At 38.0% G+C, this 72089-nt stretch overlaps 1 long non-coding RNA gene across 9 annotated transcripts; it reads left to right on the top strand.

The window, feature by feature from the left end:
- The first annotated feature begins 24437 nt into the window (after nucleotides 1-24437).
- Nucleotides 24438-57228, top strand: LOC137496109 (uncharacterized). 9 transcript variants are annotated; one of them, XR_012382945.1, is made up of 7 exons: nucleotides 24438-24558; nucleotides 25988-26023; nucleotides 28699-28783; nucleotides 44792-44966; nucleotides 53989-54202; nucleotides 55222-55313; nucleotides 55399-57228. It is a non-coding gene; the product is annotated as an uncharacterized lncRNA (long non-coding RNA). The 9 variants fall into 9 exon arrangements; XR_012382942.1 differs by lacking the exon at nucleotides 44792-44966; XR_012382939.1 differs by lacking the exon at nucleotides 44792-44966 and having other exon boundaries at nucleotides 53989-54267.
- Nucleotides 57229-72089: the final 14861 nt, after the last annotated feature.

The following is a 72089-nucleotide window of genomic DNA, read 5'->3' as shown; positions in this document are numbered from 1 at the left end:
ATTCTGTCTAAATTATTTTATTACTGCTTACCTTCTTAATGTTATATCAACCTCTATCACTTGATCAATAAAAAGGCAGACACACAAGTGCACTGTTAAATCTATTAAAACTGATAAAAGTGTATAAAAGTTTAGAAAAAAAGTATAAACGTCACACATTACATTACTTATTTTATTATACTTAAAATGTTTAAATACTTAAAATTAAAAATTACGCATTAACTTGGGCAGCTGTTTTCCCACGCTGTCTCTTCTTCACTGATGGTTGCTTCATTTTAAATATATACGCTCATATTTGCTATAACTTTGCATGAGCACATCAAGTTCAGCCGGAGAAAGAAATGCAGAAATGCTCTCTTTTTTTTAAGATGTTGCCATAGTAACTCGTAATATCTGCGCTCTATTGATAATGCCTTTTTATAGTCTCGGTGCGCGCGCTTAACTCTGAGTTGGTCTACTCGAAGTTGATTGACCCAACTCAGATCAGCTGTTCTGAAACCGAAAACTCAGAGTTTTTAATCTCTCGGTAAATCAACTCAGAGTTCAAGTTTAAACTCCGAGTTGTTTGAACCTCCTTACTGAAACAGGCCCCAGGATAACGCGTTGTAATGTCACCTTACAGATAAACAAGACTCGGCAAACTGAAGGAGTGAATGTGTGGCTTAAATAGTGTGTGTTAATCAGTCTCTGAAAGTCCTCAGGTGTGAATGTAAATCAAGCTAAATGAGAAAGCAGGTGTGTGGGCGAAGAGCATGTATGACGTTGTAGTCCAGGAAAGGTGTAGTTCTAAGTGTGTGTGTGTTTACCAGCGGCATCTGGTGGTTGTTCGCTGGTAAACATGACAATATTAAATCAGATGAAGGGAAAACTAACTGTTTATGCTTTTTGAGGTGATTTATTTTGAATGTAGAAACAGTTTTATGCTGTGTTTGCTAACACGGTAGACAACTGTAAATTTCCTCAACAGTAAGAGTATATTTTACAGCTACTTACTGGCAACCGTGCTGCCAGTTCTTTACCGGTTTTAGAACAGTAAAATTTTTAACAGTTTAACCTGTGAAGTGCAGCTAAAATTACAGTTACTGGCTCATACTTGCGGGTGCCAGAGAGTAGTCTAGCAGCCACATTTTTGTACCAGTTGGAGACGAGAAAAAGAAGACCGTTACAGTACAGTAAGTTTAAGGGTGCTTTCACACCTGTGAATCGATTCAGTTGTTCTAAAACAGAGATTATAATTGTTGCAGTGTTGCTCTTTGCTCTTGGAGCGGTTCGCTTTCACACTGCAAAGTTTCTAATCGGACCAAAAGAGCTAAAACAAGTCACGTGTGAGTAAACTCTCCTCACATTGGTCAGAGTGTCAGGGTTTATTTTGCAGCGTCCCGCTCAGCTGTCAGGAGAGGTGGTGGTTATTGGTGATTGACAGGGTGCACGTGCGACGTGTCTGAGGAGAGATGCGGTGGGGAGGGGTGAGAAGGGTGCGCGACGATGCCTATTTGAGGACCGAAAGGGAGACGCGAGATTACCGGGAGATCATCACTCGTTTGCGGGCATCCGGAGACTCGCGAAACTTCCCGTCCTACTCATAATTCTCTCTTCATATAGCCGTAAGCCTATTACATATCCATAAACACTGTGATATAACCGCGCTCGGATCGCTTTCTCACTGCAATCGATCCGCTCCAGGGTTCGTTTTAATCGAGCCGAGACCACCTCATTCCAGCCATCTCGGAGCGATTACTTTGGCGCGGAACAAAGCGCGATTACCCTGTTCACATATGCCAAACGAACCGCGCTAACTGGGCAAACGAGACACGTTCCCAAACAAAAGTGCAGGTGTGAAAGCAGCCCAAGTTTCTTAAAGGTGCAGTAGGTGATTGTCTTCAGAAATACTTTTTGTTGTGCTGGTTAAAAGTCTCTTCACATTCCAATAGTACTGATTCAAGTAAATGATTTTAATGTGTTTATATGTATTTTTATATTCTGGATAAGGCATAAAACTAAAAAATGTTCATCCAATTAAATATTGTCAGACTGTCATGTAACTCAATTACGACAGGTATCTCAAACTGTCTGTCAACAAATTTAAATTAGAATTTCTGCGCAGCCTCTTTAAGCAGGAAGATACGTCACTCACTCGCGCGCACACGTGAAGCACGCATCTACAGCTGACAGAGAGACTTCGTCTTGCAAACTCTGCATCAACCTGAATTTCTTTCTGAAAGACCAACGTGGCCATGTATGCATGAAAAGAAAGATTGCATCTGAAAGGGCTTCTGCCAAAAATGCAGAATCAAAACTTTTCTAAACCCCGAATCAATATCGGAATTACTTTTGCACACTGGAGAGCAATGATGTTATGCAGTTCAAAACAACGATCTGAAGGGTGACACCACAGCTGAAGTATTTCTTTTAGACAGGTATGTTTTAAAACTATTTTAGCCACACAAAGATTATGTACTGTAGACTGTGTTCTTCTTGGTTATAAATGGGTTTATATGTACAGAGGTGTTGTTCAGCCACTGAAAACGTCCAGCAAAAGTTTGGCTATTTTCAAGTTCATGGGGAACCTTTTACAGCATCGATAATATAGTCCGTTAAATAGACCTGAGCATTCGTTTGAAAACAAGCTGAAAACAATTGACGTACGTGGATCAGCGAGCACAACTGAAAATAAAGTCACTCGTTGTCTTGGTAACATAAACAAAAGTGTATTGTAAAAAGATGACAGGATATTTCTGTTTTTACCACATCTAACCTTTATTCTGATCTCACTTTTATTTTGTTTAATAACAAAACAGAAGTAAATGTGCCCTTCTGCCAAACCAGCTTTACTGAGGTGATTTATATTCACACATTTGTTCAACAGTGACAGCCTGTGACACAGTTTTGTAGATATACAATTCCCTCAACCTCTGGCCTGTCAACAACTACGCTTGACAAAGTGTGTCTCCATAGAGTTTTATAACTGGTGAATGACATGATCTAGTGTTATATATAACCAGTGCGAGTTCATGACTTAAGGAGACATGACTGCGGACGGCAGGGAAGGGTCGTGAAATTTCTAAGCTATTATGCTAATGCTAGCATTCTGGCAGATCACCTACTGCACCTTTAAGTAAAGTAAGAGAGTTACAGTAATCCAGGCATGTTGTTATGAAGGCATGAATCACCGTTTGAAAATTTATCTGGGATAAAAACGGCCTGACTTTAGACAGTTGTCTGAGGTGGTAAAAGCAGGATTTTACCACAGTACTGACCTGTTTGTCAAATTTTAAGTTTTCATCAAACATAACAGCGAGATTTCTTGCACAATAGGTAATATGTGGGGCTAAAGATCCCACATTGACATTTAACAGAGGATTTTGTTTGTGCCCAAATAAAATAACTCCAGCCCTGCTGAAAAATCCAGCTTAAACCAGCCTGGTTTAAGCTGGACATAGCTGGTTTTGGCTGGGCTCTCAGCCTGCTAGGCTGGTCAAGCTGGTTTTAGCTGGAAACCAGCCTGGAAGTGGCCAAAACCCCTCAAAAACCAGCCTGGTTGACCAGCTAAAACCAGCCAACCAGCCTAGGCTGGTTTAAGCTGGATTTTTTTAGCAGGGGTTTTATTTTATTTTACATTTAAAAAATAGCTTTTGCTCGTTCAGATCACAGGTAAACAAGACAGACACAAACATGTTATTTAAACGCTGAAGCCTTTTGTCCTCTCCCGATCATTACTGCACAGACTTCCTCTGGTCATTCAGTCGCAAAATATAGAGCTTTTCTATAAAGATTTGTACATTTAGTACTGAAACAATCAAATACTTTATTAAAAATATGTGCACAGTACACAGATTAGATCAAGTTTAACAGGGAGGGTGGATAGTACATTTCCATGCACACAAACACAAGCTTTTTGTCAGGAATGCCCGTCCGGTCACTCATCCATCAATGTAGAAAAGTGATGTGAAATGATAAGTTTCTTAATTTAAAAATAAAATGTGCATTCTGACCTCCGGGAAAACTCCCGATCATAGATATATGTGTATTTCTCTGGATGGCCACAGTCCTCCACTGCAGCTTGGTCCCGCATTCATTACAAAGGAGCGCTACCCTGTACTAAAATGGCGGCCTTAAAAAATAGACATCAACAGGGTATGCAACATCTAATATATATATCTATGACCGGGGATCAGAAGGAAAAAAGACAGTGTGAACACAAACAGAAGGTGGGACAATCGAACTTGAGTACAGTACAGGCAATTTCACCAAGTGTGAAAGCACTCTTACATTTAAATTGATGAGGATCCTGTGCCAGTGGATGGCCAGCATCTGGAGCATCATTATTGTTCAGTTCCATAACCCACGGCAGATCATTAATGCACCAGATCAGGCTGACAGTCTCACTGGAGAGGTGGAGACACTGAAAGTGATGGTGGTGATGTTATACAGCTTTACAGGTACGATTAAAAAATGATGTACTAGAATTTAACCCAGATGAAAGAAGTAACAAGCTGTAATCTCATGTTACAATAAATAATATTACATTTTTAACCATACTAAAGTAGGGATGCACCGATATGGATTTTTGGCTGATACCGATAATTCTTCAGACTTTGAGGCTGATATGTTTAGGACGATAATTATAAATCTTTCTAATTGCATTATTTTTATACAGTAAACTTCATAAAAGATTGAACTGCTCTGATGAACTGAATAGTCTATACTCAAAGCAAAACAGCTATAACTAAACTGCAAGGTGATTATTCAGACGTATATTCACGATTTCACATGAATCAGCATGCACAAAATACATTTCTTCATAGCAAATTAACATGCAAGTTGATTGTTGCATAAAAATAAAAGTTTAAATAACAAAATGGTATTTAATCAACAAGCAAGTTAAATATATTTTAAATAAGATGAAAATGAAAGCTAAGGACTGAAACCAGCTCAAATGGTCATGAATAAAACGTGTTTCAGTGATGTACACATGTACAAATATGTCATGTCCGATAAAGCCTTTTTAGAGGGGTTTTGACTGTTCAGAGCCACCGTACAAGCAAACAGCTAAATATAGATAATATGTTTTAGCAGGGGCGCCTGCAGGATTTTATTCCAAGGTACGCACAAATCCAGCACCCCCCGCCCCCTCCCGCCAGTCATGTCAAGAAACACTGATGCTTGCTGTCAAAGGCCGCATTATTCAAGGGCGTTCGTTATGACATAACTTGTTTCCTTTTTAATTGTAATATTTTGCTGAAATCTAAATGTTATAAAAGCACATAAACACCAAGGAAAAATCAGACGCTCAAGACGTGATCTTTAAAATTATTACATATTAAAAAAATTGCAAATATATGACTGAAAATTGTGATAAAATATAATTAGTAAAGCATTAATTAAATCCTTACTTTCCACTCGGGCTGGGCGATTTTATTTTATTAATTCGAATTTACGTTTTGACGACAATTTAATTTTATATTAAATCGAGAAATCATGATTTTATAAAAAATATATTTGATTATAAGGTCACCAATGCGCTTTAGTTCACTCTCTGTATGAAGCAGGTCATACACCAGAAGTTACCCAGCGCTATGGATTTTAGAATTCAGAACAGGATTCTGTACACACAGCGGCGCCGCCCAGTCACGATTCAAGACGCAGATCATATTTCAGCCGCGCCACAGAGCGCCATCTGATTAGTTTCATGTTAAATATCATGTTAATGTGCGCGTCTGGTGTGTGATAGTTTAAACTGTCATGTGCGCGCCGTGTCGCAGCGCTTCTGGTGTGCGACCTGCTTGACTGCCTGTTAAAGCGTGAAGTCATGTAGGATTTTGCTTTTTGCATTAGTCTGAGTCACGTCTGTGTGGATTATCAATACATATTCCCTCATCAAGCCGATAAACTCGATCTCAACATGTATGAAGGACGTAAAAACATGCCAAGGTAAAAACAATGCCGATTTTAGTTCGAACCGCGCTGATCTTTTGGTTTGAACACGAGTAGAGATGAAGGACTGTAGCAGTGAAAATGAAAGTAGCCGCCCCCATGACATCATTTAGCGGACCTAGTTCAAAACCAGACAGATCAGGCAGCATAATACAGAGAGCGCTGTAAAGTGCATCATATGATCGATATTCAAAAGGGGAAAAAGAAAAATAGATTAAATATTTTATATTAGACACACATCTGGTGCTTGTATTTGCTCCTGCTATACGTCCACAGCTTCACACATTGGTTTAAATTGGGCTTTACAGTTTCCATGTTCAGTGCTTTTCTTCCACTGTATATTTTTAAGAAAAGGCAGCAGCATTACAACCTGACATTCAATCAGAAGACCAAGTCAAAGCCGAGCTGACAGACAATCTGTCCTAGACTCAGCAAAACTTGCAAAAATCCCTCTGTATTCCTGCAACTGCAATATTTACACAAATATTTCTTATTCAAATCTTCCGCACCGATATTTAACTCGTGAATTTGTTTTACATTTATTTACACCTTGCTGACTAATTTATGCATGACATGGCCATTAAAATACAATGTTCCTTTACCAGATGGTTTTTCGAGTTACTTATAAAGAGAATGTTACTTCAGTCATGTTGTTGTAATGTTTTAAGTTGACTAGATTCACAAAAAAAAAATCGAAATCGTGAATCGCTCAAACTTTATAAAAAAAAAAAAAACTATAAATATATATATATATATATTTTTTTTGCCAAATCGCCCAGCCCTACTTTCCACTGACCGAAAATCATCCACCTGCACAGTTGAGTAGTGGACGGGCTCAAACAAAAATAAAATTTGTAGCCTATATTTTTCTTTAAAAAAAATGTCTTTTTAAAACCAATTTCGTATATTGTTTGTCTCTTTGTTCAAATATTTTTCTTGGTCAGTTATCTTCTAGACAAAATAGAAGAACCAATAACATTTGAAGTGCTTCAAAACCTGCAATATGCTTCAACAATGCCGAACCACAAACTGAACTATAATAAAATAATAATCTAGGCTCAATTAAAGTGAAACGTTCAGTTTCAGAGGGCCTAAATGAAACTGTTTTCCCATGTTGCGCCGGTCAATTACAATTTAATTCATTTAATCAAATAATGTGAAAGAGCAGGACAGGCGTTTACATATTGGCATATTCGCAGCAGCACTGAACATTTACCTCGGTGGAACAAAATCGGTTGGAAGTGTAAGACACTTCAGAAACTCGTGATAATGGAGATGTCTGCTTATTTATGCCAGTCTGTCAGATAAAATAGTTAAAACACCTTGAACGGTAGCTGTTCCATGTGAGGAGGCCGCGCAGCAGCTGGATCTGATCTGTCTGATGAACGGGACAGGTTCCCCGGCTCAGGTGCTGCAAAGAGACTGCGGTATTTGTCTCATTAGTTTTAGGCCGTTTGGCAAATGTCTCAATTAAGTTCAGCTGTTTTAAAGAGCGTTTTACTCATTTTAACCTTGTTTTAAAACAATACCTATCTGAATAGTGATTTTTAGGTGTGGAAAATCCACCAGTAAAACTAAAGCCAATAGATTTCTTTACCCATCTCCCACCATGCAAGTACATACACACTTCAAAACACACAACTTTATTTGTCATTCTTTCTTGCTTTATCAATATATCGTAGCGTATACCGTTTAATAATCAATTTTAATTATGTAATAAAAATAAAAAAGCGGCATTAATTCGTGGCCTCTCATGGTAGGTACGCACAGTGCGTACAGCTGTATGCCTGCAGGCGCCACTGCGTTTTAGTACGTTTAGAAAATGCGGCACAGATTCCTCCTATTTGGCGTTTTGACATGTCACATCTAGGTGCTGATTGTCAATCAGACAACGCCTCTGCGCTCGTTCTTGCCGACTAATTTGTTGTACCACATGGAATGTAATAAATATTTTAGACCAAGTTACATGTGTCCTCTTTCATTCACCAGCTGCAACGAAAGGAGTTCAACCCAAAACTAACATTATTCGGCCCTGGAGTAATAAGTGAATCTCCCCTGATATCTCTAACACAACAAAGACAGAGCAGGAAAGGCTTTCATATGTAATATTTTTCCTGAGGTGATTTGAAGCAAAATACACAATGACACTCAATCAAACACATCTACAATGATGAAGAAAATGGTTACTTACTGAGGTATTAACGCACAGCAGTGCTACGTGAAGAAATGACAGACTTTGAAGGAATAATCAGTGTGAGGAGAGATCATTATAGTGCACTGGGCAAGTCTGAACATGTTCCGCCCACGCGAGCACGGCAGGCAGATCTGTACAATTACTGAATTATCGGCTTAAAGATATCGGCCTAATTTAGACATCGGATCGATAACGATAATCTTAAAAATAGCATTTATCTGCCGATAAAGATATGGCCGCCGATATATCGTGCATCCCTATACTAAAGTAAATTGTATTTTACAGTATATATTGTAGTATTTACTACTTTCTGTAAAGGAATGCAACAACATCCTGCAGTATAAACTATCATGAACTTGCACACACACACACACACACACTAAACATTATGTCATGTAAAAGGCAAATAAACTAAAACAAATGTGTTTAGCACAAGTATTTACATGCAAAAGCTAATACATTTCTTTCTGATTTACACATCTACATGCATTAAATCTGATTTAGATTCACAACTTGCATCCTGTAACATCCAGACACTGTGTCCAGAGTAAAAGCAACTGTGCGGGAGTCACCGGTCCATCGCACGGCTGAGGGTCCACACGGAGCATCTCAACCGCAGTGTGAAGCAACACAAGCTGGACAGTCATCATCTCTTTCTATTACAGCGAGCATCAACCAGACTTACACAATGGCTTACCTACTGCACATTAGTAAAAGCTTGAGCTAAAGATTAGAAGAGATGATGATGAGCCTAGATTTATTGATGTTCAAAGCGTTATAAACACACACTGTGCATAATCCATATGTTGTTGCCTGCACTGCAGGAATATAAAGTTGTCAATATAATAAACATTAATTTTCAGCATAATCATTTACACATATGTTACAGAACAATTAGAGTGAGCAGTTGCTCTGCACTAATGTAAATATGAATAACTTTAGATACTTACTCTGCAGGTGTAAATAGAGTGGAGGAACTATGACGTTACTTTGTAGGCTAATCGGCTGCTAGCATGAAACTGGTTCCCTCGTGAAAATCCCGACAGGATTTTCCCATAGGCTTTTCGAAGATTACAAACAATAAGCTCTGTGTTCAAACACTGTTCATTACACTTACACGTTCAGTCCAGCCGGATAATCCTCACACCAAAATACATCTTAGAGCACTTTTGGATCTTAAATGCAAACGCAACAATTGAAAAGCTAACATTAGGCTACAAACGCCCTACACTGCCCTCGGGGTGCTCGCCTGTGACGTCAGCCCCACCCTGCAACAGACAAGTTCTCTAGCTTATTTATAGAAATAATGACCATGACAAAGAGTTAATCTCTCTGTTTATTATATTGTAATCCACGCTCTACGTTATAAACAAATAAATAAGCAAAAACACATAGACCTACATAGACCTTGGATCATTTTTACATGGGAAATTCATCTGCTTTGCTTTACGGTTGTTCTAAAAGTTTTAAAACTGTGTATAAATCTGCCTACACAGTATTATCATAAGACAATTAAATAAGTATATCGCTCGCGTGCACACAGCCTGCTTACCTTAACAGACGACAAATGAGGCGTGAGGAGGAAAGTCTATCAAATGCCTGCAAGTTCCTTCATGGATAGAGAGAAATATTCAATTTTCCTTTTTTGCCATCATGTACAGCGAAAAGCAGCTCATACAGTCACATCTGCTATAGATTTCATGGAGTGTAAATATTGCAGTTATGACAGAGTTAAATGTGTTCAGATGAAGAAAAAAAGACGAAAAATCACTTGATCATGTGAAAATGACAGTTAACATGCATATTTTTACACATTTATTCACACGTTTGCATTACTGAGGGCAGGACAGAGACAGACAGCATTTGTAAGCAGTATCTTCAAAATATTGTTTATTAAAATAAATGATCAACAAATGAATCTGTCTCGACAGTCTTTACAAGTGAAGGAATTATAAACACACAAGCTGAATTCCCAATTAGAAAAATACTACAAGCTATAAAATACTCTTCATGAAAATACCTAAATCACAGACAAACTCAAATGCCCAACACAAGTGAGCTGCGCTCCAGACCAGATCAGCTCGATGACGTATAATGTCCCCTAACCCTAACCTGTAGTCCCATTTAGCAACTTGATAGCAACCGTCTTTTAAAAGAAGCATAACCGATTTTAAAATTCAATAATGTGATGTAGCTGATGTGTTTTATGTCGTAGAACAAAACGTGAAAGTATCTTGAGTTTGTGTTAGCCACGGACCTTATTTAAGCGATTTTACTGAAACCCCATACAAAAAACCCATTGACTTTGGGACGAGGGAACCGGAACTGCTAAAATGCTAACTCGCTACCGGGTTTTTGCATACAAATTGACGTCACAGTTCCTCCACTCTATAAGCAGGTTTTATTGTGCGTAGAGAAATATGCAATGATTTCCTCCGTCAAATGTACCACCTCTGTCTTTTGGCAAAATTCAGGCAGGTAACTACCGTCACACCCCAAATGATGCTCCAGCTCTGGTTTTATTTAATGACATTTAATGTTAGAGCGCACTTAGCCTTTTAAAATAAAGATGTTTTTTATATAAGATTACAAGAATAATGCAACAGGGGAAACCCTGAACTATGTAAATAAAAGTAACCTTTTTGCTTGGTTTTTATTGCAATATAACAATTACAATAAGGCAAAATTCGAATAACAACTATCATCTGCATTTATAGAACAGAGCACAATAATAAAGTCAATAAAATAGTAATACAAAAAGATAGACTTAAATCACAGTACAGACACACGAACACAGCTGAACATTTACATCTGCTCTTCTGTTCATTCAATTGTTTTCAGTAAACTAAACAGTCTTCTTCCACATGATCGTATCAACTTTACACATTTACAATATTGCCAAAACTATTTTTATTATACAATTTTAACTAATAAAAACACTTACAGGTCGAGCTCACAGCTTCTGCTTTGAGGAGATTTTAGCTGAATCCAGCACTGAACAGAGATTCTGGAGCTGTTTTGTCAGATCATGCTTGCTGTGTATTTTATAATTCTCTGGAACATGATTAATATTGAACTGTAAGCACTTCTGTCTTTGTGTCGTGTCCTTTGGAAACTTAAATACAGAAACAGACGAAGCTCTGTGGAAACAGCCATGTTTAAACTTTTAGCTTCACTTCTGCTGTAACGTTACAGCGCCTCTGGCCACGGCCCTTAGCTGCGCAGTGTGTGTGTGTGCGTGGTAAATGAACGTTTGTGGTCTCAGACGGGGCGGAAGTATTTTTTGTAGTCCCCAAAATTCGACTTTTTACAATTGTTGAGATCAAAATGAAATCTATGTCTAAGAGACTCTGAAGATGGGTAAATATTAATAAAAATGTAGGAATGTTTAGATATTGGAGGTTTTGGGAAGGACAGAAACCCTGTTCTTAATTCGATAATACAGCTTATTGAAAACAGAAAAGAAACATTATTTCTGTTAGCTTGTATTGGAAATTTATCTTGGGTTAATATTGATCTTATTATTTTATTAAGTATTTCACTCTGAATAAAATCTCGTCCATTTATCAACAAATTAGGGAGATGAAGTGTGTAATTTATATTAGTTACCAGATTAAGCTGCGGTCACATTAGAGTTTGAGCATGTGATATTCTGTCGTACAGCACTGTGAAAGGGGCGGGATTAAACAAGTTTATTAGACAATAATAAAGCAAGCGATTGCTCCACATTTTACATTTCTGTCCAGAGAGGTCATGTTTTGACCCTCGATTGGTCTCACTCAGTCAAGTGATGCGATTTCTCAGTTCAGAGTTCACCAAGCTTAAACTTTGCACCGCAGCAACCTGCAAAACTTAACGCATGACCCTTCGTTTCCGGTCTGACGCATTCGCATGTGTATGAATGGAAGTCTATGTGAGGAAAAGCCCAGTTTGACCGCAGCTTCACTAACCATCGTTAGAAATGCCTTCAGGATAGAGTTCAACACCCTTGTGTATTGCTTATGATCACACTCATGATATTTTTCACAAAACTTTCTATGACTGAGAACCTCACCTTCTTTTTCTAATAGATGGACAAACGACCTCTCTCCCAACAATCTTTATATATATATATATATATATATATATATATATGTATATATATATATATATATATATATATATATATATATATATATATATATATATATATATATATACAAGATCTGTTTGTAAATAAAATGTACCTATTGTACCAAATTGGTGAATTATATGGGGGAAATTATGTTTGTAAATGAATTGCCAGTATAAAAGAACCTGTTTATTAAATTCTGATCATTTAAGAGGGAGTTTTTGTATTGAAAAATCACAACGTAATAAGAGATCTGTTCCACCTACCCTCTTGAAAATATTCTTTGGGACATAAAACCATGAACTATTATCACTTAGCAAAAGGTTATTAGCCAATTACTCTTAAACATGAGATTCATACAATCAGAATCTATGGCCTGCAGACCCCCATCCTTATAATCCTTCACTATTGTCCCTTTTTAACATAATAAACTTTCCTCTTCCAAACAAAGTTAACATTCAACTCATTAATTAATTAATTAATTTTTTTGTAAGAAATGGGAAGTGAACCTGCAGGGTAAATACATCTAGAAAGAGATTCCCCTTTTCTTAATAAAACTCTACCAAAAATAGAGTTGTCCCTTTGCATCTATCATCTATCGAATCTATTTTTACATTCGGAAATCCATTTAGAAATATAAAGAGTATCACTAAGTTCTTTATCTTTATAAGATATTACAATGAGTACAATGCCAAGATATTTAATACTAGATTTAACTGGGATCTTGCAAATTTGAGTGAAATCGGAATCTTTTAATGTCATTATTTCACATTTACTTATATTTAGGTTTAAACCAGAGGCCTTGGAAAAACTACTGATTATTTGGAGAACATTTGGTACCCGATCAGAATTCTTTAAAAACAAAGCTGTATCATCAGCCACCTGACTGATTATTATAGAATCATCAGCAATGTTAAGCTGTTCAACATCCGAAATTTTAATTGCAAGAGCAAGCATTTCAGCAGCTAAAATAAAAAGTAAAGGCGAAATTGGACAGCCTTATTAATGCCTCGGCTTATATTAAATCGTGGGGTGGTCCCTTCAGGTAATGATACAGAGCAATTTGTGTGCTGATACAAGCTACTTTTTTTTTTTTTTTAATTTACCCCAAACCATAAACTTCGGTTTTGGGTGCTCGAGCGTATCGAACACCTTATAAAAATGTAGGAAAAGCATGATTCCAGGATCATTACATTCATAGCTATAATCAGGGATTTACATTAACACCCCCCTAATGCGGGTAGATTTCAGCTTTGCCGGGTTAGACAGTCACTCCCACTAGCCACTTTGGCTGGTTGAAAATAATTTTCAATTTTCGTTTTCTTAAAGCAGGGTTCGACAATAAGAATGACCCAATATGCGTACAGATGTGATCTCAGAATGGAGTGTTGGAATATCAAGCCAATTCCATGCGTGTTCAATAAGAAAAGGTCTGGAGAGTTTTTTCTTCAATGCCAAAAATATTAGTAATTTATTAGATACAAATGAACAATTTGATGACAGAGCTCTGGGTTACATTACCCCAATGCAATACAAGAATTACATTCAAGAGTTTCGCAACTATCATACATTTCCTGACTCCAGCATATATACACAACTTATATTAACAGGTGGAGTTTTGGTGTAACGTCATTTGTCAGTCATTGTTCAGTCCTCCATTGGCCACACCTTTGACATACTTCCTCTTTTTCTACGAATTCTGTGCACAACAAAAGCATACATCTTTCTGTGTTCTGTGTTCAGTTGTAACACCTCTCTTCAGACAGGAAGTTTCTGCAGAGCTGAATTTAATTTTGGACCTGCATCTATCTACTTCTGCAAAAATGCTAATTAGTATGCACAGCACTCACCCACAACATTAGAAGTTCAGTTAATATATGACCCTTACATGACCAATACAAATAATTGTTTGATTAAAAGAAAAAGACAAAAATAATAAAAATGATTCCTATTTTACAACAGGAGAAACAGCACGACTAACAAAAAAATTGCAATCACATGAGCAGAAGAAAGCAGATGAATAGCGAATGAGAGGATAATCACTTGCGCTAACAGCTGATGTGATGCGCGCGACTGTTTAAAGCGTGCGCGCTTGTGTCTCCTTCCTTGAAGCACGCGTGCCTGGAACGCAACTGTGATCGCATCTCTTTCAAATAGTCAAGCAAAAAAGTAATGCTAATGCACCCACAGTCTTGCTGCTTTCAAGAGCTCCAAATGTGTCTTTGTAAGCAGCACCGGTTGCTTTCGCTCTGAACAGATCATTAATTGGCCTTAACCGTGTGATCATCCTTACATTATCACACAGTTTGTTTTTCACCTGCTTTCTTTTGCTTACGGCTATTTTTGCTTATATGGTTTAATAATTTTTTTTTTACAACATTTGCTTCAATATGAGATGAACTCCATTTATGTGTAGTCTTCTGGTGATCTGAGAGACCTTTAGCGAGGACAGATTACTGTGCATATGTTTGATACATGACAATATTTATTTTTCAAAGTCAATTGTTTTTCTTTGGTTTTTTAAAAGAAATGTTTTGTTAAATAAAAAGTATAGTATACGGCTATATTTAGCTTGTTTAACACATTTAAAATTAGTGGCAAAGAAATAATAATTGTTTGGAGTGGTCAAAGATTAGGTAAATCCTTAATTTTGAGTTCTGAAAAGTGATGTGAAATAAAAACTGATTGCACACTATGAAACCATGACCCATTCGCTCATACACGACACAAAAAATGTAAAAATGCATGTGGACAGAACACAAAATCTAAATCAAGTCATTTTAGCATGTCAAAGTCATATTTATGCATATAACAATATTTTCCCAACAACAAAATTGTGGCTAGTGAAAATGCAGAGTAGCTGGTAACGTTGGAAAACTACTAGCCACTGTGGCTGGGGATCAAAAAAGTTAATGTAAAGCCCTGGCTATAATCAATCAAATCTTAAACTAAACGCAAGTTATTATGAATCGAACAACCCCTCATAAAACCTGACTGTGTACTGCAAATAATCTGTGATGAACCATCCTTCAAATGATTGGACAATACATGTGCTAACAGTTTATAATCATTGTTTAAAAGTGTAATGGGTTGCAGATTATCTACATTTTTAGGATCTTTGCTGGGTTTTGGAATGAGGATTATAACTCTTTGCTTCATGTTATTGGAGAGAGAAAATCCTTCACTAATTTCAGTAAAGGCCTTAAATAACAAAGTCTTTATTTAATGCCTTAAAATGTTAAAAGTTGGCCGTAACAGTCGGAGCCGGGGGATTTGTCAGAACATAAAGATCGCTAGGACTGGGCGATAAGGCAAATAAATAAATCTATGTTTTACAGAAAGTTTGAGCGATTCACCATTTTGATTTTTTTTTAATTGTGAAACTAGTCAACTTAAGACATTACAACAACATGACTGAAGTAACATTCTCTTTATAAGTAACTCGAAAAACCATCTGTTAAAGGAACATTGTATTTTAATGGCCATGTCATACATAAATTAGTCAGCAAGGTGTAAATAAATGTAAAACAAATTCACGAGTTAAATATCGGTGCAGAAGATTTGAATAAGAAATATTTGTGTAAATATTGCAGTTGCAGGAATACAGAGGGATTTTTGCAAGTTTTGCTGAGTCTAGGACAGATTGGCTGTCAGCTCGGCTTTGACTTTGTCTTCTGATTGAATGTCAGGTTGTAAAGCTGCTGCCTTTTCTTAAACAGATACAGTGAAAGAAAAGCACTGAACATGGAAACTGTAAAGCCTGATTTAACCCAATGTGTGAAGCTGTGGACGTATAGCAGGAGCAAATACAAGCACCAGATGTGTGTCTAATATAAAATCATATATTTAATCTATTTTTCTTTTTCCCCTTTTGAATACTGATCATTTGATGCACTTTACAGCTCTCTCTGTATTATGCTGCCTGCCTGCATGTCTGGGTTTCAACTAGGTCCGCTAAATGACATCATGGACGCGGCTACTTTCATTTTCACTGCTACAGCTGCTCATGTTCAAACCAAACTAAGATCGGCGCGGTTCCAACTAAGATCGGCGCGGTTTTTCACATGGCAGGTTTTTACATCCTTCATACATGTTGAGAGATTGAGTTTATCGACTTGATGAGGGAATATGTATTGATAATCCACACAGACGTGACTCAGTAATGCGTGAAGTCATGTAGGATTTCACTTGTTGCATTAGTCTGAATGTAAATCCCCTCGTCAGGCAGTACTGGAGTAGTGTGAGAGTGGACCAAAGTGCGTTTGATGCAAGGGTATTAACAAAAGAAAAATACACACCTGAAGACACTTAGACGCTTGTATTTGTTGTATTTGCACCAGCTCTGCGATGCATGCCAATAGCTTCATGCATTGGGTTAAATTAGGCTGTCCAGTCTCTGTGTTCAATTCGTCATTACCATGATTAAAGCCAGGCAGTCAAGCAGGTCACACACCAGAGCGCACATGACAGTTAAAGTATCACACACCAGACGCGCACATTTGAATGATATTTAAAGGGCCATGACACCCCCCACTTTCAGTTAAAGTCTACTTCAGAATTTTTTCAAAAGATGCATGATTAATGGGCGTGGAGCTCTGCGAGCATAGGCCAGGAGTGGGCGTGGCCAGCAGGGGAGAGAACAACTGTTGTTGTCAGTTAGCTCACAAAATGAGACACAAACCGTGAGGAGACGCTTGAGTTTATAGTTCACAAAGTTAAAATGCAAAGAAATAAACAGTAATTTAATGCCCTGCTACTCGTGCTGCACGATTAATCATATCGCAATCGCGATGTCAGCCTATGCGATTACATTACAGCAAATCTTGCGATTTTATTAAATAAACAAAAGCGAAAGCAGTGCGTGAGCAGCGCGTATGGAGAGCAGAAGCTATTCGGCAGCTGCTGCAGAGATCAATCTATCTCTGTCTATTCTATGTAGTTACATATATCTCTCTATATACACAAATACACCTTAAAAAAAAACGTTTTATCTGCACTAAGGCCAGCTGCATAGGCAATATAGGCAAATGCTAAGGGCGCTGTTCATTCAGGGGATCGCCAGAAATGAGCGCTGAGCGGAGCTCTCAGTAAGGGACAGTCGGAAAAGTGCTTCTTCTTCTTTTTTTTTTCTCTCTCCGCTCAGATTCGGGTGTGTGTTTAAACAGACAATACACTTAAAAATATGCAAACATGTCCGTCCTGCGTGTTTTATTTTAAACACAACTAATTTTTTCTTAAATGAGCACAAACAGTTACTAAAGTAGTGGAATGCTTCATTATAGATCTGTGCATTCTTACATTAACTCATCTGTTATCAAACAAAATAATGAGATTCATCTGCTGCTCTTCACTAAATAACTATAGCAACTTTAATCAATATGCAAATACAATCGAAGATTTTATAGCTTTATTACATCCCAACGTTGACAGATTGCTAATCAATAAATCGCTATAGTGCTATCTGTAAGTTTTAATGTCAGCTAATGTTATGGAAGGGCATAGATGTTATGGAAAATAGTAATAGTAATGTAACTACCCCCATCATTCCTCAAGCAAATGTGTAAATATTAGATCTATTCAGCAATAATGTGAATTGCATTGGCATGTTTATCTGATGTTTTTCCAGGTTGTAGTAGTCGATCAAAAGTCGATTTAGTTTCTTATGACTATACACTAGCAGTGGAGTTTACTGCGATGTGACGGGGTGCCACCTGAAATCTTGTCTAGAAATTGGTTAGGGCCAGGCCTGCCTGTGCTATCATGTCATTTGGTTTTTGATTGTCAGGATGTTTTAGACCTAGTTATAATAATATTTATACAATAAAGTTACAATGATATTTATACATGATCAAACTACTGTTACTTTCTCCGCTTCAGTAACATCCAGCAGCAGAGTAACAGCTCGTGCAAAGGATGAGACGGACAAAAGTAATTAATGCATGCACTTATTTTACTTATTTCTTATTTATATACTTATTAACTTGAGTAAACATAAAACAAATCCGAATAAACCTTTCTTCCTCTGCTTCTGCTGCACAGCGAGCTCACATCATCCAGCATGCGTGTCGAACTACACTACCCACAATACACTTCGCTATGGACTACAACTCCCGTAGATATTCTATTCCCCCTCTCCTGCAACACTAGCGTGCAACTTAAGCAAAACTGACACAACTTGTTTTACATTTGGTTTTGTAGTTCGGGCCTAAATGAATGTTTCTTGCAGTTTTAATCATTTAAGTTTATTTGATTGACTATATACAAGTCAGTTGATATCATTAATACATTTATTGGGTAAAATTGTCACTTTTTTCTGTCATTCAATGTGTTTTGGCCATTATTAATGCACTGTCACTTTAATTGAGCGTGAGCAGCGCAGAAAAAATAGACAGAACGCCAAAACGGCTGCTTCAGTGACGCGCTGCTGCTGTGTGCGGTATGAACTTGGACGCCGAAAAACACGCGCTGCTCACGCTGTGCTTGTGGTCACGTGACTTCACGCAGCGCAGTGTGGAGACGGGAGAAAATGGATACAGAACAGACCACCACTGAACTTGTGCCCAGAAAAAATGCTACCTCTGTTATTTGGTGATATTTTGGCTTCAGGATATCGGACGCTGAGCAGAAAGAGGTACAGTGCAAAATTTTACAAACTAATACTGCTTCATCACGTGGCAACACAACAAATTTATATCAGCAGCTGAAGCAGCACAGAGAAAAGTATGATGAACGCATGGCGATAAACGCCAAGAGTAGTAATGTAAAATATTTTTTAAATGCGTATTTGTTTTATTTATCTGTACATTTGACTTTTTAATTTTATTTTAAAATTAAATTAATTTATTTCAGTAATGCAAATATGTTATATTTATTTCATTTTGTACAACTTTTTTAATTTGAAAACATTTTTCAATTCTAGTTGTTGCTAGATTGCACTGTATACTGTCTCTCAGTTGAAAAATAAAAATTTCAGCATTATTAGTAATCTGTGTGTGCATTTTTCTTAATAACAAGCAAGTTGAGTCATACCACTTGTTTATCGTATCGCAATCACAAATCGCAATTTTTACCTTAATAATCGTAATGTGATATTTTTCTCAAATCGTGCAGCCCTACCTGCTACATTTGTTATTCATAATTTTATATATACAGACAACCACAATTTATATCATTATAAAGATATGTTTGTTGATGTAAACACTATAAATGAGCATTCTCCCTTGATCCCCGGGTCTATTATAGATCTGAATGCAAACTCAGTGCAGCAGCTCTCCTGACCTGTCTATTTTAACCATTAGTCCTGCTGGTAATATAGAGGATTTAGGCGAACACAGCAGCACAGTGATGTGTCTGAATGTGAACAAACTCCTGATAAAAGTCAATGTTCGCCATTCTTCAATTCTCGCGCTGCTCTCCCGACAAAAATGCTTTGCTGTATGATCGGCCCTGACAAGATCGCGGGGAAAAAACATGCGACAAACCCCGTAGATCATGGAAACAAACACATACGAGCCTTCATGAACGTCTACTGCGTGCCGTTGGTCTGAGTCTCACAGCTTGCTTCAAACTGGTAGGTCTGTCTTGCCTTCGGAATGCACATGCTCTCATGAATAATTAAGCAGCCGGCTCTTCTCATAGGATAAGAGAACTCCGCTATGAATAATAATGAGAAACCGACGCATCATCATTGCACTTGCAGTACTGCGATACGTCGCCGATTTTGATCCGCCCCAAAAATCATTTTAAACCCGGAAGCTGAAATCAGCAGACAAAAGCTCAACATTATCCAGTTTTCCCTGCAGTTTTCCAGTTTTTTTTTACCTGCAGCGCCGGTGTGTGTACCCTGAGAGAAACCTGTGTTTAGAATTGTAAAATGCATGGTGCAGTGTGCTTCTGCTGTGCGACCTGCTTCATACAGAGAGTGAACCAAAGCCCATTGGTGCATAGCTAATACTTTTATAAAATAATCGCGATGCCTTGATTAAATATAAAATTAAATCGTCTTAAAACGTAAATTCAAATTACTTGTAAAAATAAAAAAAACTAATAAAATAAATCGCACAACCCTAAAGATCGTAAAGCATTTTCTAGTTCTTTTAATAAAATCTTCGCATCACAGCTTTCTTGAAACTCTGAACTGATTAGTGGAATGTGTGATTTAATGCTGTCATAGAAATCAGTAGCGTTAATTTTAGAAAATGTCAAATTCTATAAATTTCTATAAAAGTGGCATTAGCATTGGAAGATTCAGTATCATCAAAAATTTGAGTTTTTCTCTCTAATGTATTTTTATCTTGTCTGCTTTTTTCCAATCTATAAAAATCTATAAAAATAGTTTCTCTCCCCTTCTTCAAACCTTTTTGCCCTTCAACGAATACAAGCTACTCATTTTAATGTTTTTATTAGATTAAAATAAATTGTGCCTCGTCACAGTATGGATAACCCGCAGTACCTGCCTTTTGGGTGTCTGGTGGTGAAATGAAACTGTTATAGCTGACTGTGAGGGGCGTCTGAACTAGAGCTGTAATCAGGCTATGATAGGTAGGCCCGATAGAGCCCGAACCCGACAAGAACATTTTGATTGACAGCTTTTAAAAGCCCGAACCCGTTTATAGCCCGACATTATCCTAATGTGCACATGCACACAGCTCTATTGTCTTTTTTCATGAATGAGTTGTTTATATGTGTTAACAGTACTTATTAATAACATAGACTACAGGCCAAGCTGGAACATAAAAATAAAATAATAAAATAAGCCCTCTGTACCATCTTAACATCTCAACACTCTAAATAGGCCTGGGTACATACACTTAACCTTTAAATTGGCCAACACACCAATAAAAATAAGTCTTTCTTAGCAAATGAATTAAAATAAATGATAAATGATGACGGATATTTGGCAATAACGAAATTAAGATAAAGGCTCTGGGATTTGTTTTGCCACTTCTATTCACAATAGGGCGATGGTGAAGCTGAATAATGAAAGAATAATGCCAGCATTAGCCTGTATACTCTGACTACACTGTGATTTTATTAATATTTAGTTATAATTTGAAATTCTTTCCTCATCAAGATTAGGTTTTGTGTTTTTGTGGTGGAACATTATTGAATCCTCTGTAAATGGCTTTAGTGCAGTCCTGCGCTCACTGAGCAGCACTGAACACCCTTTCTCTGCTGCTGCTGGCCGGGATGCACTACTGATCCGGCTAATTTAGCATGTTTTGGGTAGGATTGTTTGTTCATCTTCCACCAGTCAGGAACATTCATTTCATTTTCCATGACAGCGGTTTCAGTGCAGCGAGTGTCCTCGTCATGTCCTGTCAGCTCGCTGGACACTGCTCATAGGTGCTCTACCGTAATACACAGTGTATGAGCGACTGCCGGAATACTTTGATATACCAGCGGCTAGAATGACTGTTTGATTAAAACAGGCGGCTGGCCTGACCGCTGACATAACTCGCTCTTTTTGACATCTACGTCATCATTTGTTTCACCTTTGCAGGGATGGATTCAATGTTGTAACAAATAATTTGATTACTTCCTCGCGCTAATCGAAATGCATCACATGACTGTTCATTCACTGCGCAAGCCCGGCACGACCCCGTCTAAAATGATAGAAATAAAGTCCAAACCAGCAAAGATCTTCAGCTCTAGTCTGAACTAGTACCATTGTTAGGTCGAGCTGCAAACAATGCAGGGATTAACCCGGACCCGCTATGACTAGCTGCTGTGTATATATCTATGAGCTGCTGCCACGTCCCGCGGCTGCTTTCCTCCTTTCATGTGATACTCGATGACTTTGAGCCTCATGGTCCCTAACGAAAAGGTCTTTTTGCAGAATTTACACATTGCCTCTTTGCCACGTCTTTAAATTTACATTCTCCCATGTTTGCATTTTGAACCTCACATCAACAACCGCGTAATGACCGCACGCAGGTGCAGACCGGCGTCAGCGTCTGTACTCTGTACCCGACCTACCGTAATAAGCTAATACATCACGCAGACTGTCATTTCTCTCCTGTTTCACATACTGAATTAATCAACTATTAGATGTTTTACGGTGGACCACTGTGCTTCCCTATCGTCATTAAGCAGACCGGCTAAATATTTAATACCTACAGCCACTTTACGGTAAAATTTAAGACAATTTAAGACCTTAATTTCCCGGGTTTTAATTTAAGACTTTTTAAGGACCCGCGGGAACCCTGTAGCATGTTTCAGTATAATGATTTACTGAAATATATTTTCTGTTTTCTTCTCATCTCCTCCATGGGTCTGCTGTCGTCTGATGCAGCAGCTGAATTTAAACCGTTCGGCAATAATTGAGTTAACTGTATGCATTTGGCAGTGTCTGCTGTTACTTTCTTTGCTTTCTCTGACACTTTCGGCACCACCTTTGCTTGTTATACGGTCCATCTCTGACAATTATCTTGTGTGGCACTTCCTGTTGGTTTGACAATCTTGCCGGACGTCTGGGTAACCACTGATTGAGTTGGCCCAACTCGAAACCAGCCAGCCGTCGCCGACTGGGCCAAATACTTAACATTTATTCTTCTTATTATTAGTAGTACAATTATTATCATAATATCACATCTTGCAAAAGATCAAAGCTGCCTGCATGTAAAAACATTACATAGTTAAAAAAATTCCAGATGAAACTGGATAGGTCTAATCATTTTTAGACAAAATTAATAAAAACAAAATAAATAATGAGCTGCAGAAAATGTGCTCTGCCCCTGAAACAGCTGTAGGTGCGCTTTTACAGCCAAAATCCTATTAAAACATGTTTACTATAAGCATACAGCTTGTGTTCTAACTATTCAGGCCTGTAGCCAGGGGCCTTCGGAAGAATTTGTCCCATACATGAGCTCATTTGTCCTATTTTGACTGATATGCCATCATAAATAATGAAAATAATCCATCGAAAAAGACCAAAAGAGCCAAACCGAATCTTCTGTCTGCTGTTGCTTTAGTGGGACTTTATAATCTGATGTGAGAGAAGTCTTCTGTCACTACTGGATTGTTTTTAAACAGAGAACATGTATTTCAGGTAACTTCATTCTTATTTCTGAAATAAAAATGAGCAATAAAAAGGTATGATGCCCTGGAAGCGACCATATTAAATTAATTTGAATATATTTATATATTATATTTAATAAATATTGTTTATATCCAGGAATTTTAAAATGTACTTTTTTAACCAAAGGTTAGAAAAATTCTGAAGAAATAGTTGTTATTATTGTATTTATTATTATTATTCTTATTATTATGTTTTAATTATTAATTTTTATTGAAATGGCCAAATTGGCCAGTTTGTTTTTTGTCTGATAAATGACAGTAGGCTACAGTTTTTTACTTTAAACCCTTAACAGATTGCTATTTTTTCCTAATGATATAAAATGTGTGGTTGTGATGACATCTGACTAGCTAATGCAGCAGTAAAATGTCACTAAAATGCAGCATAACCTCATAGTTTAACAGAAACTGAGGCGTATAACTGCAAAAGCTCCAATTTTGGAGGAAAAAAGAACCAGCCCTTTCCCAAGGCTGACTACGGGCCTGCAACAGATCCATTTTCCCCACACTCGCACTCACCTGCTCTGTGCTCTGCCATTAACTGTACTGTTGAGTCCAGTGTGGCCAGCTCTTAGTCTGGATAATACATTCTCCTCTGTCCTTTTCCCACTCGAGTGCCTCCCTTTACCCAGTGGCTGAATATTCTACACATGCCTTACATTTCCTCCTGCTTCCCAAATGTACTGCCATTTCCTCATTATCTGTTTCTTTATTACTGCTTTAACTGCACTTCTACTGTAAGTGTAGGAGAATTTTCCTTTCATAATCCAAAATAAATGAAGTTATCCAGCATGTGCGGCCGATAGCTCCGCCCCTTCCGCTACGTGGGCAAAGCTGCGGTCGTTGAGTGTGTGAAGTGTCCAGCAATACACACTTCTGTTTACCGGCTGAATGAGTGCATCATCCGGCTAATTAAAGTGCACTAATTATTATTACTTAGAGTTTTCAGTGTAAACGCAATACTTACACTATTTATACTACAAAATGGCATAGAATAGTGCATAAGTGTACGATTTGAGACGCACCTAAAGAATGAATGAGATGCGCGACCGGAACAAAGCTTTCCCTACTTCCGGTCTCGATCGCCATTTTATGAAATAGACCCGCCTGCCTCGCGCATGCGTGCCGTGGGGGGAACATGTTCAGACTTGTCGAGCGCGCTGTAACGGAGCTCTCCTCACACTGTCTATTCCTTCAACATCCGTCCTGTCTTCATGTGGAGTTGCTGTGCGTCAATCACTCAGTAAGTAGCCAAGTTCCTTATCATCGTAGATGTGTTTGATAGTATCATTGTGTCTTGCTTTAAATCGCCTCAGGACAAATATGACATGCGCAAACATCACAGCAGAGTCGCACGCGCGCTGAACTACTCGCCGGGCTGATTGTCCTCTAATATGATCATTTGTTTTATCAACGCGTCGCTGCCGTGTGTTGTTGATGTGAGATTGTGTTCAGTTTGATCGGCAGTTTCATATCGATTAATAACGAGCGCGCGTGAGGGCTATCACCACACACACACACACACACACACACACACACACACACACACACACACACACACAGCGGCAGCACAGGGGAGAGGTGCTCAGTCACTGAATCCAGCATAGGGATTATCCACTCACCGCCACAGTCTGTCTTTATATTGTGCTCTGTGTCTGTCCTGGAGTCAGTTTTTTGTTTCTCAATCGGACTCCGGGGGCAAACCTGGCTCCGCTTCGTGTGCACGCGCGTGACGTGTTACTCAGCCGCTGCAGGTACAGTTTGAAACTCCGCGGTTCATCTTAAACATTTCATCGATCATTTCCTCGCATTTGACAGCAAGAATGACCACAGAAGCGTTGTCTGATCGACAGGCAGCAGCTACATTTGTTCCACAGAGTCTAAAAGGCCAAATATGATGAATTTATGCCTCATTTTCTGAAGTAATGCTAGCGTTAACTGTATTTAGCTGTTAGCTGTAGTTACTGTGGCTGTGATCTGTCAAAACATCTCCTAAAACGGGTTTTCGTTGTATTGTTTCGTTGTACAGGTTTACATCACTGTAACACGTTATTTAAGAACATTTGAGCTGGTTTCAGCCCTTAGCTCTTTCATTTTTACTTTTTTACGAAATATTTACTCGCTTTTAACACTCAGGATAAACAAATCATCAACTTTATGAAAGAGCGTGTGGTCGAGTAGAATAAAGAAATGCTAATACATTGTGTTTTACATCATTATATAAAAAATGAAATATTTTCTGGCCTGATCCGAGACTCGCTGTTCAAGAGCCGATTCACGAACCGATTCACAGAGCCGAGCAGACTCGTTTTCAAACGACACCGTCACGAGGCCGCGCGCGAGTTTTATCGGTCATCAAACGGATTCGGTTAGTGTTGATGTCAAAATACGCCAGTTATATGATCATGTTCATATATTTATGATCACTGTATGTCATTTGAAAGTGTTCACCACATAACTCTGTCTGTGGTGCATTTGTCAGGCTGTTTGTGGTTAGCCGAGTGTTTGCGCGCCATTTTAAACTAACGTTAGAACTGAACGGACGGTGCCTGTAGTGCTAAGCGGGAGACTTTACAGACGCGGCGTGTTTTGAGCTTCGTTACGAAATAAAAAGGTCATATTGTCTTAATTATTTTACTCGATGTCAACTAACCGCGTCTGTTTTGCCACAGCATTGAAGTGAAGTGACGACTGACGGACACAGTAAGGTAAGCTCAGTCCTTCACGTACATTTAGCATAATGGCCGTCATCGCCTGATAAATCATATAATCGAAATTACGAGAAATGCACTGTAGATTAACCACACTTATCATGTAGACTTTTAAAGAGTCTTTCGAATTACTGTAGTGATGTCCATTAGAGTATCAAATGCTTAAATTCCGGTTTATTTTCAAGCATTGATGTTTTCAGGTTAATCTGGCCTGCTACATGCGCGAGATGTAGACTTATAATGTTGTTTATTGGCCATGTTTATGTTTAACACTGTACGATCAGGCCAAGTTTGTTAGCTTTATTCAATTAAACTAAATTGACCTAGAAAAACAACTTTTATTAAATAGTTTGTTATAAAATTCAGTTGTATTTAAACTCTTATCAGTAATTTAAAATGGTCTATTTTTCACTGTTAATTTCAGAGGATTAACTAACGTTAATGTGAGATCTTTATTGTTTGTGTGTTAATATTTTCTGTGCATGGGCACACACATGTACTGATTGTTATACCTGAAGTGCTGGGTGAATTTACATCCTCCTCATGTCAAATGTCTTCAAATATGTTAACCATACTACTAGGGTTCCTCGATTATGGGAAAATCTTAATCATGATTATTTTGATCTTGATTGTAATCACGATTATTCAAAACTATTATCAGTTGAAGTCAAAATTATTAGCGCTCTTGTGAAATGTTTTTTTTTAATAATATTTTCTTAATGATTTGCCTAATTACGCCTTTGAATTACACTTTGAATCTGAATGCTTGTATTTTGAAAAAATCTTTTGTAAAATATCATGTGCTGTCATCAAGGCAAAGATAAAAGAAATCAGTTATTAGAAATGAGTTATCAAAACTATTATGTTTAGAAATGTGAAAAAAATCTTCTTTCCATTAAACAGAAATTGGGGGAAAGAGTTGCTAATAATTGATGAGGGCTACTAATTCTGACTTCACCTGCATATATGCAGTTATTTTCCTCCCTGTAAATAAGGAAAGGGAAATAAACACAATAAAATAAAAATATGAAACAAACTGCTTTAAGCATCTTCACTGTAAGAATAAAGCTATCTACAAAAGTCCTTCAGTTGAGCAGTGAGGGGTTTTCTCCTTTTGTTTGATTAGTAATGATGAAAACAGGCGGCAGCAGGAATATTGCGCACTGTCACTTTAATTTTTTCTCTTTCGCGTGTCTTTTGATCTCAACTCGTTTATTACACAAATGAGGGTTAATATGAATAATCAATAAACACCGCGTTTTGACACCTATTTGAACATTAAAGAGCCCATATTATACATGAAATAGGGTCATATCTTGGTTGTAAAGGTCTCCAACAACAGTCTATTATGGATGCAAGGTCAAAAAACTCTTTCGTGGTCTTATAATCTGCATTTATTTTTACCTAATTATCCCAGCGACTCCTGTTTGAATCGTCCAGTGATTCATTTGTTCCCAAACCCCTCCTTAGCGCGAAGCTAATCTGCGCTGATTGGACCAATGACAGTCTGTCGCGATTGGTTGACTGCCTTCAGTCAGAGAATGAAATGCCCAACAGCTAATCAGCAATATAGAAAGTAATCACAGTTCATACACGCTCGATAGTGTAGGCGTGGATTTTAGCTGCCACACACACACACAAAAACACACACACACCTCCGGACGACAACGCTTCCGCCCGCACCCGCCAGGTTTTCACTAACACACACACACACAAGCACCAAGCAGACACACAGGCAAAGCTCTCTATTTCTCATTAGCATAGCAATATTCGTGATATTGCTAGCCAGCTCGCTCCCGTCCCAAATTAAACCCGCTACCGACCGCTCCCGCGATTTATTCGCAAATTTATTCACGCACCGCAGAAATCTGGCGTGGGGACAGCCGCGGGAATGCAGACCTCTACCACGGAGCTCCATAAACAAAGAAGCACGCGTCACGTTTTTAACGTGACTTTGCACGCGATAAGAGAATATAGCCAGTTAACCTGATACAGTACACGCGGTTACAAGTAACAAATCACAACTAAATACATTTGCAAGCTCGAATCAACGAGGCAACAACTTTAATCGCGTACTTACACTTGAGAAATGGAGGAAGAAACCCATCCTGACGTCCATCAGTAAGTTTCACTTTACTGATCCTTCTTTTAACAAACGCTGATGAAGTATTCTTTGTAGCATGTAGCTTCCAGAAGTTTCCAGTAGTTTCCAACTGCTTGGTTATAATGCTGAGGTTTCATCTTTGGGTAGAGACTCGATAATATCCTTCTGCAGTGTGACTTCAATCGACCAGCATGTTTGTGTGCGTGTGTTTGTGAATGTGTGTGTGTGTGTGTCTGGGTTTCTGCGTCAGAGATGCGCATCCCACTCTGCAGACGTTACATTACAGCACATGCTTTCAGCCATTTTCATGTGAATCTGAGATTTGTAGAGCAGCAGATGTGTACAACTGGAAAGAGGGCGATGGAATAATCGATTATCACCATTAATGATTTTCATAATCGATAGAAGCTGAAATCTAATTTTCGATTAATTGCACAGTGCTACATACTACCTACTGTAAGAAAATAGATGGGGAAAGAGATGATTTGTGCACAGACCTTGACTCCATGCAGATTGGTATGACAGTGCAAGATGTACAGATTGTGACAGTTTTATTTTCTCTCTTTAGTGTTCTGCCTTTGCTGTCTTGTGCCACAACCACTGATGGTGAAAACCCTGTGAGCTACCCAACACCTGTCGCTCCATTCTCTAAGGTAGCGTTGATGTCTTCCTCATGTTTAATGTGTTTTTATGGACATGTTTACACCTGCTCACTTCATTAGTTTTTTCTGATCATGTAGCTCTCTGATTTCAGAAAACTTTACATTGACCACATGCATGAATCTCTGTTAAACAGATATGATTCTGATCTTCAAATCCTGCACTTTATGCAGATGTAACTACTTTACATTAGAGCTGCACAATTAATGCTTAAAAGATTGCGATCTCGATTCGACCCCCTAGACGATCTTAATCCAGCATTTCTACAATTCTGTCAACCATATTTTCAAGTTCAGGAGAGAAGAAAAGGCGGCTGCGCGAGTCTGTTTATTGTTTCACATACGTTGCTCAGTGACATTGACACCTCCAAATGATGTTGAATGAGTCGCATAATGTATTTATAAGTTATAATTCACCTAAAAATGTCATTTTTGTGACGTGAAGTGAGCTGCTGGCTGTGAGCTGTTTTCACAGAGAGGGCGCGCGCGCTCTATTTAATGATAGACGCGCGCGCATCTACTTTAGTGAACAGAACCTGCATATGTTGCGAGTAACAGGTAATACAGTTGTAAATAATGTTCTGTTTGTGGCACAGAGTGATCATTTGGGAGCCGCGCGAAGTATGAACAAGCACTTAGCAGTCAAAATAAAACCGAAAGTGTGCACTTCATTTAAATGATCATGTCGCATTTTAGAATTACGATTGCGTCAAGCATTTGATGTTTTTTTCTTTCATAGTGAACTCACAGTTGTGCATGAAAATAAATGTTTACAATGTCAGTTTAACTACTCTAGCCTATATATTGTTGTTGAATATAATCCGATAATGGCAAATGTCTGATTTTTTTATGACAGATTGCAAGCATGTCTCAAACATAATAATTCAACATCATAATTATTATAAGTAGAATAAAATTAAAACCAGTAGACCACACAATATTATTATCGATGTTGTGCCATATGTTTGTTTTTACCATACTTTTATTTCACATATACAAAATCGTGAGAAAATCCTGATTTTTATTTTAAGCAAAACAATCGTGATTCTCATTTTAGCCAGAATCGTGCAGTTCTACTTTACATCGACTAAAGCCTCAGATTTACTACATTTTATTGCATTAGTATTGTTATTTCAGTGTTTCCTCCAAGATATTTTTCCAGCTGTGACGGCAGGCCTTTTACACAGATCCTCCAACTACTGATGGTGTTATTTCAATGACAAATGTCGTTAGCACAGAATTACAAGTTGAGATTGCATTTATGTAATACGAGCTTGTGAACAGGAGCAAAGAATTTAATTGGTTTGAAACCGAATGTCTAATGAATATCAAACATCAAACTAACTTTAGCGTGGTCGTTTACCCAACGAGGATGTCTCCAACAGTTATTAGATTTGATAGAAATGTTTATGAATGTCTCCAACAGACCTTCAATACGGCATTAATGCACCCTAAAGTAAAGTGAAACGGCTATAAACTCCAGCAAGATAAAGTCCTTGTATGCAGAACAATAGACTTTTATCTATAAAGTATAATTATGGAGACTGTTCAACTTGACTATAAGCTACGTTGTGTTTGCTGGCATCGCGCACCTGTCAGTCAGTCATCATGTCGCCTTGCAGGGTTAAACAAATAACTCGCAGCACTACTACGGTTACAGGAAAGTTTGCTCTGTTATTATTCACTTATCTTTTAATAGGTTTTGCTGCAAATATAACCCGCTTATAAAAAACAACAGAGACGGAATGTTTTGAATGAAAAGCTGTATTGTAGCTGTGGCGGTACGGCTGCACGATTCTGGCTAAAATGAGAATCACAATTTATTTTTGCTTAATCAAAATCAGGATTTTCTCTGGATTCTGTCAGTCAAATACAGGTAAATATAAGTGAGTTATTACTATTGTTATTTCTCAAACATGGTAAAACAACAACAATAATATTAGGCGTATGTGTACTGTTGGTTAAAATGCTAAATTTTGTGTAGACTTGCCATGGTGGATTTTAATAGACTTTAAAAATGTCTTAGTTATTAATTCACAGTAAAGTGATGACATTAAAATATAACTGTTCATTATTCTGAAGTTGTGTTTGAGACATGTGCTTGTCATTTGCCATTGACATTATTAGACCATTTCTTTCCACTGGTAAAATAAGACATTTGTCATTGTCAGTATGTCCTGTTTGTTAATTCACAGTAAAATGAAGAAATCAGAATATAAGTATTCATAATTATTAAGTTGATTTATTATGTTTAAGACATGTGCTTGTCATCTGTCATTGACAACATTAGTAGACCATTTGTTTTCACTGGTACAATATAAAGTTTCCACATTATCAGATTCTGCTGACTGCGAGGCTGTTTGTTTACTGCCGAGAACGCACGCACATGAGTGCACACAGCACGCCAATGACAGCTACTTTAGTGAACAGAACCTGCATAGGCTGTGAATAACAGGTAATAAAGTTGCACATAATGTTCAGTTTGTTGCAGAGCGATCGTTTGAGGGCCGTGCGGGAGGTTTGATTTGCATGTGTGTGTGTTTTCTCACAGTGACAGCACTCGGAAGTGAAAGTCAAACCTGTGCGCACATCAAAACTGTGAAATGCGATATGATCATTTAAATGATTACAACAAGCATTAGTAAACATGTTTTTTTCTTTCATAGCGAACAAAAAGTGTTGTGCATGAGAATAAATGTTTAACAGTGTCAGTATAACTATTCTAGCTTATGTAATGTTAAATATAATACAAGAAGGAATCTGATAATGACGAAATTTTAAATTGTACCAGTGAAAACAAACGGTCTAATAATGTTGTCAATTACAGATGACAAGCACATGTCTTAAACATAATAAATCAACTCTATAGTTATGAATATTTATATTCTGATGTCTTCATTTTACTGTGAATTAACAAACAGGACATATTGAAAGTCTGTTAAAGTCCACCATAATGACTGTACAAGATTGAGCATTTTAAGCAACAGTAGAGCTACACATAGGCCTGATGTTATTGTTGTTTTACTATATTTTCACTTTAGAATTATAAGGTTCTATCTCACATATTTTGTCAAAATTGAGTTATTGACATTAATAAAAGACAGCTTATTGTTTACATTAAACTTTTTTTTTAAAAAAAAAGGCAAATGTTACACACGCTATTTGCTATATGGATTGCACAAACCTTGAAGCTCAATATCTGAAAATCATTCAGAACGCGTAGAGAACCCTATAACTCCAGGCTCTTATAACTTTTTTATTTTTATTAAGTAAAAAAACAATGTTCACTTTTTTATTTGTATTTAGTCTTTACAAACAGATGAGTATATTCATAGTTCTTGTTACTTTTCCCCTTGAACATCCTTTAAGGGTTCTATCTGTCTGTTTATATTTGTGTATGTAATTGCCTAATTAAATTAAGGTTTAACATGAAATAGTTCTTATATATGTTATATATTCCATTTATGTAGACTAATATTTTATATAACACATTTTCACTATTTAACAGATTTAATAACTATTTATCAAATTCTTTCTATTTCGTTCGCTTTGCTATAACCAGATTCCTGATGAATATGTTTGAATTTTATTTTGTAAGTTTGCTCGAGTGCTATACCAGCATGCAGTGAGTGTTAATTTGGGTGTTTATGCGAGGATCGAGTATATATGAGTATATATGTATGTGCATATGTTAATGTGTAAGTATATGTGAGGACCGATTTTATATGTATGTGGGTATATGCATGCATCAAGTTTGTATGTATATGCGCAAGTTTCATACATGTTTTGAACATAGTATAGGTTTATATGCGAGTAATTTATAGGTGTATATGCACATGTTGATAAGCGAAGTTTGATTTAAATCCTACACGGCGCCTTATAGCCATCTGTTTTGCTTTATTGCCTTCTCTTCTGACACCGCTAGTTTTAGTGTCGGAAGGTTTGCCTAAACTTTTATGATGCCTCATCTTCTGACTGTCAGTATGTTCTGTCACAGGGGTCGGGAACCTTTTTTCATCAAAGAGCCATTTTTGGGGATTTTTAGCAAATGCAGTTTTTTAAAGAGCCACGTGACAAATATATATACACACACACACACACACACACACACACACACACACAGTGTTGGTAGCATAATCTGATGGGTAATGTTAGTTACTATTATATACCAAGCAAAAATAGCTCACTCTGTGTAAACTTTAAGATAAGCCTCATGTACCTCTACCTTTTTCTGGCTGACTTGACTGAGCTTTGCTGCCGTCTCAAAATATCCAGATCCAGGGCGCAGTTTAATCTTCTCTTGATCAGGCTCATTATCTGATTTGCTCATGGTTTAATATATGTGTATATATGGTTGACTGTCTCTGGCATTTTTGAAATGTTATTTAGTAGGCCACTATGTCATTATTTGTTTTCACTGCGCACTAAACGATAATCACCAACCAATGAGAGTGATTGTAATCGTAGGAAAACTGATTAGACAAAAGTGACTACCTTTATGCGTGTGCGCGTGTACACAATGCGCTCAGGCTGTTTTGAATTTGATTGGGCGGTTGTTTTTGCATTTAGGTTTTGGATAGTTTTTGGGCTGGAATCAGTCAGCAACATCTGGCAACACTGTACACAGCTTTGCTAGCTCATTCACAGTCTCTCTCTCACATACATGCAGGTATTTACCACGCACAAGTTAATGCCGGATCAATTAATAAATATCGGAATGCAAAACACAAATATCTGACATTTACCGGAGCAAGATCAGGCTCAGATTAAGCTGTGCCACAAACAGTTAATTTGTTGTACTTATTCTCCATTTGTGAAAGGTTTGCAGTTGATCCTGGAGTTCCTCCAGGGTTTCCACGGGGTCTTTGTCTAAAAAGGCCTCAAAGTCTTAAATCAGGGTCCCCGCGGGTCCTTAAAGTCTTAAAATGTCTTAAATAAAATTTTCGATTTTTAAGGTCTGAAAATGTCTTAAATTCTGTAATTTTCCATAAGGAGGTCTTAAATTTCATGTGGGATCTTAAATATCATGTCCGACTCGTCTTATGGTGGCAAATCAATGCCAATATAAATCGAGCGCAGCGGTGATGTTTGCGCGTGAGGAGAAGTGAACCGTGAGCAGATTACAGGTCTACACGCGAGAAAATTACAGCTCGCGAGCGCACAGGGGATCTTCACGCGCGCGCTCAACTGATCCAGCGCGAGAAAACAAGTCCCGCGCGCGCACATTATCATCTGTGCGCATGATGTACGCTCTCGCGAGCGAGGTCATGCCTACAGCGCGCGCGCAATCAGTTCTCTCCGCTCGCTCGCTGGTTCTTCTCTCTGCTCGCGCGAAACATTTTGGATTTTTGTGAGTCCTAGGGCGGGACTTGGTTTTCTTGTTATCTCTAACGCTATTGGCTACTCTACCTTTCCAGAAGTTAGCCGGGATTGGACGCAGGTAAGCTAGTTTCCCCGTTAAATAAAAATATATAGGAAATCTTATCATAATGTCACAGTGTGAAACATAGACTTACTTTCTCAGTAATAATAGGTGACGACTTACTTTCAATAATGAGATATTTCTTGTAATAATTAATCTCATAATAATGCCTATTCTTACCATCATGACCAAGTCATATAATGACATATCAAAATAATGAGATATATTCAGGGGTGATAGCGTTCCGGCACCACGCCGGATTTCCTGCGTACTGTGGCTGCGGGGAAAAAAAAAATCAGGTTCACGGATATTGATCTGTCATTTCTCTAGATTCACAGAATTCACTCACTGCTGAAAGCGCCGGATTGGTTTTTATTAAGTGCCATTTTGTGTGCTCGTGAATCATCTTTTGAGTGTAGACGCCATGTAAATAAAAGATTAATTGTGTAATTTAGAGAGCTTTATAAATTATAACGGATCTTTGTGAGATCTCTATGAACTAAGATTAGTGACGCTTTTTAGTGATAATAAGAGGAGCGTGCTTTGCACTTTCCAGGCTATAATCCATTCAGAATTTGTATGAAACTTTCGTGTTCGGCACATATACGCTGATATGTTTTGGGAATGACATCTGCATATTTACGCTGGGTTTATTCTCGAAATAACGGTGAAGCAATAGACGGGACAAAAATATATTTCCCCCTTCTCCTTAAACAACTTAGTGTTTCAGCTATGAAATAGTTCAGTTTTGTATGTAGCCTAATGGCAAAGTGTTTATATTTAGTTTCGTTTTTTATTCAGCTTATTTAGAAAAACGTTTGGAGCATTTTTTTTATTCGTTAAAAATAAGTTTGTTTGTTTTTTTTTTAACGAACAGCGCCCAGCGGAAGACCATCATTGTCTGTTTGATCAGTTTGCCTTCTCAGATCATCACGACTTGCCTAAAATAAAAAATATAAAACAGTTCAAGTATAAAACAATGGTAGCTTAAACGTTAAAGAATGTGTGCTATTAGGCGCATAGTTTGCTTATAAGCAACTTATAAGCTTGCAGGACATCGAGGCGCCAGAGCAATCACTTGCATTTTTTTAGTGGGAGCAATTTAAAGTTATCCGTCATTTTTGCTCACAAAGTACGAGTAATACATCAAAAAACATTACAGCGTTTTTATAAAATAAAGAAAACCAAAATCATGCGCTTTCTGTCGTCTGGTTTTTGAACAGGAGCGCTTAACAAAATGAAGCAAAATGTATATGCCTCACATACATAATAAATATATTTATAGAAAGCTTTAAATTATTACTTAACGAAATAAAACAAATCGAAACAAAAAAACTCCTTCATGTAATCCGTAAAGATGAATTTCTCTCTAAAGGCGATCAAGTCCAAGAGGAGATTGCCAGTCAGGATCTTTGCCACACTGACTCAGAATACGTTTATTAATAAATAATTAAGATATGTCCTTACTCTTTCGACACATTCATTGTTATTTGTTTTTGCCGGTGCTTGGGGCGAGTTTTAGCTTATTGTGTGCGCTTGAACGCGGATTCACAGTAGCAGTTTTAACATGGAGTGACACGACATCTGACGTACAGATGACACTGGCACATGCCACTGAGTGTAGTGACACTTCCGGTGGCACGTGCAGTTTTCCACTGTCATGTGTCACTCGCTAGTGGCATGTGTAGTGACCTGTGTCACTCAGAGTGTCGCGCTGCATGTCACTGCAGTGACATCGACACCCGGCGAAGCTTATGACATTAATTAACACAAGCAAAACCATATTTAATCATTACGCGACTTTTAACTTAATTTATCGCGTCGCAAGTTAGTTTATTTGCTGAGCTACTCCACGATGTTTTAATTTAAACGCATTTATTTTATGTATTCGTAGTCATACTTCCGTACGTAATAGAGTCATTTGACAGTACATGTCAGTCAAATTTATTGTGGCATGCTTATGTATGGGAGGGGTTACACTTATCTGTTGTACTCTATATTATTGCATCCTGGCAGTTCCTTTGTTCCCTACAATATGGACTTTTCTATGTTTTTAATTAATTCATTTATTTTATTATTTAACTTATTTTCATTTTAAGGTATTTTAAATAATATCCTTTAAAAAGTTATAATAAAATGCATGTTGAAAACTCATAACATATATGCATGTAAGATAACAGGTGTCATTTGCCTAATGATTTTTAAATATTAAAGCAAAGAGACTTATAAGATTAATGTGCTTATAAAGTGCTTATACTGACACCTACTGGCACATGTCACACGAACACTGGCATGTGTCACTGACATTACTGGCATGTGTCTACAAAAAAGCCACTTGACAATAATGATGATCAGGGTTACACATAGGCTGTTAATATATTTGGGCCCATGGGCCCACAAGTTATGTGTTAAAAGTGCGTTGCATACATAGTACCCCCACCCCTACTCACCTCAGGTGCAAGGAAAAAAGTTCAGGCTCAGGAATTTTTTCCACTATCAGCCCTGTATATTCTTGTAACAAACTTTATTACTTGGGAGAGAAAGAGAGAGTTATACCATGTGGCAAAAGATCTCTCCATTAAACAGAAATTGGGGAAAATATACATATATTAAATCAGGACGAATAATTCAGACTTTAAATGTGTTTTGAACCATTTGATGAAGTTTAGCACCTACATTTAAACTGAACTCAAGCCAAACGTGTTCAAATTTATAAAAATCTTTTTTTTTTTCTAAGATTCATTGTCCTTGACTCATTTTCTGTGAAGAACAAGTCAGAATAAATTGGATGGACAATAGTATACAAAATAGGCTATACATGCATGCAGTGCATAAAGTACAAAGGTTTATAGTAAATATATTGCCATTAGTCTGTTATTCCACTATACAGTTAAAGTCAGAATTATTAGCCCGCCTGAATTAATAGCCCCCTATTTATTTTTATCCTAATTTTTATTTAACGGAGAGAAGATTTTTTTCAACACATTTCTAAACATTATAGTTTTTATAACTCATTTCTAATAACTGATTTATTTTATCTTTGCCATGATGACAGTAAATAATATTTGACTAGATATTCTTCAAGACACTTCTATACAGCTTAAAGTCACATTTAAAAGCTTCACTTGGTTAACTAGGCAGGGTAATTGGGCAAGTTATTGTATAACGATGGTTTGTTCTGTAGACTTTCGAAAAAAATAAATAGGTTAAAGAGGGTAATAATATGGACCTTAAAATGGGTTTTAAAAAATTAAAACAGCTTTTATTCTTGCCGAAATAAAACAAGAAAAAAGTGGGCTACTAATTTTGACTTCAACTGCATATGTGACCTTTAAGATGTGGGCCTGTCGTATAGAAAGTAGTATTTGTATGCCTCTGAAATGGAATGATGTAATGGATAGTGAGTAAAGCCAAACGAAGATTGTAGAAATTAAATTGTTGCTCAATAGGTGGCGATAAAAACCCATCTGAATGTCTGTCACTGTATTTTTTATGTTTAATTGGGCTAATCATTTTTGATTGAAGTCTTTATATGCAGGTTATTCAGTCATTAACTAAAAATGAGATTGAAAAATATATATAATATATAGATATATATATTTTACACTGATCTATATTACAAACAATGTTAACAATTATAATAATATACAAAGCTGCACTGCACATATAGTATGCATTGTATGGAAAGATCTAAAACGCAAATAAACTCTTCTGAAGACAATATTTCCTAGAAAGATCATCCCCAAGTGTAATAATGAGCACTGCTGTTGTGGTTAATAATGAAGTAAAATACAACAAACCAGACAAGTGCTGCACGGACAAATCAAATGGGTTCAGAAAGTCATGTTACAAGAATGCAAGTCATTATTTTGGATATTATTTGACTGTTTCTCGAGATTGAATCCTCATAAAGTTCATAAAGTTCTCAGAAAGTTTCTTATGATTATGACTTGCAAATTGTATATATATTTAACGGCGTGATCTTTTAACTTGCGTCCAATCCCGGCTAACTTCCGGAAAGGCAGAGTAGCCAATAGCGTTAGAGATAACAAGTAAACCAAGTCAACCAAGTAATCTGCTCACGGTTCACTTCTCCTCGCGCGCAAACATCACCGCTGCGCTCGATTTATATTGCTATTGATTTGCTGCCATAGATTTGCCGCCATACTTCACCACATCATTCTGTGTTCACACTGAACATTTTCCTGTTTTTTTTTTTGTTTTTTTTTATTTTTATTTTTTTTAGGTAAAGTCTTACATTTTCATTTTAGAGGACTTAAAAAGGTCTTAAAAGGTCTTAAATTTTCTGTTAAAAAATGTGCAGATACCCTGTAAATTGGCTGTTCTAGGTCTTAAATATTTTGCACAGGTCTTATTTTTCTGATGTCCATGTAACGCTACATCTAATGCTCATTTTACATGTTTCGTGGTGTTGTAGTTCTTTATTTCACTAGTCCAATTGTAATTTGCGGTATTACAACTACAAATGAGGTCAACATGCAATAGCCAATCAGCTCTCTGTTATTGAACTCTGTGCGTGCGGTGAATGTGACATCGCTCTGTTTGCGGAGGTTCGCTGTGGGTGCGTGCGACATGACCTTGTTTCGGTGACAAATGTCGTAATCATAGTATTACAAGTCGAGAGCGCAATCATGTAATACAAGAGATGGAATTTCGTTGCTCGCACACCGGTTTCCTCAAAACTGGTTGCAAGCTCCCAAAACTAGCTGATCACATGCACTTGATCTGCTCTCGCTCCGTCAGACTCAATTTGTGCCTTGTGTTTCCTCCTCTTCATGCTTTTGCTCTCCAGAGATCGTTCTAGTGATTAGGTTATTCCAAGAATGTTGATGTGGTTTATATATTGCTACGCTGTTTATTAACAATCCATAAAAAACTAGAATGTTAAGGTAAATCCTATAATAAATTCTAGTGTTTTTAAGTGTTGGGTACACTGCCTATGTTTTAGGCTATTATTATTTAATTTGTTTATGAATGCTTCAGCATACTGTAGTATTAAGAGTAGTAAACTGATAAAATGAAATGTAGTTTTACTACAGTAAAGTGAGTTGAATTGTAGGATGATATACCCTATGTTGTAAAATAAATGAATACAACGCTATATAAATAAAGTTTGTTTATATTGCACTTGTTGTTACCATAGAAACTATAGTATTACCACAACAGAGTAGGGCTGCAAGGTTGAATAAGGATCATTATTGAAAGGATTATAATCACGATAACGATTTTTATGGCTAACTTTGCATTTTTCTATGCATTACTAACATCACTAAACCTGGCAACGTTTGTTTTATAAGCTAACCAAACATTTGCAGAGATTAGCAATTTTTTTCTGACGTGTTTGACAGTTGTAGACAGACGACACTGTATCATTGTTTTAATGTAAAAAAAAAAGTGTGGCCCTGTTCACGCAGGTATTTAGGGTCAATTTTATCAATCTGATGCAACTATTATTTACAGGAAATAAAACTGCAATTAAATGTTTCAGATCAATTAAAACTTAATTTAAAAAGGCTAGCCTACTTTATGCATTAAATAATGAAATAGACAACTAATTTCCTTTATTTCCAAATAGACCGTACACTTGTCTGTTTTAAATTTTACTTTTGTTTATATTTTATATTTTAAATACTTTATATTTAACATACCATTCATTTAACAAATATTTTAGCACATCGTCAGTAATTAAATTACCTGTCTTTTAATTAAAACCTTTATGCAAAAGTATCAGGAATTGATCACACACAGGAAAAAAGGCAATCATCCAACACACAGCGCTCTCACGCCACGTTTTCAAGGATAAATTTGCATCTAAGTGCTGCTTTGACAATAATAAAATAATTAAAAATCACATTAAAGACTTTACTCATAAAAAAAAAGCATTCATAAAGGTGTACCTTATGGAAAAACACCAATTGACGAGCTCTTCTTCTGGTTTTGAAAGAATCAAGGAGCTTTAAAAAAATCTTAATTTGCTGAAGAGAAATGACAAGAAAAAAGAAAAAGATTAAACATATTGGCGCTGTGTAAAGAACATTCTACTTTAATATATTTATTAGACCCCAATACAAAAGATTATGAATGACTGAGTGTGAAGCCTGTGTGCTTCAGCAGCGCGTGCCGCTGTTTGTCAATGAGGAGGCGGAGAGAATGCGCTGTTTAGTTTCAGCTCAATATATTTAAATAAAAACTATTACCAAACTGCTCATCACACTCAAAGTTAAGCTAAAATTCACACCTCTTGTTGGTTGAACCCACGGGATGCATAGTGAACCTAACACGCCATTCTTTTAATTCAATATTTGTGAAGAACGAGCCAACCGCAGATGCTTTGTCATGTTGGTCGCAACACTCTTCTTTATAACTTTTTAGTTTATTACAATAATTACACTTAGCTTTGCCATTGTTCTTCACCACATGTAGCCACTCTTTTGAGCACATCTTGCGGTCCATCTCTAAACAAATGTTTAGATTATTAAGTTCCTGGCAGAGTAGCAAGTGGAAAAATGTGCTTGCAGGAATTGGACGAGAAATCAAAAATTTAATTATAAAACAAGTTTCGGATTCTTAGTACCTAATACCTCAGTACTACCCGCCCAGTTTTATTACAAGTGTGTTCTTTATATTTGTGGCTGTGAAGTTTAATAAGATATATATATATATATATATATATATATATATATATATATATATATATATATATATATATATATATATATATACAGACACACACATATACATATATATATATATATATATATATACATACACACACACACACATATATATATATATATATATATACACACATACATATATGTGTATGTTTGTGTGTGTATGTATATATATATATATATATATATATATATATATATATATATATATATATATATATATATATATATATATATATTTAAATCCTGCACGGCGCTATTATTAGTCATGATTAACATTTTGGGCAAAATATTTTGCTTTTTATTTCCGTTATCGTGCAGCCCTACAAGTAATTGCCTACGAGTAATTAAAGTACTTTACTATAGTACTGTTCAAAACACTGTACATGCCAATATATGTGTTCAGTGGCCCAGTGGAACAGCTTTTACTTAAAATGAAGAGGATGATGGGGAAAATTTACTCCACAATCTCATCATCAATGTTAAAGACAGCAGACACTAGTTCAGGGGTTTTCAAACTGTGGGTCGCGACCCACTAGTGGGTTGCACAGTGAACAAAGGTGGGTCGCGTAACGTCACATAGCTGCAGCTATATTTACATTGCGGTGAATCAAAACGAGTACGATTGACGGCAATAACTCAAAAACCTCTTACCCTAAAAATATGTAAAGTGTGTTTCCTACAAAAAGACAAAGCTGGTTATGTTTCACAGCTGTCTTTTTCTTTTCGCTCGACATTACGAGCACTGCTCAGTTTGAGCCCTCGCAATCTGCGTTTAGCCGGTAGAGCTCGCGCTGAGTGGAGCTCTCAGTAAGGGACCGTCAGAAAAGTGCTTATTTTTTTTCCCGTTTTTTTTTTTTTTTCTCCGTCCTGTTTTATTTGAAACACAACTAATTTTCTCTTAAATGAGCACAGTTACTAAAGTAGTCGAATGCATTATTATAGATCTGTGCATTCTTACATTAACTCATCTGTTATCAAACAAAACACAATGAGAGATTGATTTGCTGCTCTTCACTAAATAACAATAGTAACTTTAATCAATATGCAAAAACAATAAAAAGTGAAATAGATTTTATAGCTTTATTTAATTTCTGGATAGGCCATGATTTTAATAGGCTGAACCTTTTATTTTATTGTCAATATTTTTTGTCAATAATGTTTGCTATGTGTTCTATCATTTGAAGCTATTTGTTGTCCCATATTTTTTACATCCCAACGTTGACAGATTGCTAATTAATAAATCGCTATAGTGCTATCTGTTAGTTTTAATGTCACTAAGTGTTATGGAAGGGCATAGATGTTATGTAAAATAGTAATAGTAATGTAACTACCCCCATCATTCCTTCCTCAAGCAAATGTGTAAATATTAGATCTATTTAGCAATAATGTTAATTGCATTGGCATGTTTATCTGACTTTTTCCCAGCTTGTAGTAGTCGATCATAAAGCGATTTAGTTTCTTATGACTATACACTAGCAGTGGAGTTTACTGAGATGTGTCGGGGCTTGATCAAAGGTTGATCATATTCTCTTCTGAAAAAAAAGAGTTACAGCCAGCATCCCACAAAAAGCACTTCGAGCCTCATTTTGTGCATATCAAATCGCAAAATCCAAAAAGCTGCACACCATATATTTTTGACTGCTTTGAATGGAGACATTTTTTTTACCCATTTTTCCATATTAAAGTATTATGGAGGGTCTTAAGATTGAATTACTTGCCTAGGTGGGTCCCGGATTAAAAAAGTTTGGGAATCCCTGCACTAGTTCACTTTATTTTAGTTGCCATGATGAAATGAGAGTGATTAGTGAGATTTATTTGAAGAGTGAATAGTACAGTAGACTGTAATACCTCATCAAGTGTTTCCCTATTTTCTATCAGTTCCATTTCTGCTTGCATGAGTTATATTTAAATGTTCTTATTTTATTAGTATGGTGCACCTTTTGTATGTTTAATAAATGTTTTTAAATTAAAACTATTCTCTGTGTCATTAAGTGTTAAAAATAGAAATATTTCGTCATATAACATACAAGCAAAAATGTGATGGTGTATTAGATTAAAAATGTAATATGTAGGTCTATTTTAGTATTTTGGTTATTGTTAATAAATAGTGTACTAATATAAATCATCAAAAAGCACAAGAGAAAGAAGTAACAAGACGCACATTGTGAGTCTGCATATCTCACTGAGCAAGCAGCGTACAGTTTACTTATATGCAGTGCATATTTGAGAGTGAGAAAATTTTCAGTTTTGTCCACAAACAGGAAATCGGTGCACGAGCAAACAGATTGGCTCGCTTGTATTACATGAATGCGCTCTTGACTTGTAATACTGCACTCATGACATTTTTCAGTGAAAAAACGCTCAGGTGAACAGTTTGTGCGGCTCCGCATTTGAGTTAAGTTGAATATGAAACGGTTTGAAAAGATTTTGTCTGAAACAAGAACGTCTGTACAAACATCTTAATGATCGGTCCATGCATGATCATAGGGAGAACCAGATAACCTATAATTCCTGGTTAGAAATTGCAACAGCAGTGGGAAAGGAGGAAAGTTTTTGTAAAAGTTTAGAAAAACCTGAGAGATAAGTTTGTTAAAACAAAAAAAAGAGGCCCCAAAAACATCTTCAGTGATATTAATGATATGACCTAGTTCCGGAAACTTTTTTCTCTTTTTATTTGTCTGATTTTACTGTGTTTCTTTTGACTGCCCTCCGTCTTAAAGTATCTCAATGGTGAACGCATCAAGTATGAAAGCCTTGTCCATTTCGTGAGGTAAGCGATGTGGTGCCAAGCGAAAGTGTAAATCAGCATTAAGATGTTTTTTTTCTGTAGCTCAATAGTCCATCTAACCTGTCTTTAGTAGTTCAATTTTTATACATTTATTTAACCACTATTTTTGTGATTTTAGCATTTTCTCTTTGTGTATGCATGCTTTTGATAATCTGATATAGGTCTTAAATATAATACTTAATGGTCAATGGTCTTAAAAAGGTCTTAAAGTCTTAAATTTTACATTATATCTGCAGAAACCCTGTAATATCTTGAAGTTTGATTACAGGCCAGTGATTTAGTGCTCATTTTTACTACTCGCATACAGTTTATGTGAATTAAGGTCATGCAACACCAGATCACTTCTGTCACTGAAATGTAAGAACTATCCATTAGTCAATACAACCGAAATTCTACATGTTGAGCAGAAGTTTTTGTCTTTTTATTTATTTATTCAAAGGCATTTCACTAGTTGTTTAAATACTCCAACTAAGGCATTGACCTAGCTCAAGCTAAGCCCTGTCTGTAAAACCATGCCTTGGTGTAATAGTGAAGCTTTGCTTCTCTGCCACTGTTTGCAGATCTCAGTGCATTCTCTTTACATAAACTAATCTAAAATAAATTCAGATTTGCACTGTTGTGCTACTGATAAACATTTTAAATCTGCTTTGGTCGTTATGAAATGCCTTTTAAGGGCAAATTGACATGCAATCTGACATTCATTGATGTACATGCCTATTATTGGCAAAATACATTGATTTGCAGAGTCCCCCACATGTCAAATAGGAATGCATGTTCCCAGAATCCCCACAAATCATAAAGAAGCGTAATGTGTATTATGCAGATAATATGCATCTGAGGTCCCTGTAAGTGACATTCATCCGTTTTTTTTCTAAGTCCCTATAAACGATTATCAAATCACTACTTCATAAATTCAGCTATTTGAAGTCATGTATAGGCTAAACAAGCTTAAATTAATCTTCCTGATTTCTTTCACACCTCTGAAACCTTTAGAAAGGGTGGTCCCCACAGGTGATGACTGTAAAGTTGGTCCTCATAAAGCATATAAACCTGTGTGTCTGTCTCTTTTATTCATTTGTGGATCTGTATTACAGGTCTGGGGTCTGCCCTGAATACCACAGTTGGCTGTGTGATTTTGTATGTGACGCCTGAGTAATCATTGGAAGATATTGTTTGGAATTAGGCTGTCACACAGAGGCGTTGTTGATGGGTAGATGTGTGAAACAGGGAAAAATGATTGCTCAGCCAACGGAGCACTATAGTGCAAAGGTGCGTATATTCATAGTGCAAAATTGTCCAATCCAAAAATACCAAAAATAAAGTAAAGAAAATATTTATATAAAATAAAGCAGCAGGGGGCCTCAGCGAGCTTTGTGGGGGGTCGCGTCATATTTAAAAAAAAAAAATTTAGCAGTGAACAATTAGAAGAACGGTCAAGTTGCCTTAGTTCATTTTATCCTCTAGCTTAGTGGTCCTCAGCCACCAGTCCGTGGATAATTTAGTACCAGTACCAGTGATTAATAATCATTAATTATTTCAATTTTATTTATTATTTATTATAAAGTCTTTTATTTTGAAAAATGACCGTGTTCTCTCGCTTGCGTCTGTAGGGGCGTAGTGGACATTTTAAAAGTGGGGGACAGCTGTAAAGGGGGGGGGGCAGCTGTATAAAATCCAAAGGTTTACATTCTTAATCACCTGTTTCTAAATGGTCTGTCTCTAAAAGTGAGGGGGACGTATCCCTTCTGTTTGATACGCCCCTGCGCTTTAGTCACTTGAGCACTGCGAGTCACGTGGCAAGAATTGGCCTATCAGCTTCAGCTTGTATGGAATATTCAAATTTCGGTAAGACTAATTTTCTTGGACAAACACAGAACACAACCAACACTGCAGTGTTTTATATTTTTTCCCATAAATAAAACTTTTATCAGAGCGACAGCAATGTTTTGTCAGTTTGTCATCCTCTGAGAAAACATCTGATGGTTGCATAGCAACCTACAAAACACCCACTGCCCTAGCTGACCAAAATTTGACAAATTTGTAATCCGTCCTCCACAAAAAAGACAGTCTCACTGATTCGCCTCGCAGCAATCCTCACACTAATTGATAAAGTATAACAAATACCATGCAAGTAGTAAATGTAATAGTCTTTGTATGTAATAGTATTTTTGTTATTGATTTTCAAATAGGGCCAATTGAAAGGCCAAAGGCTTATGTTTTTCAGTTACAAATGGCCTACTGATGTTTTGCTTTTATATTTATACGTTAGGCTATTATTCCCAAACCCATCTCAGGGAAACAGGCTATTACTTGTGCATAAACATATTTAGATTTAGTAATAACCATACCGTTTGTTTGTAAGCAGTAACTTTTGTCATCATTACTGCAAACCTATATGAGCGATCATATCATTAAATGTGGAGGGGGTCCTTGCAATATTTTCAGGGGAAAAGGGGGTCTCAGGCAAAAAAAAAATAAAAGGTTGGAAACCACTGGCCTAAGCCCTGTGAAATGCAAGTTTAAGGCAAGTATGGACATAAACATTTAAAACATAAATCGTTCAGGTAAGCATCTCACCTTTTTTACACATTTGTATTACTAGACACTTTAAACAAATAATTAATTTGCATTCTTCACCAAAACTCATTTTTCCATTTTCCCCAGTCTTTTCAACCCCTCACATAAAACAAATAGGATCTCCGGTTGGCCGACACTTCTGCACATGCGCAGTGCACTCTTGTGCATAAAATGACCTCAATAGACTTTTTGGCCCCTTTGGCCTTCAGTAGTCATCATGGCGCAGCCTGGAAGATCCGCAAGACGACACAAACACAACTGGACAACAGGTAAGGAATATGCTTGATCTAAGTGTTATGCATGCTTTGTAATAATGGAGATATAGCAGGATTAGTAACTTGAAATGACTCCAGTGTGCACCCTGTGATTGGCTGACTTAACTGTATGCATGTCGTGTTTGTGCGATATGAAATCGTTATGAGCAGTTCTGCCGCAGGCCAGTGACAATCTTCTTTGTCACATTTCCTCCCACCTCTCCTGGATTGTTAACATCTGTCAATCGTGACCGGTAATCTGAGGTGACGTGATGCTATCCAGCCTTAAAGCGAATGTGGAACTTGAAGGGCTGTAGTGACAAGTACCATCTGGTCACCCACGTAATTCTGATCCTTCATAGTGTTGATCCAGGTTGGTGCCCTGTGATCCATTTACAGGATAAATTCTCTACCCATCAGGTAGTAGTGAAGCCTTTCTAGTGCTCACTTGATAGCCAACCCTTTTCGATGGTGAAATATCGTGTTTCTCATGGCAAAAGCTTCCGATTCAGATATAGAATGGGGTGTTCCTGTCCTCTATCCTCCTGCAACAATACTGCTCCAATCCCTCTAGCTGAAGCATCCACCTGCACAAGGTATATCCTGGTGAAGTCTGAGCTTCGCAAATTGGGAAAGGTGCACATTAGTTCCTTTAAGTGTAAAAGCTTTTTAACAATACTCTGTCCAAGGCACTAGATTTCTCACTGCCTTAGCAGTTAGATTTGTCAAAGGTACAGCTTTTTCAGAGAGAATAAAACTGCGATACCATCCATACATTACGAGAAAAGATTGTACCTCCTCCTTGGTACATCTTCTCCAGTGGCACCTGACGATAGCCTCTACAGAGGTCCAAGGTGGTTACATACTTAACCCGCCTTATCCTCTCGACCAACTCATCAATGCGTGGCATCGGGTTGGCGTTGAATTTGTACACTGCATTCAGCTTCCTAAAGTCCAAGCATAACCTCAATGTACCAACCTTCTAGGGCACAAGGACTATTGGGCTACTCCAGGCACTAGTTGATGCTTCAATCACGCCCATGTCCAACATCACCTCAATCTCCTTTGTCAATGGTGTTACCAGCCTCTTAGGCACAAGATATGGTCTGACGAATTGGTGTTGGGTCAGTCAAATTTTGTGCTCTACAATGTTTGTCCTCAGGTTGTTCCCTTAGCAACTCAGGGTACCTGTTTTACACCATTTCATCTCTGTACCTGTACAGCTGTTTGTTTTCCTTCAAGATGATCCAGGTTCATTGACTGGGAATGTTCCACAGTCTCAACATCAACTTTGTCTTCATCCTTCTCTTCTGGTGTTTCCACCCTGTGTCTCCAACAGAACCTTCTTCAATTTAGGTTACCGTTCCTGCCATTCTTTCAAGAGGTTGACATGGTATGTTTGACTTCCCTTTGTCGGAGTGACATACCTTATGGGTAACAAGACCCTTCTTGATGATCTCAAATAGACCCTGCCAATTTGCAAAGAGCTTGTTGTAAAATGTTAATTGTAACACCTTCTGTCCTGGTTGATGTTCTCTGCACTGGGACCACTGGTCCTACCACAGCTTTTGGTTCTTCTGGGCATTCTCCAGATTCTCTGAGCCTGTTCATGATACTTGTCAAGGAGGTCTTTCATCTGTAAGACAAACCTTACGATATTAGTCTCTTCCGCTGCAGTGCTTGGTGCTTTACAACTCCTTTTCACTAGGTCCAGGGGACCTTGCACCTGCCATCCCTAGTGAACTTCAAATGGTGGGAAGCCTGTTGATGCTTGTGGCACCTCTCTGTATGCCATTTTTCCCAATCCTTGCTGTTTTCACTCACGAACTTCAACATACTTTTGGAGGTTTGATTTAATCTTTCCACCAATCCATCAGTCTGTGTATGGTAAGGTCTTGTGCAGATTGAACAGATACCCAGCTGCTGGTGTAGTAAAGGCATCAATCCAGATGTGAATTTGGTCCCCTGATCAGTGATGATCTCCTCTTCAAATCTAACTCTAGAAAACAGTTAAAGCAATGCAGTGATTTCTTTAACAGTTGTGGTGCTGTGTAGAAGGAAGGCTTTAGGGTAGCGTGTTGCATAGTTGCAGATGACTAGGATTTATTTGTTGCCTGTGCTGCTTTGCTCCAGCAGCCCAACAATGTCTATTGCAATTTGCTTGAATTGAGTAGCGATGACAGGTAATGGTTAAAATGGAGCTCATGATGACCTGTGAACAGAACTGGTTTTCTGCAAAACCGCATATGCGGAGCATATGTGTGTCAATTTGCTTATTCCCTTCACACACTTTGGCAAACAAAGGTTGCAGTGTTTCATCTTCAGCCTGTAATTGTGCTAAATTTTCATTAATGTCCCATTTAGTTACCATCAACCCCTCAGTTGACACTTACAATGGCTGAACCTAATTGTTTCTCTAGGCAGCCCTGTCATCTTGACTTTCTAGGTTTACTACCTCACCTTGGATCAGACTATCATCCATGGTAGGTAAGGGTTCTAAACCCACTCTGGATTGTGTGTTAGCACAGGACATGACATAACAGCATTCATATTGGTACATTCAACAGTATGGTTTGACAGTTCCTTCAACACGGGTAGGTCCCATCCCAAAACCATACCCACAGGTAATGCATCCACCATCCCCACTGACATCAAGTATGGTTGATAATTGATCACAAGTCACCTCAGTGGTAGGATAGTATTTTTTGGTGTAGCCCGTGCATGCATCTGACCTCCTCTATGCATTTATGTACTGCGTTGCCGGTCTTGCTGTGTTCAGTCTGTCAGTTGGCTCATGCTCTCTCTCACCCAGGTCCGCACCTCATGCGGAAGCACTCGTAGTAGTTGCTCCAGTACGATAGCCTCTCCTGTCTGCACTTTAGTGCACTACTCTGGTCATACCCAGTGTTTGTAGAGCCCCTTGAGTCATTTGTATGTCTCTGTCTGTGTCTCTCCAGCAGGTATTTGCATCTGCCGGAATCTTTTTCGGTAGGTTTCTGGTAAGAAGTTGAACTTCGCCATCAGCGCATCTCGAAGATTTTCATCGACTTCCGCCTAATCTTTGTCCATCGCGAGGTACTCCTCCAGCACTATTCCAGTGAGAAGGGGGACCAGTCGACACTCCCATTTCTCCTCCAGCAGAACCCTAAGTCTTTGCCAGATGCTCAAAGTGACGTATGTAGCTCTCCACGTCCCCTCTTTCTTCAAATGCTGGCATCCGTGACTGGTCGCGTTGGTGGTAGGTCTGCCACCCTCAATGTCGACAGTGTCTGGTTTTGCGTGGCTGACACTCCCTAAATTGGTGAAGCTGCATGTGTGGGTAGATTGAGGCATAGGCTTTGGCTTGGTGAAGTGTCTGGTGTAGCTGAACGTTACAGTGATCCTCGCAACCCCAGCAGCTCATAGATGAGGCCTTCCTCCCTTTTCGACTGAGCTGTCAGAAAAGTCCAATGCCAACACATCGCTCTCCATACCCTACGATGCAGGTTTGACTCGAGGGGATCTAGTTTCCTCTGCACTGGCTGACTCCTCTTCATCCATAGTGTCCCATTCCATCTCCTCCCGCACAGGTTTTTGTGACCGCAAACACATCTGTTTTCCGTAAGTCACCTTTCTACAAAAGGCCATCCCACTTCTGACACCACTTATAACACTTAGGCGTTGTTAATGGGTAGAAGTATAAAATAAAAATTAAGGCTGCCAGCAGCAACGAAAGGGACCTAACAACCAGGCTCACCGCCGCCTGGTGGCCTTACAATGACAATAATAATTTACACAGATATATAAATATATATCCTTCTGCCAGCAGGTGGCACTATGACTGTGACTCAATGTTGGCGTGTAGATTTTTCAGAAGATTAATCTTATCGCGCGTGAACTTTTAGGCAGGTCAGACATTGTGTGGCTGAGTTATAAGCCAAAATTCCCTCTGTTAGCAGGTGGCGCTATGACTGACTCTATTGGCATGTAGATTTCTTCAGGAGAGGAATTTTATCAACCATGTGAAGTTTCAGGCAGATCATACATTGTGTAGGTGAGTTATAAGTGCTCCACGTTTCATGGCAAATCACTGAGGTTTGTCATGCCGCCACGGACATGCCCTAAGGCAAAAATTTAAGATGTTCACAATACATCATCGCTAGAGCTTTCAGATAACGCCACCCAAATTTTGTGTTTATAGCATATGTAGGGTCCAGCCAGTTGGTCCAATGACGGTATCCAATGGTGGATGAAGGTTCACTGCATGTTCGGTCTTTCCAGTGCACAATGTTGATTTATATTAAACTTAACTCATATCTGACTCCAATTTTAGTATGAGGGGGTTTAGAATATTAATATATTTATCCTCGTTTTATCTGACTCCAATTATAAAACATTGATAAGATTATTTTGTTTCCTTTCACATTATTTTAGATTATGATTGAATATTCTTTTGATTTGTTATTATACCTTATTCTCATTTACTCAGATTCCGATAGCATCTCGAGTCTTGCACCGGCCGGGTATACAATCTCTTAATACAAGCTTGTCAGTCTTGGTCATTAAACAGAGGCGATTAACCACTCTCCTAAAAAGGCAGAACCCTACTTACTCAATTTAGGAGATTTTTATGTGGTCCCCATGGATCTGTTATCTACTTAATCAAGACAAAGTATTTTAATAATAATCGCGCAGGATTATACTATTGTAGATGAAGGCCTAAATATCCACATTAAAAGTAGTTTCAACAATATTTTGTTGTTCTAAATAGTTGGCCTTTTACAGTCCAAGTATACATGAATAAATGCCAATTTGTTAGTCGGATCTCTACCAACATTGTATAGCGTACCACGCTGCTCCGTCTAACATGTTTTAGTCCGTTACTAACCTGTACAGTGGCTTGTAGTGCTATGGACAACAACATTTATCAGTGATAATAACACGAGGTTTGAATAATTCAAAACATAATTTATTAGTCAGGTAAATGTATTATGCCAAATTCAATCAGTCAATTCATAAACGATCAATACAAAACATCAAATTATCAAAGATAAATCCAAGATTAAAAGATGCATTCCTGACTTTTACATAACGTGTAAATTTTACATAACTGGGAGCCTGAAAGTTTTTCTCAACCCTTACCTTAAATAATCCAAGAATTCCTTCAAGGAAGGGGGTGTGAATGTATAACAAAAGGAAAAAGTCACACCCTTCACAGTGGTTCAAAAGATGCCTGAAGTTATATATTTATTGTGTTGATTATGTCTGTTTCTGAGAGAATGAGACCATTGTACCAATCGCACTGAGACATTTCAAATGATATCAAACATGATAGTTAAAGTCAGTTTGGTTAATCTAGAACGTTCAAACATTGAAATGACCATATGCGTGAGTTGGGGGGATGAAGCTGAGTTTCAGCATACTCAGATGCAAATGCAGCAGGAACTGGTTTTTCCCGCATACCCCCCTGGTGGGTTGTGGAGTCCATTGGCCCTGTTTTCAGCTCATGTTTTGAATTGTCAAAGACATCAAAAATATTGGTAATATTTCAATTCTTACACATAAAATTTCTGGGAAAAGTTGGTTATACTGTAAAATGTCATTTCCTTTTGCCAGCAGGTGGCACTATAACTAACTGGATATTGGCAAGTAAACGTGTTCAGGTCAGGGCTTTGATCAAATGTGAATTGAGGGAAATCAGACAATGGCATGCCTGAGTTTTAACAACTTCCTGTTTCGTGGCGAATTGTCAAAGTTGGAGAGGCCGCCATGGACACACCTTTTAACAAAATCTCTAGATCTTAGCAATTTAACAAAGTCTTTAATTGACAAAACCCAAGTTTGGCATTGATTGGCTAAAATCCCTAGGAGGAGTTTGTTAAAATAAAATGCCTGGAAATGGCGAAAAAAAAAATGGCACTTTTTCAGCACAAGTTCAAAATATCGGACTTTCTGTTGGGTTTGAAAATATGCTTCAAAAAACTTTTTTTTGTAGGTTTTGGCATGTTTGATGTGTGCATAAATCGTAGCTTGGGGGCCAGTCTGTCAAATGTGCATAGGTGGTGCTGTCGAGTCATTTTGCCAAACTCGCTTCATAAACGCATAACAAACGTAAACTTTAGCCATTTCTGGTCATGTGCAAAGTTTTGTAAGTTTTTGGCCATGTCTAGACACAAAATCGTGAATCATTCTGGAGAAAAAGAGTAAATTGACTAATTCCCTTAGGGCCTATGTACTATTTAGACGCCCCAGCCGTTGTAGCACCATGGTGCAAAAGTGCGTTTATTTACAGTGTTAAATCCCAAAATCCCAAAAATATAGACTCTCTCTCTCTCTCTCTCTCTCTCTCTCTCTCTCTCTCTCTCTCTCTCTCTCTCCCTCTCTCTCTCTCTCTCTCTCTCTCTCTCTCTCTCTCTCTCTCTCTATATATATATATATATATATATATATATATATATATATATATATATATATATATTTGTGCATCGAATAAAAAAAATAAGGACAATTAGGTTACAAAATGCATATATACAAAATATTCACTATTCAGACTTAATACCTCAACTAACCTTTACGCCACTACTCACACTTCAAACTCCCACACTGAACGGATCACTAGTCACTATTTATAGTAAGTGACTCCGCCCACTATGGCTTAAATCGTGGCGAAGGTAAGCATAGACAAACATTTAAAAAATAAGTCGATCAGGTTAGAAATCTCACTTTTCACCCCTCACATACAACAAATAGGATCTCCTGCTGGCCGACCCTTCTGCACATGTGCAGTGCACGTTTGTACATAAAATGACCACAATAGGCAATTTGGCCTCTGCGGCCTTCAACACAAACACAACTGGACAACAGGTAAGAAATATGCTTGAAGGAAGTGTTATGCATGCTTTGTAATGGATATATAGCAGGATTACTAACTTGAAATAATAATTATGAGCTCCGGTAGCAGCGCGACTCCAGTGTTCACCCTGTGATTGGCTGACGTTACTGTATGCCTGTTAGGTTTGTGCAAAATGAAGTTATGAACTTTATTTCGAAATGCATCTGCAAATGCAAATGATCTTGATGTAGTAACCAGCAGTATGGATGCCATCTTTCCTAGCACACTAAATTCTGTGGCACCCATCAAATTAAAAAAGGCTAGAGCGAATAAAACTACACCAAGGTATAATAGTCATACTCGCGCTTTCAAAACAGCAGCCCGTGTCCGTTAAGATCTCATTACTCAGGGCTTCTAAACTCTAGAATAACCTTCCTGTTAATGTCTGAGGCTCAGACACACTCAATTTAAAACTGAAGTAAAGACCTATCTGTTTTTATAAAGCATACACTTAGTGCATCACTTTGCGGTATGATACAGGAATGTGCTCCACACAGGTTTCTGCATCTCATTTATATACACTATGAACTGCAGCTACGCTAATTATTCTCTTTATTCTCTATTTCCACCTGGGTATACTCATCCCCAGGCCCTTAGACTATGCACCGCCACTGATTCAATCCAACACCAGCGAAGAGATGATCCTAAGGTTTCCATAATCCTGGACCAGGCCGTATACTGAGCACCTGCTGTGGTGTTCTTGGAGGAGTGGAGAGCATGTGACTGATTCCTATGAGACTCCAGGGACAGATAAGTCTTGGCTGACATCCAGCATTCTCCAGCCTTCGACGCCTAGACAGCAGGTTTGCACAAGATGTTTGGCCAGAGGAGAAATGGTTGTGCCCAACTGAGCCTGGCTTCTCTCAAGGTTTTTAAAAATGTTTGGACTCTCAGTAGTGATTATAAAAGGTGCTTTCACACTAGTACTTTTGGTCCGCATCCGGGTTCGCTTGATGTCACTGTATGGTACGTTTAGCTAGTGTGAACTTATCTTCTGAACTCTGGTGCGCACCCGTGAACCGTACCAGAGTCTACCTGAAGGAGGTGGTCTGGGGTACGGTCCAGGCAAATGAACCAAGTGTGAAAGCACCCTAAATCACAGTAAACTGATCTGACACTTTCAATTTACTTAAATCTTCTATGTGAATCTGCTTTGATGCAATCTATATTGTAAAAGTGCTATACAAAAATAGGTCAATTGAAATGAGCACACACACACACACACACTTACAAATTGTATAATTTTTTTAGCCACTCCGGTTAAAACACTCTGTATGACTCAGTTAATGCTATGTGACAGTAGTATTGTTGTTTTGAGATGGTAAGCAGAGCAGAGTGAGTGCTGAAAAACCACAAACTCTTCAGTAAACTTTCTCTTGAGTTTCTGACTCCGGCTCTTGTTCATCTGGCAGACTGGTGTCTTTGGGTTAAACTGGTGGTTTTCCTACACGTGGAGAACCGTTTTTACCCCTCTGCCAGATGGAACGCGAAGTTGCAATCATTGCTGATTCTGTCATTCGTCATGCCCAGGGGTGTCGCTAGACCCAATTTACTGGGGCACGAGCAGCAGTAAAAATCGCCAGTGCCCCAGTAAATGCTTTGAGATGATTTACTTTATGCAAGTGTATTATTCAACAGTGGTAATCCCAGAATAAAGACGTTATTCTTTATCTGCAACCAAACCAACGCTGATGAAAGCAATGTTTAATTAAAAAGCAAACTGACGCATCTCTGTATGTGCGCAAAAAACCATAGCCGTACTCCTCACACACCCCTCCTGCTAGACCCTGATGCGCTGTTCTTCTCCTGTTGTGAATCCCAGCTGTGAACATGCACGACGAAAAAAAGCACTTACTGCATTTGCGTTGTGATACCAACGCAACAGCCTGTTTTATGCAGAGGTGACGGCACACAGTGAGTATTTCAAATCGACATAGCTAAAATAGCTAAAAGCTAACAATGTATGCACTCACTGCTTTTTCCATTGATTTGTTTTAAGGGACTCTCTATCCTGAGCGCTAGCAAGAGCATCGAAACTGTCGTCCTCCACACGGGGGCAAAAGACACCGGGCTGTGGCAGGCGGAGATCCTGAAAAGAGATACCAAGAGCCTGATTGAGACTGTTCGATGCACCTCAACCGACACGCAGATCAGTGTTTGTGGACCGCTTCCTACTTGCTGCCGAAGAAATGAAAGGTTCAGTAGACTTTTTGCTCTGAATAAATGGCTAATAACATGATTTAAAGAACAGAAGCTTTTCTAGAGACTGTGTCTGTTCCTCGTATTATTAGATCAAGAAGTAAATTCACTATGTGCTCTGGAAAAAAATCTATTAAGAATCAAATCAGAAAAAACGTTTTTAAAGCTTGATCTCCTAAACATCAGGCCACTCGCACCTAAAGCTCTTTTGTAAATAAAATAAGAACCCAATAACCTTAATGCACTCTGTCCCACTAAAACCTGGCTTTAACAGAATGACTATATTAGTTTAAATGAAGCTACTCCTCCAGGATTCTTATATGTGCCTCAGGTTTCTCAGACTGGTCGTGGTGGAGTTTCATCAATCTTTAGTGATACTCAATGTTAATCAGAGAAACAGATTTACGTTTAACTCTACCACTGTAACGCTCTCACGGACTTGTTTAACAGTTTTATATAGTGTATAAACAGTTGAAGTCAGAATTATTAGCCCCCCTGAATTATTAGCCCCCATTTATTTTTTTCCCCAATTTCTGTTTAACGGAGAGAAGATTTTTCAACACATCTCTAATCATAATAGATAACTCGTCTCTAATAACTGATTTAATTTGTCTTTGCCTTGATGACAGTTAATAATAATTTACTAGATATTTTTCAAGACACTTCTATGCAGCTTAAAATGACATTTAAAGGCTTCACTAGGGTAATTAGGCAGGTGAGGGTTATTTCAAGTTCTTGTATAACAATTTGTTCTGTAGATTATCGAGAAAAAAATTCAGCTTAAAGGGGCTAATAATTTTTACCTTAATGTTTTTTTAAAATTAAAAACTGCTTTTATTCTAGCCAAATTAAAACAAATAAGACTTTCCCCAGAAGAAAAAATATTATCAGACATGCTGTGAACATTTCCTTGCTCTGCCAAACATCATTTGCAAATATTTAAAAAAGAAATAAAAGGGGGTCTTAATAATTTATGCCCATACATTTATTTTGTAACAGGTCTAGTTTTCCCAGTAAGAGCAGTTCATGGCATATGTGAATCCCGCCATCGTGCTTAAGTCCGTGTCAAATCAATGGGTCTGAGATCGCCAGAATGAGCTGGTCTTTTCTCGATTAAGCAGATCGATTGTAGTGAAATAAAACAATCAAAGGAAGCAGGCTATATCACAGTGGATTATGGTTGTGTAATGGCCCTATATACGGCTAAATGAAGACAGAATGATCGGTTGGGCAGCATGTCATTTCTTTCATCAAATGTGCAATTCATGTTTAATTGAAAGTGAAAGCATGCTGAAATATTACCACGTGCTGTTTATCTGTTGACTGAAAATAATTGCTCAATTACCATCTGATAATGTTTGTATTTTAGTCATATATTTTGTATTAGGCCAATTGTTTTGTTCATTTGTTTTGTTCATTTCGACTGCGGCCCCGGTGTTGTGACGAGAAATGCACCCCTGCACGGACCCCCTTTCTTTAGCATTCTTAGTCTACATTTAAAAAAAAAAAAAACTCAGACCATAATTGATTAAAACATAGGCTAATATGATTATTATGATGACTGATCAAGCAAGAACAAGAAGTGAAAAGCATTTTAAATCTAGGTTTACAAGAAAATGAAAAATAAAAATGTAGACAGTATTATAGACTGATGTAATGAGCCGTTTTCTAAAATTAGGCATTTTGGTGGGTTAAACAAACCAAAAACATAAAATTGTTGTAGTTTTCAACTAAACCATTCACTTGACTTAATCAGTATTGTGTTTAAATTAAATCATTTTTAAATTGTCAAAGAAAAGTTATGCTGAATAACTAAATGGATAACTTTTTTTGGTGGGGCTAGAGAAAATTTTGTCAGAGCAAGCAAAAATCTGAACCACTGGCCCGATTGGGCCAGTAGTAAATATTCCTAGCGTTGAACCCTGATGTACACAGTTCATTATCAAAGGTAAATGCTGTGAGAGCTCTGCTCTCAGGCCCTAACGGCACAGACCAAAATTCATTTGCAACATCTTTTTTTAACATTTTTACTCCGGGGCTGCTCCTGTAGCATCTCGTGCATTTAAGAGATATCTTCTCTGTAATTGTTTGTTTAATGCCTTATAATGTGTTTCTAACCTCCACCCTCCATCTGGTTTTGTAAACCGCTTGTGTAGGGGAATATTTTTGTGCATTAACAACTTCTATTATACCTTTTTGCTGTAATTCCTCTATTGAAATAATATTTCTGACAGAACTCTTTTATTAATAGGGTATTGTCTCTGCTGTGCTGGATTACCACCTTTGATTTCACACTGCCATTTATCAGTTTATTTTCAATCATTTTTACTTCTAGCAGCATTCATTTGATATTTTGCTCATATCTTAGTGACTTTAATAGGCTCTGCTCTACTGGTTTCAGTCTCTTTATTTCCTGCTCAAAGCTTACTCGTTTTAACCAGTCTATTTCTCAGCTTTACAATATTGTGCCTTGTGCCTGCATATTTTGTTGTGATTAAGTTATTAGAATCTTGATTAAATTTACAAATTATTAAATCATAAACTGTATGTCTTTCCACATTACCTCTGAAGCCTTTAACATTAAACGCAGTTTCTGCTGATTTACCACCGTAACATCTGCTCCTGTGTCAATGTCAAACATTATTCCTTCATAATATATGCAGGGCTTGAAATTAACCTTTTTGCTTGGTTATGTGGTTTACTTTAAAAATTTAGGCGCATCAGCCAAAATTTAGTTGCTCTTATAAGCACCGTTTACTACAAGTGTTATACAAACATGTATTGCGTTTGAAATCAGCAGTAATCAAACTAACAAGCCAAAAAATATTTATGCAAGCGTGAAGAAAATATGTCTCAACGAAATCCCTTTATCATAAGAAAATGATTTTTTTTAACATAACTGAGTGACCAAAAGGTACACAGAGCGCTCACCGGCCCTGCACACACTGCTGGACATGACTAAATCTGTTAAGGATATAACTGTGCTGTTCTCACGGGTGCTGTCTGATATTGCACTGATGTTTTTGACATGTACTGTACCTTATTATATGCATATATGTTAATAGCAATAGTTTTCATGAGTAGCGATGTTAGTTTAGTCAGTGTAAGGCCGTTTGCGATGGTGTACGTGGTGTTACATTTGACATATAGCTGCCAGTTGCACGGCGGACAGCATCTGGCGATTATATGAAGGATTAAACAGAAGCTCTCGTGTTAGATGTGGCAAACAGTTACCTGAAAACTCCATCCCACAGACTTTTCATAGCAGAGTTGAAGCCAACGGAAGTCTTTTATCCACTCCTGGAAAAGTGTAGATGGTGGATTAACATTCAGCACATGATCACTAGTAAGATGTGTCATTATTTGTAACTGTAGATGTCATGGTTTCTAAAACAAAATCTGTCAGTGTTATCTTCATTCTCATCTTCAGCGCTTTACAATGTTTCGCGGTAGTAGCTTTCTGTCATCCCAAGCCAGAAGGCATTGACTGAGTGATTGACAGCTGATATTTCAGTGCTAGAGCAGTGGGCCAATAAGAAGAGCGTGTAGGTGGGGCAAGCATTGTGAACTTGGCTTTGTTTACTTCAGTAAGTTGACACGACAACTGTTTTAACCCATTCCTGAGCGCTGCGTTTCACGTTTCAAGTGCAGAGATGCATTCTGCGTAAATGTCTCCCAAATCTGGGCATGTGGTGAACATTTTACAGTAAAAACTGGTCGCAATTTTATGGTCGCAATTTCGAGCCCTGATATGTTCAGATTCACACACACTTTCGAGCCCTGATATGTTCAGATTCACACACACACACACAGACAGAGAGACACACAGCACTTACACTCTCGCTTTCTCTTTCACACACACACACACACAGAGAGAGACACAGCACTTACACTCTCTCTTTCACACACACACACACACACACACACACACACACACACACAGAGAGAGACAGCACTTAAGCTCTCTCTCTTTCTCTCTTATTCTTACACACACACACACACAGAGAGAGACGCACAGCACTATGCTCTCTTTCTTATTAAAACACACAAAAGCAGCATCCATGTGGATGTGCGCATGCTTGTTGGCTCGGGAGTGATATTGTTTGACTGTGAGCCCGATCCCTTTCAAATTGCACCAGTTACCGACCGCTGCTGCGTTTTTTTCGGAAATTCATTCATGCACCGCAAGAAATCTGGTCGGCTCTCGCAATACGGCAGCAAGAATGTAGACCTCTAGATTGTATTTCCCACGTCTCCCTTCTCGTCCGGTCAAAACCGGAAATACTGGCAAACTGCTGGTCAGTTGGTGCACGTCTCTCTCTCTCTCAATTCAATTCAATAATTGCTTTATTGGCATGACAATTGTTACAAATGTATTGCCAAAGCAGTTATAAAGTTAACAAAGTAACATACATATAATATAAAAAAGCAGTACACAGAAAATAATTGTAGAAAAAAAAAATAAAAAAAGATATTTATATAAAATAATTAAATAAAATATCAACAATACGTCATATTAGCAACAAGAATCAGTCCAAGGCACTCGAATAAAGTGAAAAAATTAAAAAGCCTTTATTCACATGGCTAAATCTCTAAAAACCTACGCGTTTCGGCAGAAGTCTGCCTTCATCAGGGTAACAGTGATCAAATGCGTCTAGAGTCTCTTTTGAGTACTACGGTCACATGACTCATTTAAACATCTACAATGGCATTCAAATAATTTAACAAACAAACTCTACTACCATCATAAATTCGGCATAGATACACAAACACCCACTTGCATATATGGGAAAAGAGAGAGAAAATTAATATATATATGGTAAATACATTATATATATATATATATATATATATATATATATATATACATATACACACAAACACATACATCAATGTATAATGACAATCTGTAAAGCATCTATAGAAAAACTCATTTATTCATTCATTTTCTTATCGGCTTAGTCCCTTTATTAATCCGGGGTCACCACAGCGGAATGAACCGCCAACCCATCCAGCAACTTCCCACGCAGCGGATGCCCCTCCAGCTGCAACCCATCTCTGGGAAACTATAGAAAAACTGTTTTGCAAAAAAGAAGAGAAATCTAATTCACCATTCAAACCTGGAAATCTGGTTGCTTTAAATGTATATATCCAAAAAGTCTCTCTCTGAGTCTCTGGTTGCTTTTAATGTATATATCCATACAGTCTCTCTCTGAGTCTCTCAGACTGAGAGCATACTTTGGCATCTGTGCCTGAGCAAGATTATCCCCTCTGGGCAGCTCTGATGCAGGAGATACACTGCCATCTTCAGCACTGTTTGATGTTTGCTCATCTTCACTTTGTGTCATAAGCCGCATTTCCACTATCGGGCCAGTGCGAGCCAGGGCTTTTATCGGGCCGTGCCAATCGCCCGGAAGATGAGTAATGAGGCCAAAATTATGTTGAGTTTCCACTGTCGGGCTAGTAGCTCGCAGCGCGTCACGCAAACATCGCCCCCAGAATGACCCCCGAATAAAACGTCACACAACCCGCCCACTTTAGCGGGAATCAGCCAGATAAAGCACACCATGGAATCATCACGAAACGAAACCATTAAAATGAAGACAACCGAAACAAACAAATGACCCGTTACTGTACAGCAGTACATTGTCTATACGCACAGACCTGTGTATTTCCATTCATTACATTTGTTTTACTCACCGACTGACTGTTGGCATTGTGCATCGAGTGCTCTCGCCACTAACGGAGGGACCCAGCACAGTGAGCGCACCTTCCATAATATAAAGCCACAGAAATTCTCAGTTTTAACTAGGTATGAAATGTATTTTATGACATCCTTGTTTTGATAGACGTCGTGTTAAGTGTTTCAGCACATAAGAGCAAGTAGCCTAAAAAAATATAGCCATATTTGTTGCGCTCAGCAGGTATTCACTAAAGCTCAACATTTAAAGTTTCATTTATTAATTAGCCCATATCATATAAAAACATAAACACTTGTGTGAGGATATGGAACTCATTTTGTACTTGCAGTTTTCCCCGATGCGTTTAAAGCCGCGTTGCGCAGGACTGGGTGACAGAAAAAAAAGTAGGCTAGATTCTGCTTTCACTCACCCCAAAAATGCTCTGTTTGCACGATTTGATTAATATCATCGTATCCAAATACTTAATAAATAATATTTCAAACCTCTCCGGTGTTTATTGTTGTTAGAAAATATCTAAAATCCCTAAATAGGAAAAATGTCTAAAGCCTTTGTAAAATGAAAGTTTTGTGGCTTTAAAACTAACGGTTTGATTTATGTATTGTATATAGGCTACCTACATTGTTCTAGCTAGCTTTTGTTTATTTTCTATTGGTTTATTTATTTAATGCAATATTACTATATACGATATTTGTAATTCTTTAAATTTTATTTCAAAACAGTTTAGGCTATTTTATCAAGGTATGACACTATATTGTTTAAAGGCTACGAAAGTGGGCACGTAATTTGTTCAGTTTTATGTCTTTCTGTTGTATTCATGTTGTGTAGTATTATCTCCAAAATAAAAGAAATGTAAAAAGCCGCGCAGCATCAACACAGCTGTAAAGGGAGCGCTCTTTTTCTCGGTCTCACACACACATACAGGCATTCAAACGTGCACAAATACACCTTCTAAACTTGACAAAAGGTCTCGAAAACCTTTAGTGTCTGCTGTGTTTTTAATACGGTGTAAAGATTGTTATGCGTTATTGAAACATCAATGAGGACGCAGAAATGTCACTATAAATTAAAAATACTTTATTTTATGCAACACCCTTGCATTTAAAAGGGAAACATAAGGGTGATCATACGCAAAAATACCCCATAAGGCTAGATGTTTTCTTTCCCTTATTTATTTATTTATTTGTTTGGCGCATGTACTTGTGTGCGATCAGAAAACTGTGCCCGCCTCTCCTTTTACTCTGCTCCCAAGCCCCAGCTGGCACTCTTTAGCCCAAGGTATTTGGCGGGTTGAAAAAGGCCGGCCGCTGACCCCAAGAAAGCCCCGGAAGTGACAGTGGAAACGTGTCTGGCCTTGGCTCGCTCTCTTTAGGCGCGATAGTGGAAACACGGCTATTGAGATCTGCTGCTGGTCTTCCTCTGGAAGTTTCTTTTGTTTGCATTTCTGTCTCCTCCAGTTCTGCTAGTTGTTCATCCACCTTTCTTAGTCTATTATGATGCACCTGCACATAGATTCCACCATGCCTGACAAATACAACCACACCATCTTGGCCTAACACCACACCTGGACCTTTCCGCTCACAGCAGTCTATTCTCTTGTAATATACTTTGTCCCCCGTCTCCTCTATGTCATGAACAGGTCGCAGTTGCTTACGAAGTGCTCTTCTGAATCTTTCTGAGCATTTGGCTTCTGTTAATGCTACTTGTACTTGTTTCCAGAGTTGGTGGCTTACTAATGAGCACTGAAGGTAAATTCAGGTTTTGTCCAAGCACTAGCTTGTTAGGGCTGAAACAGTGCACATTATGCATAGCGTTCTTAGCCATCAATGCCCAGTCAGGGGCTGTTTTCCAGTAACAGTTGTCCTTTTTCACCTTCAGCAAAATTTCATTGAGGGTCTGATTATGCTTTTCTAAAAAGCCATTGCTCCATGGGCATGTAGGCTGCAGTTTTTTTTTACTTCAATGTTAAAATGCTCAGCCAAATACCTGATTTCTTCATTATTCACCTCCGTTGTCACTAAACAGTCTGCATCAAGGACCATGAACACTTATCCAACAGTGAATCAAGTGCTTCTCTATCTCTCTTGGGTTTTTTGAGGTGACGATACTCCCTGCACTGAAGCGTGTGAAGTGGTCAATAGAATGCAAATACCATATTCCAGGCCCAAGCTGATGCAAGTCCACTGCCAGTCTCATATGTTGATGCCATAGGCAAACCTGCAACAGGTTTATGTTTTGGCTTACTGTATCTACTGCATGTATCACAGTTCTTTACAATGTTCTTGAGAATAGTGTTGCTTTCATCAGCATGATCAGCTGAGCAGGCCAGTAATGTTTTTAGTCTATCGGCTGAAGCATGTCTAAATTTCCTGTGTATTTTCAACAGTAGCATATTTTGTTCTTCTGTCATATTTATTAAGGGGATTTGTACCTTGAGCCACAGTTTAGAATTGGTGTGTAGTATTGAGCTTAGTTCCCCGTTTGCCTGACTATCTTATGTAGTAAGCATCATCTGCGTTCTGCAAAGTACTGGTGCCCTCTTGTGGTGAATTAATGCTATTTCCATTAAATCTTTTTAAGGTTGATTTTATGTTGGTGAAAGAAATAGTGGGTCAAGCTGTTAGCGCCAATTGTTTCTCTTTAACAATAAGACTGGCAGTATCGAGTAATTTCAAATCTAGTACAGCATCTAGGAGCTCAATTTTGAACTTTAGTAGCCTGTTGTATCGACGTTCGAGCCCAACAATGTAGTCCACCTTGGAAACGCTGCTTTCTTTTGTAATCCGGTCAAACTCTGTGCGCGCTTCGTACTGTCGATCTTTTTCTTCTTTTAAAAACACAGTCTAATTTTTCTATTAATGTTTGTTTACCGTTGTCAGCATTCTAATCATCCGCTGGTATTTCCAGTGCGCTGTTTCTTGCTCTAGCTGTTAGTGACAAGGTAACTGCAAAGTAGGGTTGGGTATCATTTGTGTTTTTTTTTTTTTTTTTATACCAGTGCTAAATCGATTCTTTTAAAACGATACCGGTGACAAAACACTCAAAATAATCTTCCATGTTCGTTTATTGGACAAGTTGTACTGGTGTAGGAGAACACATTTCTAACATTCACGTACATCAAGGCACATTGTTGCACCTGTTCACTTTAACAGACAGGCCTACTGCTGTGGTCAATTTATTTTGCCCTCCCATTGCTTTACAATCATGTTTCTGAAAATTTTTACAGTGTTTCCTAAAAAAACAATGATTCTGGAGTCATAATAAGTTCTATTTATTGTTTATTTCATGAATAAAAGCTGCTTTTAATTTAAATAAAAATAAGGTCAGTATTATTAGCCTCCTTAAGAACATTTACTGTATATTTTTGATTTCCACAACAAATCTGTTACAAAATCAATTGACTATTTATTTCAACTTCCGTAGTTAACTGATTAAGTCTAAACTTTAACCTGACTAAAAGACTATAAAATACTTGAAGGGGCTTTGTCTGAATACAACGGTCATGCAAAATAACTAGTAAAATGTTCTGCACTGACTGTCAGCATGGGGAAGACAAAACAGTAGATATTAGAAACGAGTTGGTTAAACTATTATGTTTAAAAATGTGTTGTAAATAAATCATGTGTTGTAGACGCCAATCAGAAATGAATGAAGGCGAAACTAAACCAGTTGAATATGACTGACATGAGCTGACTGAAAACTACATTTGATCAATGTCTTACATCTGTTCATTGGTACTTGCTGACTATTTGTAAATTCAAGACTGCATTTCCTAACCGAGCCGTCAAATGTGTCATTAAGTTTGACATGTTTCCCCCTTATGCCGAGTTTAGACTGCGTGATTTTAGCCCCGATTTTGGCTCGCCGACAGGTTTTGAGAAATCGCTGACAAATGCCTGAAATCACAGGCAAATCGCTGCTCGTGCACGTGAGTGACAATCACACAGTTTGAACAATCAAAGGCGCGATCTGAGAGAATCGCAGATGAGTCGCCGATGCCCGCGAGATATTTGGCATGCTAAATATCTAGAGCTGTCAGCGATTCAAATCATGCCGTGTGAATTGAGTTATGACTGAAAATAACATCAGCGATCTCCTACAGCCAATAGGAGAGCAGCATTCACTTGCGTGTGAGTATACCTGCTGCAGGCCAGCGGGAGGCTGGGGGAGAAGGTAAAGCGCTCTTTTTCGGTTTATTTGGACCCACGAAACGGAGGAAAAACTAGTGGAGGTTTGACAGGACTCAGGAGCAACCGTGTCTGTTTGACGTTTCATACAGAAAGAAATTAGTTTATTATCAACGTTGAGGAGAAATGGCTAATTCCCTTTAAACCCAGGTGAGCAAACATGTACATGTTCTACCCCAATAAAGGCTTCTTTCTCGTTATGTTGTTAATAAAAAAAGACATACTACGTGTTTTTGGCTGTGAGACGTAGTTGGACGAAGTTATCGGTGATTCTTCCTATAGTAGTCATGAAATGTGAATGTCCCTGTCGCCGATCCATCTTGCAGTGTGAACAAAGCAGCGACGAAAATCATGCAGTCTGAACTCGGCATTACATGCAACTTTTGTAAAGACAGTTGCTGTGTAAGAATCCTTGCTTGTAAAATACACTTTAGAATGCTTAGTTTAAGCAAATTGGATAAACGCGATCAAGCGTGTTGACCTGAATGAAGAGTGACACATTTGACGGCTCAAAGGCAGAGGAATGCCTCTCTCTCGTGCTCTAGGTGTCACGAGCAATCGCTCCCTCGGGCACTTCCTCTGCTTTCGTGGCACTTTTCTTTCTGACAGTGCTGCACGCATCAGTTCCCCACATTCGTCAGAATTTGACACCCAAATTGACACGTAAATAAAAGATTAAACTTCAGTCATGTTCATGTTGTGAAACACTATCAAAATGTCCACTGTTGATGATATTAGACTTCCGTTTTCAAATAGCGGTTTTAACACTTTTTATATATAGTTAGCGCTCAACTATGCAGAGACCATTTTTAATCAGAAATCTAGTGCACATAGTTTTACGTTAGGAAATGCAGTCTTGAATTTACAAATAGTCAGCAAGTACCAATGAACAGATGTAAGACATTGATCAAATGTAGTTTTCAGTCAGCTCATGTCAGTCATATTCAACTGGTTTAGTTTCGCCTTCATTCATTTCTGATTGGCGTCTACAACACATGATTTATTTACAACACATTTTTAAACATAATAGTTTAACCAACTCGTTTCTAATATCTACTGTTTTGTCTTCCCCATGCTGACAGTCAGTGCAGAACATTTTACTAGTTATTTTGCATGACCGTTGTATTCAGACAAAGCCCCTTCAAGTATTTTATAGTCTTTTAGTCAGGTTAAAGTTTAGACTTAATCAGTTAACTACGGAAGTTGAAATAAATAGTCAATTGATTTTGTAACAGATTTGTTGTGGAAATCAAAAATATACAGTAAATGTTCTTAAGGAGGCTAATAATACTGACCTTATTTTTATTTAAATTAAAAGCAGCTTTTATTCATGAAATAAACAATAAATAGAACTTATTATGACTCCAGAATCATTGTTTTTTTAGGAAACACTGTAAAAATTTTCAGAAACATGATTGTAAAGCAATGGGAGGGCAAAATAAATTGACCACAGCAGTAGGCCTGTCTGTTAAAGTGAACAGGTGCAACAATGTGCCTTGATGTACGTGAATGTTAGAAATGTGTTCTCCTACACCAGTACAACTTGTCCAATAAACGAACATGGAAGATTATTTTGAGTTTAAGTTATTTAATTATCTTGTTTATGAAGACAGCAGACTGATGCAAGAAAACAAATGACATCGAACAATTGTTTAAGTATTTTGACATGTATATGTTAAAATGTGCTTCTAAAAGTATGCAGCCCCTGCCCGCCCCCAACAGGTTACTAGTAAGCTAATGTTATCTCATAATGCAAATCTTAAATTTGCGCTAACCGACAAATAATCGAAGAAAATATAAAAAGATATATATTTATATTTGTGCGTATATATATATATATATATATATATATATATATATATATATATATATATATATATATATATATGTATGTGTATATATATATATATATATATATATATATATATTTTTTTTTTTTTTTTTTTTTTTTTCAATAGCTTACAATATTTTTATTGTTGTAACTGACTCTTCACAGCAACCATCATGTAATGTGTATGCTTTAAATAACAAAGGAGAAGACTCAAGCTACTGTAGGAGGCCCAACTGTTTTCACATGATGGCAAAATGAGTTGGAGTTTAATCAGCGATTTTTAAAGGCAAGTTTACCCTAAAGTGAAGATTATTGACACCAAGTTTTTAAAACCTGTATAAGTGTCTTTTTTCTGTGGACATTCTTTGCATACAATTTTTAAAATAAAAAGAAATTTTTAAAATAAATTGTAATGAATTGGAGAAGCACATTAGCAACGAGACCAACATCGTGTAAGTACATTTATACTTGTTTTCAGTTGTTGTGTATGGTTTGAGGACACTTAGAGTTGTTTTCAGCAGTTTGTGTAAGGTTGTAGGACATTTAAAATTGTTTTCAGCTCTGTGTATGGTATTAGTAAAGTTTTCCCACTGTTTCCTTGGTTACTGTAAGAGCTTGTGTGTCGAGTGCGGACTGTTTCGCGCCCCCCACCGCAGTTTCAGGTGTTTTTACTCTCGGTGTGTGTCACGCTGAATCCAATCATCAAAGCGCTCAGGAGTGTATAAGCAGCTAGTCTCACCGCGGCAGCAGTTGCGGCAGGCTTGTGTGAAGACTGAGTGTAAAGACCATCGACTCTACCTTCGCCATCGACGCTACCTGCGCGACTCCACCAAGCAAAGACACCGACAAAGCACCTGAGTACTTACTTATTTTGCGTTATTTTTGCACTTATTATTGTTTTCATTGCACTTTTATTATGTTTACTAATTCCTGTTGTTACTAACATTTGCAAAGCACAGGAGGTACGCTGCAAGTGTAATCCTCACAACCTTCGTTCAATACATGTATTTGCTATTTCAGAACTCTCTCTCCGTGGGCCTCTGGAATTGTCAATCTGCTTCTAACAAAGCAGATTTTATTACCTCCATAGCTTCGCATTCTGACTATAATTTCTTGGCTCTGAGACCTGGTTTGAGACCGGAGGACACTGCTACACATGCAGCTCCTTTTGCTAATTTCTCTTTTTCCCATACTCCTTGTCAGACAGGGAGAGGGGGTGGGACTGGACTACTGATTTCCAATGGAAATTCATTGAGACCGTCCCTGCCAACAATCAGCTCCTTTGAATTCCATGCAGTATCCATTATCCACCCCTTCTACATAAATGTGGTTGTCATCTACCGCCCACCGGGTACAGTAGGGTCCTTCTTAGATGAACTGGATGTTCTTCTCTCATCTTTTTCTGATTATGACACTCCCTTGTTGGTGCTAGGTGATTTGAACATTCACATTAAAAGACCTGAAGCTGCTGACTTCAGGACTCTGCTTGCCTCTTGACCTCAAAAGAGCACTTCTGCTACTCACAAATCAGCATCGCTGATCAAACACTAGTAACTCCTCTATACACATCAGATCTGAAGGATTCGGATTTCTGCTTTCCAATCCGTCTCATCATGGACCAACGTTTATCCTTTTCATCATTCTGTTTCTCAGTATTTAACTGTGAATTGATTTTAACTAATGAATAAGTTAAAACTGCTTACTGCAAGAATGTTCTATGTCCTTGTTTCTCTTTTTGCCTGTCTATTTTAACTTTGTTTTCAGGAGACACACAAACCAGGTCATAGGTCATGGAGATCTCTCTCTCTCTCTCTCCCAATACAGGGAAGAAGACACCTGTTCTAGTTGTCCTGATATTGCCTATAATATTATAGCTGTTTGATTGATCTGTTTTTGAGTATAATTAATTTTAATGTAACTCCTTTTTGTGTGGAGATAGACTGTGTGTAGTAAAGATATTGCAGCAGACTGTTGATGGAAACAGTCTTGAACCAGCCTGATAACACAGCTGAACGTACAAGAAACATCCTTGAGTCTTTAACACAGATGGTCTTTTGTGTCTATTGTGTTCCTGGTTTAGCTTTTTACAGGTCGGAGATCAGCTCCTAATAACTTAGGGCGACCTCACCTCTAGGCAACAGGTCGCCATCCATATCTGGAGACAGATACAATGCTTTCTTTGACGCATGCATTAAGGCCATCCATATCTGGAAGTAGATACTATGTTTCTTTGACGCATGTATTTAGAATTGTCTATTTCTGTTGTAACCAATGAGAACTGTTTACCTGGATCCCACCCTTTCTGGACTTATGTAAAGAGTTTAATTGTTCGATTGTTGAAACTGTAAGCAGAGCGGCCTAGGAACTCATTGCGAGTGTTGAAGCTGGCTTCTGCGAATGAAACTGCAAACTATCTTCAGTAAACTTGATTAATTTTTTTAAAATCTCTGACTCCGGCTCTTCTTCATCTACCAGACTGGTCATTTTTTGGGTTAAACTGTAAACTATCCCTACAGATCATTTCCTATTGTCTCTCAACATCCACATTACTCCTGAGCCGCCACACACTCCAACACTAGTTGCCCTTCGCAGAAACCTATGCTCTCTCTCACCCAATAGACTATTCACCATTGTTTCAGACTCTCTTCCTCCATCTTGCAAACTCTACACTTGATACGAACAGTGCCACTGATACACACTGCTCCACACTAGCATCATGTCTAGACAGACTATGTCCTGTTACATCCAGGCCAGCCCGTTCCAGTCCTCCTGCACCCTGGCTTTCTGTTCTCCATGAGCTTCGCTCAAAACTTAGCGCTGCAGAGAGAATTTGGCGGAAAACTAAACATCCTGCACAGCTCAAAACATACAAAACTCTTCTGTCCTCTTTCTCAGCTGATGTTACTTTTGCAAAACAGACATACTTCCGTCAGAAAATCAACAATGCCACCAATTCTCGCTTACTTTTTAAAACATTTTCCTCCCTCCTCTATCCTCCTCCTCCACCCGAATCCTCCACACTTACTACTGATGACTTTGCTACATTCTTTTGCACCAAAACGGTAAAAATCAGTAACAAAAAGGCAAGATATACCACTATCACTACACACACTAACCTTTTTTTCTCAGCTCTCTTAGTCGGAGGTGACCAAACTCGTGCTATCTAGCCATGCAACCACCTGTCCGCTTGATCCCAATCCCACTCATCTATTGCAAGCCATCTCCCTTGCAGTCATACCAACACTGACTGGCATAATCTACACATCTCTTGACTCTGGTTTATTCCCCACTTCATTTAAGCAGGCAAGGGTAACCCCACTGCTAAAGAAACCCAACCTGGATCAAACGCTACTTGAAAACCACAGACTGGTATTCCTGCTTCCATTTAGGGCCAAGACATTGGAGAAAGTAGTGTTCAATCAAGTCCTGGACTTTCTAAAGGCTGATTTATACTTCTGTGTCAATCGCACGCGTATGCTACGGCATTGACACATAGCCCTTCGCCGTGGCTGTCGGTGTCACTGACGTGCTTTCTCAAAAAAATGTAACTACACGTCGCAACCGCGTAGTGAAAGCTTTGTGATTGGTCGGCTTGGTAGCGCTGACGAGTCTGGGCGGGACCAAAAGCCGTGCGAATGGCACGATTACTTGACCCAGGCTTTACTTAAAACAACCTCATGGACAACAAGCAATCTGGCTTTAAGAAAGGCCACTCAATTGAGACTGCCCTGCTCTCTGTGGTGGAGGATCTCAGACTGGCTAAAGCAGACTCTAAATCATTAGTCCTCATCTTGCTGGATTTATCAGCTGCTTTTGACACTATAAACCACCAGATCCTGCTATCTATGCTTGAGTCACTGGGCGTTGCAGGCACTGTTATTCAATGGTTTAGATCTTACCTCTCTGACAGGTCATTCATGGTGTCTTAGAGGGGAGAGGTGTCCAACCTACAGCATCTAAACACTGGGGTACCTTAGGGCTCTGTTCTTGGGCCACTTCTCTTCTCCATCAACACAACATCTTTAGGATCAGTCATCCAGAAACATGGATTCTCCTACCACTGCTATGCTGATGATACCCAGCTATACCTCTCTTTTCACCCTGATGATCCCGCAGTTCCCGCTTGCATCTCAGCCTGCCTGTTGGACTTTTCACGCTGGATGAAAGATCATCATTTTCAGCTTAACCTCATGAAAAAAGAAGTGCTTGAAGTTTCTGCCAACCCGACTCTACACCATAACTTTTCAATCCAGATGGATTGGGAAACCATTACTGCATCCAAAATGGTGAAAAGCCTTGGAGTAATGATTGATGACCAACTAAACTTCTCTGAGCACATTTCTAGAACTGCTCGATCGTGCAGATTCGCACTCTACAACATCAGAAAGATCCGACCCTTCCTATCTGAACATGCAGCTCAACTCCTTGTTCAAGCTCTTGTTCTCTCCAGACTGGACTATTGCAACTCTCTACTAGCCGGGCTCCCAGCTAACTCTATCAAACCTCCTCAGCTGCTTCAGAATGCAGCAGCATGAGTGGTCTTAAATTAACCTAAAAGAGCACATGTCGCTTCGCTACTCATCCGTTTGCACTGGCTGCCTGTTGCTGCTCGCATCAAATTCAAAGCTCTGTTTGCTTATAATGCAACCTCTGGCTTTGATCCTTATCTGCTCTCCTTTCTGCAAATGTATGTGCCCTCCAGAAACTTGCGTTCAGTGAATAATCGTCGCCTCGTGGTTCCAACCCCAAAGAATGAAGAAATCACTTTCCCGAA

This window comes from Danio rerio, chromosome 7, assembly GCF_049306965.1.
Source record: "Danio rerio strain Tuebingen ecotype United States chromosome 7, GRCz12tu, whole genome shotgun sequence".
NCBI classification, from domain to species: domain Eukaryota; kingdom Metazoa; phylum Chordata; class Actinopteri; order Cypriniformes; family Danionidae; genus Danio; species Danio rerio.
This window is presented reverse-complemented; position numbering and strand designations above follow the sequence as displayed.